The following is a 72,089-nucleotide window of genomic DNA, read 5'->3' on the forward strand; positions in this document are numbered from 1 at the left end:
CCAGATCGAGGTGCCGCACCGGCCATAGCGTGAGGAAGGTGGCGGTGCCGGCGCCATCCCACTACTACTCTGGCTGGAATGGGGAACGTAGATGAGAACTTTCGTTCCGTCTCTTCATATGACCTGTGGACGTCGTCCCATCTACTGGGCTTGATCATCGGTCATTCCATTGTGTACTCCTATAAATGATTCAGTGATAAATAATTGTGTTTTCCATATGATATTTCTGTTTCTAGATGCAATACTAGGAAGCAATAAAAAGCTTCCATAGTAAAATGAAAATCGCGCCGACTTCGGTCATGGCGACGATGGCGACGTCTAGGACGTCGTTCCCTTCTCGAGGCTTCGTTGTTGCAGGTCATGGCACCCCACTCGGATGATGCTCCGGGGAAAACCCTAGATCTGGATTTACCGGATCAGACGATGGTGGCACCTTCGATGCCGTTCTTCCTCTCAAAACAATCTGCATGAAGTTGTAAAAACACGCCCGCACCAGCTTTTAGTTATGCCTGCTTATTTGCTAATAACCCCCGACCGAAGCAGCTGTGCTAATCCCCGCATGTCTCCCTCCATATCCCTAATTGCAGCCGCAACATGCATCCCAACGACATGTACGACCAGGACGCCATGCATCCGAACGGACAGTCACCACGGCGGAATTCATCTTCCTTGATGATCTCTGCAACTGCCATGACGGGATGCATCTCTGATTCCGGACGCCCCATTAGGATGATGAAAAAATCTTTGTCCATGATACGCCGCAACTGATCTGGGCGCTCCTGCTGTTATGGATGTCCAATATACATTAGCCGCTTGGAGGCTCCTGCCATAGTATGACCCAGACGGCCATGATACGCCGCAACTGATCTTGACGGCTCCTGCTGTTATGGATGTCCAATACTCACAGAAGATTGGACCAATAATTAAATAAGATTCTGATTTTTGGGACAGGATGAATTCATATGTATGGGGATCGGAAACTCCAGCTGAGTCTGAGTTGCAGTGGAATTTAGTCATTGCGGACTTTGGCTTGGAGGAGAATGAGTGGTTGACTAAAAGGTTTAGCATTTGTGAGTCATGGATACCATCATACTTTATGGACATACCATTGGCAGGCATTCTCCGAACCACATCAAGGTCTGAAAGTGCAAATTCATCTTTAACCGTTTTATTCATCGTAAGCTTGCTCTTGTTGAGTTCTGGCTTAGATTTGACACAGCGTTAGAATACCAACGCGAAGAGGAGTTGATTGCTGACAACTCAAGCATTCATATGACCCCACAACTAATGACACCATGGGAAATTAAAAAACAAGGCAGATAAGTGTTTACATATGAGGTGTTTGAGATATTTCAAAAGGAGATTGTTGCAGCAAGAGATCATTGTTGTGTCCAAGGCATTGCATAGGATGAAGCAATAAAAATTGTTAGCTTGAGAGGTCGATCCCATTGGATTAGGGAAGTTCGCTGCGACACCTCAACCATGATAGCTAATTGTTCATGCAAGTTATTTGAAAAAATTGGAGTCCCATGCTGACATATCATCCAGGTGTTGAGGGTTGAAAATCAAAATGAACTTTCATCCTACTACATTATGAAAAGATGGGCGAAATGGTGCAAAAGGTATAAAAATGTATAGAATTGATATTCTAATTGGATATCAAATGATTGATATCTTTTTATAATTGAGAGGGAAAATGTGTACGATGAGCGTGGGAATTTACTAGAAGAGAAGGCAAGTGATTCCTTGAATTCGGCTACGAGGAAGAAGATTGCGATTGTACGCAACAAGTTGGAGGATCTAATTCACAAGGCGAATCACTCGGATGAAGGTATTGACTTATTAGTATCAAGTGTATTGAATATTGAAGCGCCTTTGGACGAAATGGTTCCTACATCAGGTGTGAAGCACACTAGACAACAGGAGTACGAGGCTTCCATTGGTTGCGATATTCCTACTGAAATTGACATACACCCACCAATTGATGTTCGTACGGTGGGAAGATGCAAAAGAATAAAGAGTGAGAAGAAAACAAGTGCAGATGAACAGAAAAAGAAGAAGAAGGAAGCCAAGGTAAAGGTCGCACTATGTGTAAGACGTGCAAACAAATAGTATTTCACCATACTCGCAATTGCCCTAGCAAAGAAGTTCAAGGCAAAGGGACCAAGACAGTACAACAGATGAAGCCAAATGGTGTTGTATGATGGCCCTAGTTTTCTAGAAAACATGAATTTATATGAATTATTACTGTTTATTTCTTCAAGCACTGGATTATTGCAATTGATGGAATTATATGTTTTGTGAAACTCCCTTCCTTTTATTTACTCTAACTTGATGTGTGTTTTGACTAGAGTGTAGCAATCAGCAAAAGCACCATCTACATTATGTTCACCTAAACCTAAAGCATGCTCTGTTCTTTTATGCAAACAATCAGCAACTATCACCAACGAGAAATAAATGTGAGCGTTCATGCCTTTATTCGGTTGTATAACAGTAAAACATGGAGTTCACTGAGTCGCCAATTACTGCCAGATGTATTTACCAGCATTACTATATTTTTGGTGTGAAAGTTTAATAGTAGTTGGGAAGGTTGGAGCAAAATCAACATCCTCCTGTTTGTGAATATGTAAATTACAAATAAGAATTGTCTTTGATGCCATTTTCTTCCGATCATTGCCACTTTCCTAGCCATTCTATTCTCCTGTGAAGAAATTAACTAGTCTCGTAAATCCCCACACCCATATACGGCGGGTGGATTCCAGTTAATAAACATTTTTTTTAATTTCTGTGAAGGAGTGACACATGCTGCAGGTGACATGGAGTCGATCGAAGCACCGTTTTTTTTTTTTTTGCAACGAATTCTTGGTTGTTTCCTTCTTTCCCTGCACATCTCACTGGTAGAGAAAACTGTGCACTTTGTGTGTATCATCATGTCGCTAAGTCTAGGGGTAGGGGAGTAATGGAAACCCTTTCCCTGGCCTTGAAAGCCTACCAAATTAAGATAATAGAACATGCGTCAGTAAGATAAATGAGACGCCAACAGAACAGATAATATTTGGTCATCTTACTTCTTTGTCCCAGTTGGTGCGCAGAGTAATGGACATGAACAACACCGTCTGAACGACAAGCGCGCAGGTTATTCCCATCCATAGCCCCTAACATATTTTAGATCGAGTTTCCGTTATGTCAAGTGAGAAATACTGCAACTGAACATAAAGATGATAGTAAAATAGTACTAGTGGTAAGGCCATATATAAGGGTAGTAAAATAGTACTGCTGATTACCACTCCACCAAGATGGTACACAAATGCAAAACATAGAGCCGCCGGGATGCCGACGAGGTAGTACGCACTAAGATTGACATAGGAGCCAATCTTTTGAAAGCCGCAGCCCCTAACAATACCTGCAAAAATATGCTTATTAATAAAGTCGCATATTTCCAGCACGTTCGAAAACAATAGGATCCTCCTTATAATACCTGAAAGAACACACTGCATGTCATCAAACAAGAACGCCACGCCAATAATTGGCATAATTCTTGAAATGTACTCCACCACTTCCTTGTCGTTGCTGTATGCATACCCCCATAGATTGCGCACCAAAACGATAGCAAGAGCAACCGATATGCTTGACACAACGCCCAGGACCATGATCACCTGGGTCGCCAAATGGGCAGCATTCGGTCGCCCAGCACCCAGCTCATTCGATACACGGGTGCTACATACGCACGTAATTGAAGGATACATATCAGGTTCTAGCTTTGTATTGTACGTAGTTGACACAAGTATCTATATATATATCAGTAACATCAGCATGGTACGAGTTCATTCTGACCTTATAGCTGCACTAAGCCCGTAGGGGACCCTGAATACCAGCGAGATAGTATTTACACTGCAGGAAATTCAACTGCATGTTACTATCAGAAAAGGAAAAAAAACGCAAACCAAGTATATTTTCGACAAGGGGAATATATTAATATCACGAAGGTACCAATTACACCCAGCAAACCGAGTATATAGTATGAAAGATAAGGAAATTCACCTGATTGATAGTACCGATGCCTCGAGCTTAGGATTTGGCAGAAATCCAGAAGCAAGTATCAGGAGCTCAAACGACCACCACTCCCAGCTGCTCGTGTAAATATGCATGTATATGGAGGATGAAATTAATTAAACCGATCAACTTTAGATAGAAAATTTGCACCTGATCTGCAGCATATAGAACTCAAACTCACCAAACCATCAGGGCGGATGGGACAGCAAGCCTCAAGAAACCGATGATGTCGCGAAATGCCTCCTTCGACAACCCGGTCCAAGTACTCTTACAAGATGGAGAGAGCCTAATGTAGAGAGCCAAGATGGACACATTGGTGAGGTAGGATATTGTATTGGCCAAGGCAGCACCCTTGTTGCCCAGGCCAAGCTTGTACACGAGCAGCCAGCACACCAAGATGTGGTTCAGCGCTGTGACGCCCGAGCTCAGCATCACTGGGAGGACCATGTTCTGCGTCTGCAGAAATCGGACATGGCACTGCAGCGGGCCGTAGACAAACAGCGACGGAATCATCCATCGGATGTAGCTCCCTGCTTCCATGGCAATCTCAGGGTCTTGCCCAAACAACAGAAGGATATGACCGGTGTATCCCCAGATTATGGCAACCACGGCGCTCACCGGAGTGAGCACAACGATTGCCCTCTGCATGTATATGCCAAGAAGATGGTGCTGCTTTGCTCCAAAGGCTTGCCCACACAGCGTGTCCAAGCTGCTCGACATGCCGGACTGAAATTCAATGAAAGCATTCAAGCCCATGATCATGTCTAGGAGGTCCAACTAAATTGGTTCATCGATCAATGGAAAAAGGAGAAAAAAGTGGCATACCAACAAGCTGAAGCCAGTTACACCGGCGAAGGAGGTTGCGATGGAGGCACTCGAGAGAGCGAGTTCGCCGAGATGACCCACAAACATGACGGATATCATTTGGACCACATCTTGCAGGAGGCTTCCGACGATTAGAGGCCCGGCAAGGTACAACTGCTTCTTCACCTCAATCACTACCAGGCTCTGCTCTCCTGTCTTGTGAACAAGGGGCTCCTCCATGCTTGAAAGTTGAGACTAAGGTACCTAGGTGCTGATCTACCGGTGAAATGAAGAGATATTTAACATGTGGAGTACTACTATGCTTGAGCATGATTGGGACCATTCAGAGAACAACAGTCAAGTGGACTAAAAGAATGTCTATTCGAGACAAAAGGAGGCAGCCAAGTAAGTGGACTAAAAGAATCTCGATGAAAGACAAAGGAGGCAGCCAAGTTCAAACGACTGATGGAATAACTTTACTATCCGACAGACTATTGTGAGGTGGACAATTAACAATACATGCTGGAGCCGAACAAGATTGCCATTTCTATTTCCTCTTGCTAAATTTAAGGGCACGTAGATGTTCAATACTAATCAGCATGTTGAAAGTAATAAGCATATATGCCAAGTTAATGAAATCTTTTGCCCACTTGTTAGTCACTTGTCACACCTTTTGAACACATCAATAATGATAGCTATCTACAAAATTCGTTCCACTTTCGCCTCGGTGGACCCGCTCTCACAAAACGTAGAAGGAAAAATGTATATCCATCTTCTATTATACATTATTATACGCTACAGGCCACGATACGTATACACATCACATATTGTCTATGTACGATGGTCTGCAATGTACAATACGAGATGGACATACGTTTCCATTTCTACGTTTGGAGGGAGGGGGAGGGGGGAATTTGTTCAATTTCTATTCTGCCGTGTCTGACCAACTCACGTGCTCTGACCCACTTCATACATATGAAAAGGGCACTTTCAGAGATCCAAGGCCATTAGCGAAATCAATTGATTAGGACCCGGAAAACGAAAAACAATCATAGTGGCATCTAGATTCCATTGGAGTTAGGTGGTATAGAGAACAAAAGCTCCTAATGTGTTCTTCAAAATCAGACACCCCTGAGCTTCAAAGGAAAAACATGTAACTCTTTTCTTATAGAGGGAAGTGCACATTTCAGTCCTCAGCCTATACCCTAGTTTAATTTACAATCCTCGGTTTAAAACTGACTAGGACGCACACCCCAACCAGGAGGACGCAAACCCTCCTGAGACAATGAAAAAGTGCCCAAAAATAAAACAAGTCAAATATCTAAAGCATCAGGACATCAACCAACTAGATCACAACCCTCCCCCAACCTCCTCCGTGCTGCGGCGCCGCCTCGCACCGGGGAGCCCCCGCCCTCCTCCTACAGCCGCCCCCACCTCCTCTCCCCTCCGCCGCCGTCGCCTGGGGCGTCACAGGGCAAAGCCCTTGTGGCGTGGCGGCGGCGGCGATTTTCTCCTCGGATCTCGATCTGATTGGGAGGCGGCGCTCCTTTCCGGGCAGACCGGCGGCGGTGGTGCAGACCGACGGCGACATGGCGTTGGTGCGGCGGCGGCGGTGGAGGACGGCACCAGCAGCGGTGGATCTGCCCTTGACTTAGTCGGGCTGATTCGTTGTGCTACCGATCTCAATCGTCGTCGGCGGTGCACTGCTCCTGGACTTGATCTGCAACACGAGGATGTCTAGGGCACCAGCCCTAGGCTTGATGGTAGTGGCCTTCTTCTTCGTCGGAACTGGTCGACCGGCTGGCTGTGCATCGAGTGGGGACGGGCGGCTGCCGGTGAAAGCCGTGATCCGACTTCGGTCGTGGTGGGTGACGACAGCGCCTATGTGTCGTTACCTTCTTCAAGGCGTCATCTTTGCAGTCTACGTCTTCCCACTCGTAGTCCAGTCAGTGTCGGGCTGCTTTGGCACCGTGGATCTTTTGATCTAGTCTCCGACAGAGAAGGCGGCGACCCGTGCACAAGAAGCAGGATGGAGTTCTCCGAACAGATCTGGGTGAAAACCTGTTCTTCTCTAGATGCCAAGGCCGACGATGGCGACGCTCTACGGCGTCGTTCCCTTCTTGAAGGCATCGCCAAGGAGAAGTTCTAGACCACTATCTGCTACCTCCTGAGGAAACCCTAGATCGATAGATCAGAAGACGGCGGCGCGCTTGTGTCGTCTTCCCCTTGGGGGTGTCATTTTTGGAGGTGTACGCGGACTCGGGGGACCAGAGGATGTTTTCTTCGGTGGAGCGGTGCTTCATCCTGCACATTGAAGGCGACGGATCTCGATGGCGTGGCACCGTGGTGATTAGGCATCTGATGTGCGAAGATGGACTCGCGCAGGAGGGCGACGCTGTCTGGCGTCGCGGTGGCCTCGACGGCAGCTAGACCGGGCAAGGTGGATGCCTCAGTACAGTTCTAAAGATGGATTGATGGCAGTTGGCGGCGGCGACCTCTGAGTGTGCGTCGGACCGGTGGGTGCCCCATACCCGACAGGTGGCTTGGTTGGGGCCTCAGGTCTTAGATGTTAGGTTTGGCTGCGATGTCTGTTTGGTATTAGTTTAAGACTATCAGCATCCCTTCATCAACTGTATAGAAGTAGCGACATATGTTGCCTAGACGGTGGCTTTAATCTTACTGATGTATTCCTTTATAAGCTCTTTTATGAATAATTAATAAAATGACTGCATGCATCGATCAGATGCAGAGGCCGGGTGTCTTTCTCCTTTTCTAAAAAAAAAAAAAAAAAAAACTGAAGCATCAGTGTTGTCTAAGAATCATGAAAGCCAGCAAATATAAAATGTCTATTTTGCTCCTTAATTTAACCATTCCACAATAGGTAGAAGGAAGGCTCACCCTGAACCGGAAAAGACGAAGGCGACAGATCTCCCGCCTTGGACCCTCCATCTCCATCTCCATCTCCATGGACCTTGAATAATCAGAACTCGAAGTGCCAAGGTCTCCCTCCACCGCCTCCTTTTTGCCAACCGTGGGGCCGCCGAGCATGGTGGCGGCGCCTACAGAGTAAAGCGGATTCAGGGGGTGCAGCACGTGAGCTACCCAATGGAAGGGGCAACGTTTTTTTTATTTTTTGACAAATCAAAAACTTTATTTCTCAGATAATGACGAGATTGTTTACAATATGATCAGAAATAAAATCTGGGGAGTTACCCATGGAGACGGGGAGGGACGTCATCTTGTTTTTTTTCTTACGTGAATCGTTCGAATTCTTGTGAGAGTACAACTCAGTATCAATTTTTCCTACAGCTGTTCACTAAAAAAGCTACATACACGTTCAACGGAGTTGCAACCGAGTTCACCGGTTATTATCCACATTTTTGTTTTGCTACCACGCATCATCGGTGTTTTTTTTTGCTACGACCACATTGATATTTTTTGCTACAACCATATTTTTATTACATCCGTGATCGAAATTTGCTACATCGTTGTTTATTTTTGCTTTAATCGATGACTTTGGCCGCATGGACATATCTGACGGTCAAACATCTAACGGATCGGACGGCTCGCGTGCGGCCGGCCAAAAGTTTCCGCCGGCGCGCCGGGGCATAGCACTGTCCATTATTTATTTTAACATGCAAGAATGCCATATCATCAACTCACCTCAACATGCAACTATGCATGTGGAAAAAAATCCACTACCACATACAACCATGCATGAAAAAATATTTTTCATTACATTATTCCACATATCTTCAATAAATATTTTACAACTATACACAGTCAAATCTAATAAGTTTGTTATAAAAAAATGTTTACATGTTAGTATTAATAGAAATATCTGTATTTCACACAATCAAATGGCATTGAAATATATTGCAATTGATACCTGAAGCACCGCGCCGGATATCATCTAGTTTTAATTGTTCCATGCTAACCCCATCTGCAAATCAGAGGTTGTTGCATTAGTAGTGGCGAGCGGTGTTCGCATTTATGGGCCTGCCTTTGAGCTCTCGCCCCCTCCTCCCTGCGTCACTCCCGCGAGCGACGGGGGGAAACCCTAGCCGCCGACTCTCCGCCCCCTTCCTCCCTCCTCCTCCCCTCGGCGTCGCCGGCAAGGGCCTAAGGGCGAAGCCTGGCTGGCCTCGGAGCTCGGGGACGGCCATGGCTGTCTCCTACAGTTCGTTCAAACAAAGAGAGAGAAGGAAGATTAGAGAGATAAGGGGAATTACGGGAGAAAGGTGAGGAGAAGAGGGCTCCGGCCTTGAGGTCCTTGGGGTGGATGGGGTTGTGCCGGCAAGCACTCGGCGGGGCGGTCCGCCAGGAGAGGAGGAAAGCGACTCGGGCGTGGCCTGTTGGGCGCTCGTGAGCTCGGCCGTCGGGCGACTCTGGCGACCCGCGGGCGCAGTGCGAGGGCGGGGAGGAGGCTCGGTGCAGCGGAGCAGAGTGGCGACGGAATTTGGGGGAGAGTGACATGAGAGAGGAGGGATTTGAGGGAGAAGATGAGAGAGGAGGGTTTTGAGGGAGGAGCTCGGGGCACACTGAAGGCCACTTAGTAGTAGCGTGGGTTATAATTAAATCCGCGCTACTACTATCAACTTAGTAGTAGCGTGGGTTATAATTAAATCCGTGCTACTACTATCAACTTAGTAGTAGCGCTTGTTTATACCACGCGCTACTACTATTGCATGTCCCGGAGGGCACGGTTGAGACCACTTAGTAGTAGCGAGGGTTAAAAATCAGCGCTACTACTATCAACTTAGTAGTAGCGATGGGTAAAAACACGCGCTCCTACTAAATAGCAGTAGCGAGAGGTATAAATCCGCGCTACTAGTAAGCGTATATCTATAAGCTTTTTTCTAGTAGTGCGCGTCAGCGATTGTGGTCGGGTTTTTTTAATCCAAGCGTGCGGTGGGGTTCGGCCATCTGCTTCCAGAACTCCCCACCCCTCGTCCCCATCTCGACACCCCGTCGGCGACCTAGTCGGCGACCCTAGCCGACAACCATGTACAACGGTGACATTGTCGTCGCCTACCTCCAGGCTGAGAGGACGATGCGCCATGCGCACGACCGCACCCGTGCTACGCCCAACTTCGCCCACAACACCATCATCGTCTACCCCCTCGCGCTGGTCCTGAAGGAGGTCGTCTACCTCCGTGCTAAGATGGCGATGCGCTTGGCGAACAAGCTCACCCGTTGCGCCACCGCCGACACCAGCATTGCCCGCCACCGGCACAGCCCGCCCCCGCTCCGGCGCAGCCCAACCTCGCCGCCAACGACAAGGACGCCTAGTTTTTTTTTTCAATTAATAATGTAATGGGGACGCATGGACTCTCGCCGACCTTCTGGCCGGTTTTTAATGTTTAATTAATGCTTGATTATTATTTTCGTAAATGTTTTTTTTCACGCGCTGGCAAAAATGAGTTGGGCCAGTATTGGGCGCATGCGTAGACCCAAACGCTGAAACGGACGTTGGTGTCCGTCGAACCAACCCAAACGGACGAAAAGCGGATAAAATCGCCGTCCGTTTGGATCGTCCCGTTGGAGTTACCGTAAGGGAATGAGGGTCCACATCGAGAGATTAGTTTAAATTATGGCGTGGATGAGCTCATCACCTTAAACTGATCACATCTAGAGGCTTGTGATCAGGTGGACATTGCTGCCATTTTCGGAAGAGTCAGAAAAAAGGCGGATGGATGGGACGTCGATGAAATACAGGACGCGGAATGTGGCGTACAATTTTTCCCTTGGAACCCACGGGCAAGTTTGATAGTAAAAGAGTGAATTTCACATTTTACCCCCTAAATATGCATTTGTGACACTACTTATCTGTTGAGTTGAAATTCGTCTAGAATATCCCTTTTAGAAGCTTTAGACTATCGTTTTTCTATGGATGTTCATTAGGGAAGGTGTAAGGTGATGTCTGAGGTCAAAAAATATCTGCACAACAAGCAGGAATGGAAGAAATGGACAAGATCGTCAATGGTGCCCTCCGATCTTTACACATTTTTTGTTACAAATCATTAGCGCAACATGCCGATAATATCTAGCATAAATATGTAAAATACAAAATCGGGATAAAACAGTGTTAAAAGTCTTCAAAACTGATATTTTAATAATGAGTATGTCTTGAACTCAATTGACTGGGACTTAGTGAAGCCTCAGTCGAGTGACGTCGGTGTATTTTTTTTTTTTTTTTTGCTACAATCGGCACGGCTGGATGTTACAAACAGCGACAAAAAATGTTGTGATGGTATTGCAAGCAAGAACAACTAATGATATTACAATTACTAATTAAAAGGAACCTTCAATGAAGGATGTTGCGACCGGTGAGATGATGTGCTACAACCGATGAGGAACGGCATGCTTCAACCAGCAAGACGAATGCTCCAACCGGTAGGAAACAAAGTTGGAAACGATGGTAAAAAATGTTGCATGGTCGATTGAGACTTGGTTAAATCTCAGTTGAATGGGTTTGAGCAGGTTCGTTCGATAAAAGTTTCATCAAAGGGGTAATATTTGTCACAAATATATAACTACATGGTAAAAGGTGAAATTCACTCTAAATAAAAAAGACTGCAATATGCATTACTCATATCATATAATCTAGCGCCGGTAAGTGGCCATCGAACATATCTCCCCTAATAATAAAGCGCGCAGCGCTTCTGTCGTCCGTCGTCGGTCATTTTGTAGAATAGCCCTCGCAGTTTCAGTTAATTAACCCGCAGTCCAACTTTAAGTCAGAACGAACCGTTTTCTGTTGTTTTGCAGAAAAGTCCTCACAGTTTTAGATAATCAACCCGCGGTCCATCTTTTAGTCAGAGCCGAACCGTTTTTTTTTTGCATTTTACAGAAAACTCCCTGATGTTTCAGGTAATCAATCCGCCGTCCCTATTTAAGTCAGCCTAAACGTTTTTTTGTTTTAACAAAAAAAACCCTTACTTTTTAGTTAATCAATCCATATTTTATCTAAAACAAAATTATCCATATCTTTTAAACCGTAACTCCGATTTTAACATGTTATATATGAAATTTGATTAAAAAAATATGTAGAATCTAAATAGGATGTTATTTTTAGCTGTTGAATACTTTTTAAATATTATTTTTGGTGCAAACTTAATCTGTAATGCATTGTTTTTTTTTCTCTCTTTCCGACGACCATATGAATTGCAATAAATATCCATTAAATTAAAACCAAATTGAGAGGAAAGAAAACATCGTTAACCACACATGCACACCTTTGAAAAATCTCGTGGGGAGAAACAACATATTTCTCATCTTATTCCGAGTGATTGTACATTCAAACGCGTTTTCGTTGTGTGAGCACTGAGGCCATCGTCGACAACACAAATGTGCTAATATATTACGTTCAAAGCGTGTGTTATTTTCTCTTCCGTTTTTTTGCTAGTATATATATATAGCAACATTTAAACTCATGTATCGGCAACCTGGATGGACAGCAGCTGGCCCTGCTCAGTCAAGGCGGCCTCCGTTTCCAATGGTGGCAGCGAGAAGTGCCCGTACGTTGAGCTCCCGCTACGGAGCTCCCTAATGGCCACCAGCGCCGCGACGGTGTTCCTAAAGATGCCCTGCGCTGTTGCCATAGGAGCCATCTCGGTGCCGGTGCAGCGCTTCCTCGTCCACCAGTCACCACTCTTGTCTGAGGCGAACACAGCCTCCATGGTCTCCTCGCATTCGCGGACGAGCCTGGACATGAGCTCCGTCCTGTAGAAGGGCTGCTTGAGCACCTCCTCGATGAAGGGCAGCCGGAGCAGCCGCCCCGTACGCTTGTCGTACTTCTTCAGTATCTTGGCCAGCCCTGCAGATCGAAGAGAGCAAACAAAATTAAATCAAAGCTTTGTTTTCTGAATTTCTTCAGATACTACCACGAACCTTGCAAATTTTCTTTTGGTCAAAGCGTGCCCAAAAAATGTTACTAGAAAAAGAGCCTCCATATATATTGTCAAGCCACAAGGGAGGAAACAAACCTGTGTAGTTGACGGCGCTGTAGTTGAGGAGCAGCACCATCTCCCCGTGCAAATCCACGATCTCCCTCCTCACCTTCCTCATCTGCGCCGCACGCTCCGCCTCGGACGGCTCCTCGCCGGCCACCGCCTTCACCGTCTCCCTGACTTCCTGCACATTGTTCCAATTACGTCCGATTGCAGGTTACAGCCCTCTTTCAGTATCTTTCCCCACCAACGGTACGCGTGTTATATAGTTATATATAGTTAGTACGTACCCTGTGGCGGATGATGAAGTCTTCCTCCTGCTCGAGGAAGAAGGCGTTGAACCTGTCGACCTCGTCATTGAGGAGCCGCACAAAGGCAGCCTCCGCCGCGGCACGGTGCGGCGAGGAGCCGGAGACGAGTCGGACGAGCACCTTGAGGCGCTTGTATGCCAGGAACTTGTCCCTCCACCCCGGGAGGCTCTCCTCCACCTGCTTCTTGAGCCTCTTCCCGAACTTCATCTCTCAACCTCAACTCCCAGGCTACTAGGTCCCAGCTACTTCAATGGTGCCAATGAGGCATGGAGTCATGGAGATACGATCGAATTGTGGGGAGGCGCCACATTGTTATGGCGTGCAGCAGGGGGGTTGGTCAGTTTGGAATATTTGAAGCATATGCTGCCTGCCGTGGTTGGCAATGGCAGTGGCATGGAGGGAAGCTGGGAACTGACTACATTATCCATATACAGTAGTACGGTGGGCTTTTGGTCAAAGAAAGCAAGGAGAGAATTCTTTGGAAGAAGAGTAAAGCTCCGTCAAAAAGAGGATGCGATGCAGGTAAGAAGAAGATATACGAAGCATATTCCATTCCAGAAGGAAGCCTCTCCATCCATCGACTTTTCTACTTCCTCTTAATTTCGGCTCTGTATTATTCCATGCAATGCATGGTTCCCCGTAAAAAGAGGTATAATTCCATGGGAATATATATGGGATCTTCGCAACTAATCCGGCTTACTCTTGACCTGCCTGCCAACATATAGCAGCTTCTCAATGTCATGTTTCTGACTCTTCCGTCAATTTTTTGGAGCATCCGATTTGGTTTGTCTTTCCCATACACAAATGACAATTTACATAGCAGGTTCGTCTTTCTATAAAAGAATCACTGTAACTGTGAGGGAGAGGATCCTCACGTCGATGCACTACCCAAAGGCATCAAGACGAGTTGTTACAAGAGAGTTCCCTAGTGGGCATTTCCTCTTTGGCGTGCATTTTTGTTAACTGTTTCCTTGTGGCGCTAGTAAATAGGCCGCCCCATCTAAGCGCCTGTTAATGACTTATTTTTTGTAAATTCTATGAATTTTTCTAAATGTTGATGAAGTTTTCTAAAATTTCAATGAATGTTTTTCTGAGATTGATGAACTTTTGTATGAAAATCGATGAACCTTTTCTAACATACAAAAATTGAATGAACTTTTTTGAATATCGATGATTTTTTTTAAAATTTGATGAACATATTTTCGAAAATTAATGAACTTTTATAAAAATTGATGATTTTTTTAAAATTTATGAACTTTAAAAAAAAATACATGAACAGTGTTGAATTTCTATGAACTCTTTTTCTTCAATTTAACGAACTTTTTAAAAATTTAATGAACTTTTTCGAAATGGGACAAAAAAAATCAATTTCAATGAAGTTTTTTTTGAAATTGATGAACATTTTTTCAAAATTGATGAGCCTTTTTTAAAAATATGAAATTCTCTTCAAATGAATGAACCTTTTTCCTTAAATCAGTAAACCTTTTTTGATTTCATATTTTTATTTTCGTACCAAATAGAAAATCTGGACGTTTTCTTTCTGCTGAATCAACTGAAGAAAAAAATAGGGCATCATGCTAGTGGGCTGGCCATGCCAGCGATGCTGCAGGCACCGGATCGTTAACGGGTGCTTGCAATGCTGCATGGGCTCTGGTGCGAGAAAAGGAATTGTCACCAAGACGAATCGTTGGAATTGTTGTGGAAGTACAGGCAGACACAATCCAGTTTAGTCTTTCGTTCGTTTACCAGACTTCAGGCCCAAGTTATGGCGGGAAGCGGGGAGTCCCTTCTTCTTTTTTGTTTTTTTGAGGGCCAACTCGCGCTCATGTGCTGCTCGCCTTGGCTGGCCCAAGAACTAGCTTAATTTTGCTTGATCAGTTTATTGTTGTCGCCTGCTCGCTCACTCGATCGGGTTTCCTAGCTCACTCGCTTGTACATGTCACAAATTTGATAAAAAGTTCATTGGTTTTGACATTTTTCATCAATTCTGGAAAAAAGTTCATGACTTTATAAGAATGTTTGTCAAAATTTTGAAAAGTGCTCGTGGGATCTAGACCCTAAACCCTAAGTCCTAAAAATATATAAAAATAAATATGAAAAAGGAAAATCCACAAGCCCTTTTCCAGCCTCCAGTAGGGCTTGACGCTCGAGCGAGCTATTTGGAGAAGAACGAAGGTTAAGGGAGACATTCAATAGGAGAAGGATTTGGGCATGTGTGGTGTCAAATACGGTCGTTAGCATCAGTTTTTTTTTTTGTGAGGTAGCAACACCTAGGCTTTAACCGTGGGATTAACCACGCATCGACGGATCACAGGTGGTCTGACGTTTGCGTCGCCTCAGAGGTAGGAAGTGTTTTCCTAAGTTTTATCATCAAACTGACATTTCTGATATGATTGACTCAAGTTTTATTGCTTTGTATTGCGTACACAGATATCAACGGAACACTCAAAGTAGTGAGTAGAGCAGGAGAATATCTTGTTCCTCCAACATCTCTTCCCGGAATCGATCCGTCGGCGGATATATAAGCTAGCTACGCCAAAGTACCTAACCGACTCCAGCCTCGACTCCAAAGCCTACACGGACTACTAAGGCCTTGTTTGGTTCATAAGTCCTAAGACTTTTTTAAGTCTCAACTTATATAAATCCTAAGTTCCTAAAAAGTTCCTACCTGTTTGATTTCTAGGACTTAACATGGACTAAAAGACCATATTACAACTATAAGTCCCTATAAGACTCTCCTTGAGAGTCTTATTTCATAAGTCTCAAATGCCCACTTTAAGTCTCTATAAGTCCCTCCTGTTTGATTTCGATGGGACTTAAAAGGACTTATAAGTTCTAAGGCCCTGTTTGGAACCATCTAAATTATAAATCCGGTTTTAGGTGAGCTGGGAGGAGCCGGCGGGGCGCGTGAGGTAGACGGTGCTGAAGCCGCCCTCGCCGACCACGGCCGACGTGAAGATCGCCGTCATGGCCTCCACCTGCGCCCACGACAGCTGCCTCGCGCCGTCGACCTTGCCGGGCTGCTGGTGGTCCTCGTCGGTTGCGGACCCTCGGGTGGCGACGCCGCCGGTGCCACACCCGCAGCAGAGGAGGCGGCCTTCGAGCTTTCCGTGCTCTGCGACGAGACACACATAACCTGTTCGATGTAATGCACATGAGGGTGGAGAGAGGTGGAAGAAAGGTCTGACGTGCGGGTCCTATCTGTAATAACGGTCAAAGTTAATGGTCAACCTGACTTGTGGGCCCAACATGTCGGAAAGGTGTTTAGAAGAGGTTAATGGAGCAGTTTTCACACTTGGTAGTTTTTAGCAATGGATTAGAAAAATTTTGATAGTTTTCCGTACAAAATCGTAAAGTGATAGCTACTGCACACGGTTACGCGAAATGTGCTAGTTTTTGGCAATTTACTCCGCGAAATAAGAAAATTAATGCATGGGGGAGAAACACAAACAACAAAAGATTATTGAGCTGGGTGAGAGCCCTAGCGGCTAACTTTATCATCTCTTGTTTGCTGAAACAAAAAATTAGGAAAGGTGATTGGACCGGGACTGGTCATGTCAAGCTAAATGTGGATGCGGGGTTCAAGATTGATTCACTCGAAGGTTTTATTGCGGCGATTATTACAGATCACTATGGCAATTTCATTGCAGGCGCAAAATGAAGAACTAGATATCTGCTATGACGCATTCACAGCTGGAGCAATTGCAGTAATGTTTTTCCTAAGCCTGGTTCCAACCACTAGATGCAGCAAGGTTGAATTGAATTCTGAAATCTAGAGGTCATTGCTCTACGGTAGCTCCTATACGCCGCTCTTTGCGGCAGGGAGTGCACCATTCGCACAGGAAAGTGTCGAGCTGGGCTAGCCCATTTGTGGTAGGGCACGGTAAAAAATCAACAAAAAATCTGGCTGGGATTCGAACTCACGACCAACTGCAGAATCGTTCAGACTGCTAGCCGCCGCAAAAAGCTGGTACCATTGCACATCATGCCTCATCACTGTAAAACAAATGACAACAATCAGCAAAACTTTAAAAAAATAATTCACAAAATATTAAAACGCCTGACAGTAAAAGGGATCGAATACAAAACCTCTAGCAAACATTTGAATTTCACAATGAGAACATTATTTGGAATTGTGACTATTTTATGAAAATACGAATAAGTTTTGAAACTCGAACATTTTTTGAATCAATAGAAACAAGTTTTAGAACCAGAAAAATATATTGAAAACTGAACCATTTTGTGTTTGAGAACAAATTTTGAAACATGAATGATTTTGGAATTCGTGAGCAAATTTTGGAAACAGGAACATTTTCTTAACTTTGTGAAAAATTTATCAAAAACGAGAACATTCTCTGAAATTCCCAAACAATGTTGAATCCATGAGCAAAATTTAAAAAGCGAAGATTTTTTGAATTTATAAACAATCTCCGAACCTTGTTTGAAAATCCAGGTTTTTTGGTTAATGCCAGATTTGTTTTTTTTAAAACATGAACATTTTTTATAATTCTAGAACATTTTTGTAATTTGAACAACAATTTTCGAAAATCCCAATCATTTTTTGCAAATGTAGAACAAATTTCGAAACATGGAAGGTTTTGGAATTCATGAACAAAGTTTGGAGACAGGAACATTTTTTTAACTTTGTGAACAATTTTTCAAAATGAGAACATTTTCTAAAATTCCCAAACAATGTTGAATTCATGAGCAAAAATTGAAAAGCGAACATTTCTTGAATTTTTGAACCATATGCGAACAATTTTTGAAAATCCCTATGTTTTTGTTAACGTCGGATCTTTTTTGGAAAACAAGAAAAAAATTGTAAGTGCAGAATATTTTCCACATTTGAAGAACAATTTTCAAAAATCCAGAATATTTTTAAAAAATCCAGAACAAATTTTGGAACATGAACAGTTTTGGAATTTGTGAACAAATTTTGGAAACAGGAATTTTTTTTTAATTTTCTGCACGATTTTTGAAAACGAGAACATTTTCTGAAAATCCCAAACAGTGTTGAATTCGTGAGCAAAACAATAATTCACAAAAATAAGTAATATCGTAGCGCAATTTTCACACTGTTGCATCAAACTGAAATGCATATATTTATGATATAGTGTTTAAATTAAAGATTAATTGTATCTCGACACGTCGAAATAGAATGTATCTCGCATACATGGCGTAGTCTTCCACACACACACACACACCCTCAAACGAATTCACACACTGAGACGCACAGCGCACAACACCAGCATATGCATGCGACGCAAACATGCACGCACACATAATCGAACACATAAAGTAAAGGAAAAAAGACGGACAGATATGTTACGTTCTTGGGTGTATATAGACTCTATATGCAAAAACTATAGCATTCAATTTTTTTTAAATGAAATTATTTTTCAAATGAATCTGATCTTTCATTGTACTTGCAAGAACTTACACATTGACATCTTTTCAAAAAAGACTAATTTTCAGTCAAAATAGTGACCTATAGTAGCAAATAAATTTTGTCTTTTTTTCCAAGAAGTTAATGTTAGTTTTTTTTTCTGAAATTTCTGATACCAGTGCAAAACAAAGTCAACTTTAATCTATTAAGTAATTTTGAACTATTTTAATTTTTTATTTGAAGATTAAAGGAAACTCCTTATATTAGATGCATATATAACCAGGAACCAAAGTGTAGAAGATGATCATACACCATTCCCATGTTTCCAACCCTAAAAATTGGTGATATGTAATATCGTTTTGAATACGCAGAACACGTACATTGTAAATTCTTTTTTTTTGTAGAACACGTAATACATTACTACTTGTGCTTCATTCAATCCGCACGTACAACAGGGCCTTCTTCCGCGTTGTGAGAGCGAGAGTGAGTAAAGGAGAAGCCGGTGCCTCGCAGCGCGTCGTCGACGATGGCATCCAGCCTCGTCGCCATGGCCGGCGTCATGTGGTTGCGCCAGTCGCCGACCACGCCCTTCCTGAAGAAGGCGTCGTTGGAGACGATGGGCATCCCCGGCGCGCCGTTCCTGTTCACCTCCAGGTTCCGCAGCTTCTCCAGGCTGCACAGCTCCAGGATGGCGCCCACCACGCCGGCGTCTTCCTCCTCCGCCGTGAACGGGCACCCCAGGAACCGCGCCAGCCGCCGGACGTTGCCCGCCGGGTCTCGCAGCATCTCCTCGTACCTGAGGAAGAGCACCTTGTCCGGCCGCTCCCTGCTCGCCTCCCAGTACTCGGCCGCCTGCCGCCACACCGGCCCGCATCCGTTGCGGCCCTCGCAGAACACCTCGAAGAGCTCGGCGAAGTCCAGGTCGTCGCCGGTGGCAATGGCGCCGTGGGCGACTACCTTCTTGAGGAACCAGTACCACGACATGCCAGCTCGTCCTTGGGGTCTCGGCAGATGTACACGATCCGGCAGCCGCCCGTGACGCGCTCCGGCAGCTGGGAGTATGCCCAGTGGGTGGCGAGCACGCGCGGCGGGGATGGGCACGCGGCGGCGAGGACGTCGCGCGCCTCCTCGACGGAGCGGCCGAAGAAGACGCCTTCGAGGAACCTGACGCAGCCGTGCGGGTTGCGGTCGAGGAGCGGGTGGTCGGCGGACGACGGCGGGTGCGCGGCGCGGTGCCGGACTTGGGGCAGGTGACCAGAAGCACGTCGCCCGGCGCCGGCTCGAAGTGGTCGTAGAAGGCCGCCAGCGCCGGCAGGAATCTCTCGGGCACCCAGAACCCTCGGTACCGGCGGTGCGCGAACGGTGGCCACCGCGTCTCCAGCGGCAGGGTTCGGATCACCTCGGCCACGTTGTGCGTGTGCAGCGTCCGATGCTCATGCTCTCCGTCGGCGCCCATCGCCGACGATGTCTCCTCCATGCCAGCGACCCTATTGCCCTAATGGCGAGTGTGTGAGGTGACGGTGGACAGCCGGAGCACGGCGAAGATAGTATGGGAACTGCTAACCTCATTGCATGTAAATCTATCAACTTACCATACCGACACTCCATCTTCAGATTTTTTTGTTAAAAATTCTGACACAAGTTATATTTTATGTCAACCGTTTCCCGATGTGCATACTCCTATGTATGGAACACTGCGTACTCAACATGCCGGCAATTTATCTTCATATCGGCCCTTTTAGATTCATGGGCTAGAGTTTAAGCTAGTTTGGGTTCAACTAGCCCTAAAGTATCCAAACATAAGGGTTAGATTGAAGCTAGTTGCATCTAACTCACCTAAAAAATACTATCCCATCCAAAAGGTGCTAATTGGAGCTAGTTTTCATGGGGTTCATTAAAAAATATTTTTCTCTCTCTCTTTCACCAGCCAAGAGATGCTAATTGGAGCTAGTTCTCATGGGGCCCATTAAAAAATCACTTCTCTCTTTTCATAAAGTGCATCTATTGTTAATCTAACCCTTCCATCCAAACACCTATTTGGCTAGAGTTAGTTTAGGGTTAGTCATGAGCTAGAAACTAACTCTAACCACTAGCTAAGCTAGAGTATCCAAACAGGGCCATCGAATCTCAAAGATACTACATAGCATCTTTAAAATTTGTTAAAAATTCTGACACCGATCTCAAAGATAATAGTTATAGGCAATTGCTATTTTTTAGATGTTCGGATTTTTGCATCAGATCCAAGCGCATGCGCTACCATCTGATCACGTAAAAATGGATCAAGCCAAAGGAAAATAAAGTGAGTTGCCTTGAATTGAAACCTAGGACAAACCAGATCGTACTCAACCACAATAGCCATCTCACCTAGCTCATGTTATTGTGCGAAGTAGATCGCAGTTGAGAGCGGGAGTGTTGAAATACATACACGTTGTAACTTTTGTATAAATAGTATTGATAATATATACACAATATAGCTGATAATTCATGTACAAACAACCCAGTAACTTTTCAATCCTGAGATAAAAGTTGTTCAAAAATATCCTCTGATAACTTTGGTGTAAAAAAGCATGCTTATATACGCACGTTAGAGGTAATAACACACGTACAAATACCACCATAACTTTTGACCCCGATAACCTCTTTGATAATAGTGTGGTAATTATATGCACAACAAAGATGATAGCTCGCATACAAACACCGCAGTGACATCGTGATAAAATTTGTTGAAAACACCGGAGTAGCATATGTGTACATAGCATGCTAATATACACACAACATAGATGATAATTTACTCTAGCCCAAACATGATAATTTTTTAACCCAAGAAAAAAGTTGTTGGAAACACCCGAGAAACATAGGTTATATTTTTTTGTCAACCGTTTCCCTGTGTGCATACTCTTATATATGTATGGAACACATGCACCGGCCACAATATCTTAGAGCAACTCCAACGGGACGACCCATTTCATCCGCTGGCATCCGTTTGGGTCGGCGTGGACACAAAGTCGGCACAGGCGCCAACCCAAACGGACGCGCGTGCGCTCGCCTTCTCCTCCCATCGGGCCCGCTGATCGGTGGCACATTGGTCTCCCCCATCCAACAGCAACCCTCGCCCCTTCGTCGTCGACGCCGCCGTCCATTTTTTCCGGTGACTCTGCCAGCTACCGGCCGCGACCACGACCAAGAAGCCGCCTCGCCGACCCGGCCAGATCCTCACCGGCACGCTCGTCGGACGCCGGCCCCGCTCGTCGGACGACTCCCTTCGTCGGCCGTCTCCTTCATCGACGCCCACAAGCTGTTCGACAGTTTGCCAATGGTATCAATGTGCTTCAGCGCTCGACGGTGTTTGCTAGGCTTTCAATGTACTCCAATGATATCAACGGACTGAAGGCAACAGCCCACCGATGAACTTTACTATCAAAGACCACAACTACGACAAAGGATCCTACATGGGTGACGGTATCTATCGTCAGTGGACCACTATTGTCAAGACAATCCCAGACCCTATCGAAGAGAAGAGGAAAAGATTTTCCCAAGAGCAAGAGAGTGCTAGGAAGGATGTCGAGCGTGCCTTTGGTGTTTTGCAATTTCGATGGGGCATCGTTCGGTGTCCTGCCAATACCTAGAGCACGCAGAAACTGTGGGAGGTGATGACTGCTTGTGTGATCATGCACAATATGATCGGAGAAGATGAGCGCCCGGAACGTCTGTACGATTAAGGGTTTCAGTTTCAGAGTGAGAATGGTGTGCCTGAGCATGGAGGAGCGGTAACGTTTGAACAATTCATTCAGTTTCATCATGACATGTGTGATTGGAAAACTCACGTGCAACTGCAAAATGATTTGATTGAGCATATGTGGGCTCATGTTGGCAACCAATAGATCTATCTTCTTTATTCGGCTTGCAAAACTATGTGAGTCATTTTTACTTTTATTCGACTTATAAAACTATGATATTTTATTAAGTTGAAACTATGTTATTTGACTATATGTTTGAATGCAAAAGCAATGCAAAAATGAGCTATTTGTTGAAATAAGGCGGCCAACTGTAATGCCGGCACATATGGATCGGCGTATTGGGAATAGTGCCAACCAAAATCTAAAATAAGGCGGAAGCCAGGTGTGCGGCCGACCCAAACGGACAAAAAACGAATTAAAACGTCGTCCATTTGAATCGCCATGTTGAAGTTGCTCTTAATAATGGATCTCAAAGATTCATAGCATCTTCAAAATTTGTTAAAAATTCTGACACCGATCTCAAAGGTAATAGATATATACTCCATGGAGATGGAGGCATGTCAGCTGCACACCTGCACCTGCCATTGTACTCCATGGGTGCGCTACCACAGACAGCCGCAGCAAGCAACGGCGATGGCAAGCCAAGGCCACACGTGCTCGTCGTGCCGTACCCAGCCCAGGGCCACCTGCTGCCGCTCCTCGACCTGGTGGTTCTTCTTGCCCGACGGGGGCTCGCCGTCACCGTCGCCGTCACGCCAGGCAACGTCCGGTTCCTTGCCACATTGCCGTCGTCGGTCGCCACCGTCGTGCTGCCGTTCCCGTCCACACCCTTGCTGCCGGCCGGATGCGGCGAGAACACCAATCACCTCCCGGCGGACCTCTTCCGGCCGCTCATGGCGTCCCTGGTGGCCCTCTCCGCGCCGCTCCTCTCCTGGTGCAAGGCCCAGCCCCACGCCGTCACGGCCATTATAGCCGATCTGTTCATGGGGTGGACGCTTCCGCTCGCCCAGGATCTCGGCGTGCCGCATGTGGCGTTCTTGCCCGCCAGCGTCCACTACCTCGCCACCACTCGCTCACTCTGGCGTCGCATGCCGACGGGGCACGACGGCGACGAGAGGGTCGTCCATTTCCCGGAGCTTCCCGGCTCGCCTGCCTTCCCGTGGCACCGCCTGTCGTGGCTGTACCGGATGCATGTGGCCGGCGATGAGGTGTCGGAGACGATCCGGCAGATCCTTCTGTGGAGCCTGGAGAGCTCCTATTCCGTGGTCAACTCGTTCGCGGCGCTCGAGCCCAGCTGCTTCGAGGACGCGATGGCGGCGAAGCGGGTGTTCATGGTGGGCCCGCTGTCGGAAGCCGCCGCGGTGCGCGGCAGCAAGGAACCCACGGAGGTGACCGCGTGGCTGGACGCGTTCGACGACGGCTCCGTATACATCAGCTTCGGATCGCAGGAGGTGCTGTCACCGGCGCAGGCGGCGAGCGTCGCCGACGCTCTGAGGCTGAGCTCCACCGCCGCGTTCGTCTGGGTTGTGAGGAGCAACACCGTGGTGCCGGAGGGGTTCGAGGCGGCCACGGCCTCCCGCGGGACGGTGATCCGGGGGTGGGCACCGCAGCTGGACATCCTGCGCCACCGCGCCGTGGGGTGGTCCCTGACGCAATGCGGCGGGAGCTCGGTGATGGAGATGGCCGCCGCAGGTGTGGCCATGCTTACGTGGCCGATGTCCGCCGACCAGTTCACCAACGCGTGGCTGCTCGAGGAGGCCGGCGTGGCCGTGCCGGTGGCGGAGGGCGCCGACGCCGTGCCAGACGCCGGGAAGGTGGCGAACGCCATCTCCACCGCTGTCGCGTCAGAAGAGGGGGAGTCCATAAGGAGGCGCGCGGCCGAGCTCGGCCGGAAGGCGGCCGCTGCGGTGGCGGCGGGCGGAACGTCCTACAGTGACTTGGAAGAGTTGGTGCATGAGGTGCTTAGTGATGTCCACGTGGTTGCTTCATGATCGGCTCAAGAGTTTGCTTCACAATACTCTAGTATCTACTTTTTTTTAAACCGATAGCATCTATCCTGACTTCAAATAAGGATTGTACGTTTTCGTGTTGCTACGAAATAAGTTTCTAGGTGAGACTTTTCCTAGATAGATTCGCCCTGATTTACCTTCCGGCGTTTGTTGGGTTTTTTTTTTTTTTTGAGGTGTGAAAACTGCTTTATTGATCACTAATATGAATTACAGGAATAATAGTAGTATCAAAGGGTTCGAGTAGCCACACATGGCGTCCCTCCCCTAAATGCAAAGCATATCTAGCTAAGTGGTGAGCTTCCATGTTGGATAATCTTCCTTCATGGATAAACAAAATGTGTTGAAAATCACTATTGCCATCCAATATTTCCTTGATAATAGGGCCGGTTACTCCTTCAGATCTAGAGTTGATATCTTGGATAGCATTCAGGCAATCAGAAGCCACTGCAATCTTCTGCAATAGTAAGTCTCGGCCCAAAGCTTGAGCTTCGCGGCATGCAAGGGTTTCCAGAATTAAAGGATCAGTTAAACCATGGAAGACAACTGCTGATGAGCCCAGATAAGCTCCCTGCTCGTCCCTGCAAACTGCACTGATCGCTCCTATGGGAGGAGCTTTGCAGACTGCGCCGTCGACATTGATCTTTGTCCAACCCGCAGGGGGCTTGATCCATCGCCGAGTATTGGAGTGCACTGGTGTAGGGGCTGATCTTGATGATGGCTTGTTCAGTTCCAAATCTGTTAAATAGCGGTTGACAAAGGCTAGTGTAGCTCATGGGCTTTGGTGTTCTCCTTCATGAATTAACTTACGACGGGCGTACCAGATTGCCCATAGTGTTACCGTGATCTTGGTCATCTCGGTCTCAGACAATGATGAGCGCATGGAGAATAGCCAAGACTTTGCGTCTGGTTCTGCAGTCGCCAACATGTGCTCTACTAACTCTGGATTATGCAGTACCCATACATAGCGCGCCATGGTGCATGTAAGCAGGGAGTGGATCCAAGAGTCGTCTGCCCCGCACACCGCACATGCCCGAGTAGGTGCCATATTGCGGTGGTGTCGAACATCTGCTGTGGGTAGAGAAGTCTGGGCCAATCTCCATAAGAATATCTTGATTTTGGAAGGGACCTGGATCCGCCACAGCTCATCCCAGCATTTCCTCTCTCTGCTGACATCCGTCGGGCCGCCATTGCGTGCGAGCCAAGCTTCCCTTCGGAGCTTAGTAGTGATGAGCATGCGATAACAAGACCTGACAGTAAACACCCCTTTCTTCTCCTGTGACCATGACCAGTAATCTTCATAGTGTCGGGTGCTAAGAGGGATGTTGAGAATCACATCCGCATCAATCGGTAGAAAAGTTGAGGTGATCAAATCCCGGTTCCACCTGGCTGATGTGTGATCAATGAGCTCGGCAACCATGGTGGGACGTTGTGCCGTGAGACATGCAATAGGGCGCATGGAAGCAACTTTCGGGAGCCAGTTGTGGTTCCATATCTCTGTGGTTGAGCCGTCCCCGATCCGTTTGATCTGTCCTATCCTGAGAATCTCCTTCCCGTCGATGATTGCTCGCCATATTTGTGAAGGGTTATTCCCGAGCTGAGAATCCAGGAAGCAAGTAGAGGGATAGTATCGTGCCTTTAGGATCCTGCCACTTAAGGATTTCGGAGCCTTGAGCAGACGCCAAGCTTGTCGAGCAAGTAAAGCTAGGTTAAAAAGTTCAATATCTTTAAAGCCCAATCCACCTTCATACTTAGGCCGTGTCATCACCTCCCACGATATCCAGCTGGTCTTCCTTTCACCGTTCTTACTACCCCACCAGAATTTCCTTATGAGGGAGTTGATGTGGAGGCACAACCCACGGGGCACTTTAAAGCATGCCATAGAGAAGACCGGGACTGCTTGCGCAATGGACTTAATAAGAACTTCTTTCCCTCCTGAGGATAATATCTTTTCCATCCATCCTTTCACTTTATCCCAAACCCTATCTTTCAGGTATTTAAACGCCCCATTTTTGCTACTGCCAACATCTGTGGGCATGCCCAAATATTTGTCATTCAGACTCTCATTGTGCACATTAAGAATGTTTTTGATACTCTCTTTCTCTGCATCTAAACACCCTTTATTGAAGAAAATGGAGGACTTAGATTGGTTAATCCTCTGTCCCGAAGCGCTACAATAGGTTTCCAATAAGGAAGATACAATAGTAGCTCCCTGATAACTCGACTTGAAAAACAGCAGGCTATCATCAGCAAACAGTAAGTGGCTTACCGGCGGAGCCGTTGGTGCCACTTTAATTCCGTGAATAGGCGATGATTCATTGTGGTTTTTGAGGAGGCACGAAAGGCCCTCTGCTGCCAACAAAAAGAGGTAGGGTGATAGTGGATCTCCCTGTCGAATTCCTCTCGTAGGACTGAATTGTTCCAGTTTCTTCCCATTAAATAAGACTGAGAACGTAACTGAGCTCATCATCCGCATGATAAGATGAACCCAAGTTGGTGCAAAACCCAGTTTGATCATCATAGCACTCAGATATGTCCATTCCAACCGGTCATATGCTTTCATCATGTCTAGTTTCAAGGCACAAAACCCATTCCTCTTTGATTTGCTTCGTTTCATAAAGTGCAGACATTCATAAGCAGATATTATGTTGTCTGTAATGATTCTTCCTCCAACAAAGGCTGATTGTTCTTCGGAAATGATCTCAGGGAGGATGGATTTCAATCTATTTGCTAGGACCTTGGATGCTATTTTATAAAGGACATTACAAAGACTGATAGGACGGAATTGGGTGAGGAGTGTGGGGCTTGTTACCTTTGGTATCAACACCAGAATAGTTTCGTTCAGTATGGCCACATCATCTTCTTCCCTCAGAATTTTTAGGATGACTGAAGTGATGTCAGTGCCACATACATCCCAGTGGCATTGGAAAAAATGGGCTGGAAATCCATCAGGCCCTGGCGCTTTGGTGGGTGCCATTTGAAATAAAGCTTCCTTCACCTCTTCTTGAGTAAACTCCGATGTAAGCAGATTATTCATCTCCGAGGTAACTTTACGTGGAACCCTGTTAAGCACGTCCTCCATATTGGATGTACCTTCGTATGTGTAAAGATGTTTGTAGAATTCGGTGATCATATGCTCTAGCTCAGCAGCATTATCAACTATAGTACAATCCTCACGTACCACAGACTGGATTCTGTTTTTGCGTCGACGCTTGCATGCCCGGAGATGAAAGAACTTTGTATTTCTGTCGCCCTCTTTGAGCCATGATACCCGAGACCTTTGACGCCACATCACCTCTTCTCTGAAATAGAGCTCGGACAGTCTATCTCTGATTTTTATTTCGATTCTAGAAGGTTGGGTACGTGTTTGATCTGCCCGTAGGTTTGCTAGATCTCCATTCAGGCGTTTGATCTCCTTCCGGACGTTACCGAAAGTATTTGTATCCCAGCGCCCGAGCCCTTTTGACAGCGCGTCTATCTTCCCCGTCAAATCTGCTGCTGATACCACTCCAGGGCCCTGCCAATGTTGTTGCACCTCCTCTTGGAAACCATCATGCGATTCCCACATCATCTCGTACTTAAAAGTACGTTTCACGAGGTTGCTCAGTGGGCTTTCTGTTTCAAGCAAGATAGGGCTGTGATCAGATGTGGCTGCCACCTTGTGCACTAATCTTGCATTCGGGAATATAGACATCCACTCCATAGTAGCTAATGCTCTGTCTAAGCGTACGCGGGTATAGGTTCCTCCTGCGACCCTTCTTTCGAAAGTCCATCTCGGTCCGGTGAATCCTAGATCAGAGAAACCGCACACATCAACGGCATCACGAAAACCGTTGACCTGTGTCAAGCTGCGGTATCTTGATCCTTCGTACTCGTCCAAGCGCAAGACCTCGTTGAAGTCCCCCCAACACAACAAAGGACGATCCGTTGCCGAAGCTAATGATCGAAGAAGATCCCAGGTTATACTTCTTTCATCTACCCTTGCTTCCCCATAGACCACCGTCATTCTCCATTGTTCCATCCCCGACATGGTGATGAGTGCATCAATGTGATATTCCGAGTAACCAATAATATCAAGCTTTATTGAATCATTCCAAAAGATCCCTAAACCTCCACTCCGACCAGAACTACTAACAGCAAATGAAAGATCAAAACCTAATGAACTTGCCAAGCTTTCTACTCTTCCTCCAGGGAGTTGAGTTTCCACAATGCATGCCACCATTGGAGTATATTGCCTCGCAAGATTGCGAAGCTCACGAACTGTCTCGGGTCTACCAGCCCCTCGACAGTTCCAACAGAGAAGACTCATTGAGCCCGGCGGCGCTCCTCGCCGGAGCCCGCCAAATCGCTCATCTTTTTTGTTATTGTATGTGGTGGAGAACTTGCCTTGTACTTCTTTCTATCCCTTGGTGCAACATACACCTGCGGAGGTGGTGGAGTATGCTCCGCGAGTTCGTGTGCCTCCCCCATAATGGTCGTGGACAGGTGATCACTTTGATCCTTCGACCCGGCTGTAGTAGCATTAGACATGTCTAGCTTCTTTTTTGCAGAAGGTTCCGGCTGTAGGGTTTCCTCGTCCTGCTCCATCTGCACTGGTTTCATTGGGCTCTCAGCCGTGTCCTCAATGTTCTCATCCTCACTCATCCCTGCCTCCTGTGAAGAGCGTTTCTTTGCTGCATTCTCTGTTCGACTGTTGGAGGTAGCCTGCCCCTGCGGTCCTCTACCCCTACCACGACGGCCCCGGGTAGGTGGGGGGTTTGAGCTACGCTGGGAGTATTGGTTTGCCGCTGCTGGCCGTCTGGTAGCTACCATCCACTGACCATATTGTATCTCATCGGAACCGTGGACGCCATCGCCACACTCCTCCAGAACATGTCCCATGACACCACAAACCTCGCAGAAAAATCCAACTTTCTCATATTTCACCGGTACTAAGAGGGCTTCCTCCCCCCTGATCTTCAGCGGAGTAAAGCGAACAAGGGGTTCATCTATTTTGATCTTGACCCGAGCCCTTACATAATTCCCTTCAAAGAATCTGTTAGGTTTCATCTCCACGCTCTTCACGTGTCCAATACGCCGAGCAAGTTGGTCTAATATCCCTTCCCTCCGATACAATTCAGGAGTGTCATGTATTTGTGCCCAAACTTGCACCCGGTTCAGAGCAACCGTAAGCGGTTTGCCCTTGCCATCGTATTCCTCTATCACCACCATTAAACCCCTGAAGATCCAGGGTCCTTGGTGCATCACCCTGTTCCAATCCCCAACACAGAACATCTGAATAATGAAGAGATTATCATCCGCTTCACGTATCCCCGGATCATAAGCCAGACGCCACACGAATTTCATCGTGGTTTTGAAAGACTCAGCGTTGTAGGGTTTGGTCGTATGCACTTTGGCCACAGCGAGCCATCGTGTTTCCTCGGAGAACCTCGAGATTTCTTCTTCATCCACAATCACCGCATCTAGCTCCGCCTCTTTAAGCTTCATATTCCTCATGGTTGCCTCCAGATCAGCCGGCGCTTTCCCCGTGCCACTCCCCTGACGAGGGGCACCTGACGAGGATGCCATTACCAGGGAGGGAGTCTCGCAGGGAGGATCCGTGCGAGGGAAGTATCCAACCCTCAACGACGGTGGTGGTCCGCCGGAGTAGAAAACCCTAAACCCTAGTCGCCGCTAGGGTTAGTCCGGGATAGCGAGCATATATGGGTGAAGGTTACGGGCTTTCTTTGTTAGACAATGCTCTGCGCGAATCGCTCGGCCGGCCGCGCGGGCCACCCGATTTGTTGTATGCGGGCCGCATCGTTAGATCTTCATACAACAATTTTTTTTATGCAATAAATTTTGTTTATGATGTAGCAATTTTCGTCAACGGTTGCAACAAAAGTATAGTTATAGCAAAAAAAAAATCTACGTGACCGTAGCAAAAAAACAAAGCTGATGATGCGTGGTAGCAAAACAAAAGGGTTGTAGCAAAACAATCCGATGAACTTAGGTTGCAACTCTGACGAACGTGTATGCAACTTTTTTAATGAACGATTGCAGTAAAAAATGATGCCGGTTGTAGCCAAAATTAACATGGTTGTAGCAAAATTGAAAGACATCGATTGTACCAACAAATCCGACGAACTGGAGTTGCAACCAAACGTATATGCAACTTTTTTACTGGACAAATGTAGCAGATAAAAAACGCTTGTAGCAAATATGAACACCGGTTGCAACAAATTTAGACCAGAAAAAAGTTGCATGCCTAATCAGCTGCATGCGCGGGTCACGTGCGGCCGGCCGAACGATTCGGCCGACGCACCGGCCAGAAACATTTCCCTTGTTTGTTTGTCCTTTTTGCTGTGCCTACTGCTATAAATCAGCCGGTTGATCTTAGAAAATGATCAGCCGTTTAACTAGCCTTCGATCTTGTGTGTGTTGCCGTTCGATTGCATGCTTGCAGCGCCCAGCGTCTTCCTCATCTCCCGTGTACTATTGTGCTCTTCTCCCGCTTGCAACAACCTCTGTCTGGTAGTGCTATCACTCGTCGGAGCACCACCGCCCTTCGCCGGAGTGATGATTCTCGATCATAGTAATCCAATAGATTAATATGATAGTTTTACTTAAAAAGTTATGTTTACTAATGGATTAATTACAATGCGTGCATGCATGACCACTTCAAATATCTTTACATGCACTGATGAGTTATGTCTTGACTAATTAAACAAAAAAAAACAATTTTTTTGAGATCAACCCTATAAACCAGAAATGAAAGAGTAATTTATATATTTCTGATGAACTTCAATGAAAGCGATCTGGAAACAGTAGATCGAAACCAAGAAACTAACGTCTAAAATACCGTAATGCCCTCCCCCCACCCGCTAACGTCTAACAGTAGATTGAAACCGAGAAACTTAACCTCACGGTCTCATTTGGGAAGTTGTCATGCACATTTGGGAAATTTTTTGGGGTGTCTATGAATGTATTTCCAGTCAACCCACTTCATCTCATTGACAGATGGCTTTTTCTATATCAACACTGTCTCATAGAGGTCACTAGTAGAAATAAGGGCTTTCGTCCCAGCTCGAAAAACACATTAGTCTCGGTTCCTTTACGAACTGGGACTAATGTTAGTATTAGTCCCGGTTCGAGCGACAAAGGCGCCGGTCGGGCGTTAGTCCCGGTTCAAATGGGACCTTTAGTCCCGGTTCGTGTCTCGAACCGGGACTAAAGGGTTTGGAGGATTTAGTCCTGGTTCGTGTCTTGAACCGGGACTAAAGGGTAGACCTTTAGTCCCGGTTCGTGACACGAACCGGGACTAAAGGTGTTCAGATTTTTTTTTCTGTTTTTAAATTCTTGTTTGTAGTTTCTGTTTTAAATTGTTTATATCTTTTAGGATATTTGATGTTTTTGATTGATTCTTTTTGCCTTAGATTCAAAATTTTGTCTAGTTTTTGTTTGTGCCATTACTTTTCAAATTTGAATGGTTTACATTTGAATTTGTTTAAATTTGCTTCAAACCCAGTTTTTGAATAACTTGAGTTTACAAATAGTTTTTAATTTAATTCTTCTTGCTCCCACTCATGTGTTAGATTGTTGTCACAGTAAGATTTATTTGGTTATTTTTAGAATAATTTAAATTAGGATTTTAATTAAAGAAATATTGTTTTGCTTATATAGTTGTTTTAGTCATTTAATTGTTGTTTTTTTTATTATTTTTAGTTAGTTCTTTCTGTAGATTTTAACATGTTGTAGTATGGTGCATATTTAATGCACAAAAAAAATCTACAGTTCAATTAATTTAAAAAAAATGCCTTTGTAGCAGATGGGTTTTCGTCTGAAACCTTGATACTTTGAGTTTTGTAAAAAATAAACAAAAAATGATAAAATATTCAAAAAATAAACAAAAATGGTAAAATCTTCAAAAAATAAAATCCTTTGAGATGTTGTTAGGTTTTAGTGTCTAGTCGGTATAGAAATTTTCAGATATGAATTTTGACCTTTTTGCAAAAAAAAAGGAAAAAAAATAAACGGCCATAACTTTTACATACGACGTCAAAAAAAAATTAATATATTAAAAAAAACTAGAAAACATTGGTACTCGATTTCACCCGGGCTTGCCCGGTGAAGTTTTCTCACATGCTCAAAATTCCAAATGGAAAAAAAGTTATTTCAAAAAGAAGTTTTTTCAAAAAAAAAGAAAAATAATTTTATTTAAAAATATTATGTTGTTTTCATTGAAATTCACTATTATTGTTACTTATTAAGTTTATTTTAATAATTGTTTGTAATTCAAAAAATTAAATCATGTTACATGACATCAAGACCCAAGTTGTTTAGGATTGATAGCTTACTATTGTCAGGAAAACAACAAATGCACACTTAGCAACTAGGGGCGATAGAACCAAAAAGTTAAGCGTGAGATTAAATTGTCAAATAATTCAAAGATTTGAAAATTGGAATAAAACATAAAAAATATTCAAAAATAAAATTTGAAAAAAAATCTAACGTTTCGGGTCAAACAAACAAAATAAACAGACGGATCCTTTAGTCCCGGTTTGTAAGTAGAACCGGGACTAAAGGTACTCCCCCCGAGGCGCCCATGTGGAGCACCTTTGGTTCCGGCTTGGAACACGGCCGGGACTAAAGGTTAGGCCTTTAGTCCCGCCTCTTTGGTCCCGGTTGGTGAACCGGGACTAAAGCACCTTACGGGCCGGGACTATAGGCCCTGTCCCCACTAGTGGGTGCTCAACGGTGTGAAACATGTAATCCATAGGAGTTTTCTTGGACTTAGGAAGATAAGAGTCGCTATCTCTCTATTTCCCAAGTCTCTTATCCTTCCACTTCTTCATTTCTTCTGCCTCTATATGAGCATCATCATGAGCTGGCAGGAATGGTCCCAATTTCTTGATGTTAGATGGTGCATCTTCTACTTCTTCTTCAGTGACAACTGCCTTCTTCTTCTTGGCAGCAACAGCGCTCTTGCCTTTGCCTTTGCAAGGTTTGCAGATGCTCTTATACCACCAACAGTATACGTTTGTTCTTCCTTCAAACTAATGAACGGTTATTAGCATTGTGCCACAATGGACACTTTACCGCAGCATCGTAACTGCCAGACAGGGGCAGGAAACAGGCACGACACTGTGAATTCCAAGTAATCCACAGAATGATATGGTTAGGTAATAATCCAAAGCAAAAAAGTAAAAAAAAATGCATTCCTTAATTATTTATAGTTGTGATAAACTACTTATTTCGGGATTATATCTATGTACATTAGTTCTAGAAAATGAAACTTCACACAACTTATATGGTAGTAGGATCAGATCAAAATGATGTACGTTGCCACCAAGTAAAATAAAAGATAAGTGCACTAATTTTTTTTCTGAACGAAACAAAATAACATGCAAGAAAATAAAAAAAAAATCTAAAGCTGCATCTAACTGATCAATGAACGGTAACTCGATATGATATAAAAATATAAATCACTAACAGATACGTAAAAGACTTAAGGATCAAAGTTTTGCAGCCGAACAAGCCTCTCCTATTTCTCTCTCCCTCTCTAGCTAGACCAAATTATGCATGGGACGGATGGACGGGCTGCCTGCAAGACTCCCCGCTGTCTCGCCGTGTTACATGATGGCTAGCTAGCCGTGTGTTAGATGTGACTTTGACATACGCTGTAATTCACTTGAAGCAGCTGGTTCGCGTGCAGTGGATGGATAATTACAGAGAGTGGTCTTATCTTACACGTCCGTCTCGCCGGCTATGCACGTGTTGAGCAGATATATAGCATGCATGCAGGTACGTACGTACGAGCAGAGCAGGAGCCGTCAAGTTGGACTGGAATACATGCACATGACCTATCAAGCAAAAGCAGGATTAATCCATGCTCACACAGCCAACTCCCTATAAATAGGTGCCTTCCATCAACACATTGGATCCATCACAAGGTCGCAACTTGCACACACACACAGACACACACTCTCAGTAGCTCAAGAATATGGCGGTAAGACTCGCGTGCCTTTTAATGCAATATGGGTGTGTGTGTGTGTGTTTTGAATGAATTCTTGATGCATGCATGCATGCATGTTTGTATGTACGTAGGACACGGTGAAGGTTGGTCCATGGGATGCACTGGACGGACAAGCTCGTGACGTGAACATCGGCAGCAGGCGCCAACGCCTCAAGACCATCACCATTAGCTGGGGATGGGATTTCGAGAATGCCCGTATCATTGGCATCTCCTTCGTCTACGTCGACCAGGAAGACCAGCCAGTCCTCGTCGGCCCCTGGGGCAAGATCGACCCTCAACTCTCCCAGACAATCGAGATGACGCAAGAGGACCAGCTCAACTGCGTGAGCGGCACCTTGGACGACTCCGCCGGCATCACCTCGCTCCAACTCATCATCAACCAGCAGTCGTACGCCTTTGGCAGCCCGGCAGGGCCCGCCTTCAGCGCGCCGTTGCCGCAGGGTGATGGCGACGTGGTCGCCTTCTTCGGCCGCTCCGACGACACCCTCAAGGCGCTTGGCGTGTACGTGCTGGAGAAGAATGGTTTGCCGGTCATGATCGGTCCGTGGGGTGGCTCCGGCGGCGCACCCGTGAACATCACAACGCCCGTCCAGCTTAAGAGCGTCACTGTCTACAGCGCTCAGAGCATCAATGGATTCTCCTTCACCTACGTCGACCAGAACGGTGACTCCATCGCTACCGACACCTGGGGCACGACCACCGGAGGGAAGCAAACCGTACGTATGACGTTACTTCATTCTTAATTTCCTTTCTACGTACTTGCTTGTCTCACTTCTGAGTCATCCTAACTGTATGCGTGCACGTTGATACAGTTTGACCTGAACCAAGGCGAGTACGTGGACAACATCTTTGCCAGTTTTGACGACGACAATGGCGTGAACTCGCTTCGCTTCACCACCAACAAGAAGAATGTGCATGGCCCGTACGGGCGCCTCTCGGGGACTGTCTTTAGCGTGCCACTGCCGGACAAGGCCGTGGTCGGCAACCACAACGGCGCCGTGGTCGGCTTCTTCGGCCGCTCCGGAGGGGACGGTCTCGTCGCCCTCGGCGTCTATGTCGGTCTCGCGCCCAACCCGGAGCCATGAATCAATAACTTATATCTTCAGACGGGCATGCATACCTCTACTCCATCTGCATGCTACGTTAAACCCCAGCTACCTAGCTAGCTGGCTATACATATGTGTGTAATGAATAAGCACGATGGGATCCCTCTGCACCTCCATCAAATACTGTTAAGTGATTATATATATATGTGCATGTGTGTAATATTAATATAAATAAAGCTGTAATGCCCCATGGTTTGCAATAAATAAATGCCACCCGTTTGGCTGAAACATCTGTTTGATATTTATTTTTCTCTCGTGTATCTAATTGATAGTGTTGTGGATCCCATCATTCAAAACCCATGCATGAGCACTATCTAACACTTAAGCCGGTCTCTTCTTCATCCAAAGCTCGCCAGCCTTCAAAGCACCATCTCTTTTCACCAAAAATAACCTTGCTAGTAACAGTACTCATGTTTCATTGACATGAACATATTTACTTAACGCGTTAAAAAATATATGTCGAGCTCTTTCTAAATGAATCAATAGACGTCCGAGGACGTAAGAGCGAAAACAAGTTCGCACCGTCCATTTATTGTGATTATCTAAAATTCCCGACTACCTCATAGGAAAATAATCTCTCCGATGAAAAATTCCTAGTACCATAAAAAAATTGTACCAACATACATGGGGAAAATATAAACTAAGTAAGTAACGTCCTAACCGAAAAATATCTCCCATCCATAATATTTCCAATAGCTCTATTCAATGACTTCCCAACAAAGAAATATATCTATACCCCTGGAATTGGTAAAAACTACAATATAATGTCCCATAGAAATATATCTTCGGTGAAAATTCAAAATACCCTGAAACATGTGGTAACACCGAATGAATAAAAAAAAACTAAGTGAACGTAGTACCGTGGAAAAATTATCCCAACAAAACAAATGGCCAAGGAAATATAAAAAATGTTGTTCAAGCCAAAAATATGTTTTTGTCAGGAGAGCATGTGTCAAACAAGATTGATAACAGGTTCGGGCGCCTTCTCCTCTCCACCTTCTTATATCCATTCATACGGAGCTTGAAACATGCTTGATGCCATGCCAGGAACTCTATCTATATCTTTGGCTGGTGACGAAACACCTAGAAGCCATATCATAATGCAATCTATCCATCGCGCTCCAGTATAGCTATAGCTAGATACATTGGTTGTCAACACACTAAGATGACTTCCTCTATCGTAATACCAAATTACCCCCGAGGGGGAGGGGGGTGACTTGATTTGGAGGCCGTGGAGCACCACTGATCACTGGTGGAAAAACAGGCTTCCGTCCAGCCCCATAAGTCGCGAAGCTGTAGGAACCGCGACTAATGGGACCTTTAGTCGCGGTTCTGGAGGTGAACCGCGACCAAAGGCCTGGGCCCAGGGCGCTCGGTGGCCAGCTGGTGCACGTGAGGGGCTTTAGTCGCGGTTGGCCAGGACAACCGCGACTAAAGGCCTTCGGGCACCTTTAGTCACGGTTTGCCAGGCCAACCGCAACTAAAGCCCCTCCCCTATATATACCCATCCAGCAGCCAACACTTAGCCATTTAGAGCCATTCTCTTCACACTTAGGGTTTAGGTTTGCTTTTGGTTCCTCTTATGCACATAAGGTGTTTGATGAAATGCCCCAAGAGCATGAAACAAACATGACATGAAGTGTTGGAGCCACACTCCTCGATCGCGGTTAGCAACTTGATGAACCTTTGATGTGTCATTGATAAAATATGCATGTGTGTAGTTCATTGTTTAATTTATATTGTTTGTAGCTAGTTAGTTTAACAAATGCATGATGGTTAATTATATATTTTATATTATAATAATGCAGATGAATCGGCAATGGATGTACGTTAACCGACTCTCCGGCGAGTTCACTACGGGTTTGAAAGATTACCGGTGTGGTTTGTCTTCGGAAGCATTACCGGTGTGCCAAAATTATCCCTTTCTTATCTTATCTTATCTTCCGTCGTGACATTTTTGCAAAAAAGTCCTTCCGTTTTCAGTTAATCAACCCGCGGTCCTTTGTTTAGTTAAAAAACGTTTCGTTTTTTATTAAAACACCCCTCCCCATGGTCAAGGTCTTCTTATCCACACGCACCCGCGGCCGGCGTCGGCGTCTTCTTATCCACGCGCACCACGCGGCGAGGTGAAGCAGGGGAAGACTCGGGTAGGTCGGGGACGGGGCCTTGGCGGAGCCTCCAATGGACGCTGGAGATGGCCGGAGGGAGGGGGATCGAGGGGATCGGGAACGGCGTCGCTGCGCTCGCGGAAGGCTCGTCGACGGCCGGGGCTGCAATGGCGTGGTCCAGGCAGAAGGGAGCCGATGCTCCGGTGGCCAGAGGCGGGTCGCGGCTGCGCGGAGCCACGAATGGACGCCGGAGGGAAGAGGCTCTGCGATTCTCCCGCCGTATCGCCGCGGCCAGCGGCCTGAATCTCGAGGCCGAGCAGCTCTCGGCGTGTATAGCGCCGGCCTAGGCTCCTCCGCGAATCGGCGGCCCGAATCCGCTGCTGGAGCTCGCGCTTCCGGATAGGATCGGTGCCGGGATTGGAGGGGCTCGCTGGTTAGTAGGCCGGGGCCATGGCGCTGTTCCGGAAGTTCTTCTTCAAGAAGCCGCCCGACGGGGTGCTCCCCATCACGGATAACGTATACGGTAAATGGAGATGGACTTGTTTCCTCTGTGTTGCCGTTGGTCTGGTTGCGTGCAGCAGACGACTGCATTTTTACACCATGGCCGTTTTAGTAGTGGAGAAAATAGGTTTCAGTTTGATTGGTCTGTTGCTGATTGCAACTCCAAAGTAGTATAAGCAACTGAGCGTAGTTCAAATGTTGATTTGACCTACGGTGAGCAAGCATTAGCTGGTTTAGAGAAGAAATTTAATCAGAGAGTTTTCTCCATTTTAGCATATGCTTATGTCTGCTTATCAGTTACCATGTTTTGAATGAGGAAATCTGATGTATTAGTACCGACTCGCAAACCATACATCACCTTATTTTTAGTGGCTAGATAGCCATTTGATATGAGAACAGAGTTGAGCATTTGGTACCATGTTTTCATTTGAAGTCAATAGGGATAGAACAACTGGTTATAGCTTGTGGATGTTCTCAGTTGTTTTTTGCACACAAGGTGTTTGTGTGTTTGTCCAAGCCAGTTTTTTTTTGCACACAAGGTGTTTGTGTGTTTGTCTAAGACAGTTTCAGTCACAGATGCTTGAGGTAAACTCCCATATAAATACATCATGAGACTAACTCTCCTTCCATATGATTCAAAAAATGGTATGATGGTGGGAGTCAATCTGGTAACTAAACTAATGTCACGTGGGTGTGTGCATATGGATGTGCCTTAGTTGTTCACAACCAGATGAACTGGGTTGTTGCACGCAGAGAAGGATTTGGATGAATGTGTCATGATTATGATATTTTCCTTGTCCTTTATCAGAAAAAATGATAGTTTCCTTGATTTGTTTTGTTCTAGATTTGTAAAGCATTGCACTCATTTGCTTTTTGGTGCGGGAGCTTCAAGACAGCAGGGGCAACAAGCTTCACTCAACATATTCATCTATGATTTTCTCTCCAATTTTGAAATTATTTGCCTTCCTGGTTTATAACAACATCGGGGAGTCTGAACCATGTAGTCTACTTATCCATAATGAACCACATGTGCGAACCATGCATTCTGAACCGATCAACCGTATTTCTCCGTAGGTCGACGAAATATGAGTGGGACCATGTCTTAGGTTGTGGAAATGTGAGCCGAACTAGGAGAGTTATTAAAGACGTCCCATTTGTTTCATTGCAACGCACGAGCATTTGTGCTATCTATATCTATATCTACACCTACTAATAAAGCATATATTGCTTCTGTGGTACGTCATTAAATTTACCTCTAAAGTTCGCCAAAATTACCCACCAATGCCACCCGTAAGTGACAAAAACGATTCGTTTTTTGAACTTTGATTCGGCTCTTTCTTTCTAATTCTAAAGAGTGCGGTTCCCATACTTTATCGCAAGCACAAGGCTAGCCCAGCTGGTTGGATGCGCTCCGTCCCACCCAGCAGACGCAAGTTTGATCCTGATTGCAGACACAATTCTTTTTTTCTTCTATTTCAGCAAATTTATAGACAAAAAAGTTCCCATATATACAAAAAAATGTACAGTGCGTATGGACAATAAATAATATATTTTTCTTTTATTTTTAAAAATATTGATCGTGTATTTAAAAAACTTTAAATGTGCATAGGAAAATGTTTTTTGTGTATAAGAAAACATATTAAAAAAAATAATGTGTATGAAACAAAGTAGATATAAAAAATAGAACTTTTTAAAAGTGTTAGTCGTGTATTTGAATAATGTAAAACATGTATATAAAAAATGTTCATGATGCATACAAAATATGTATTAAAAAATTAGACATCAAAACTCAATAATGTTTCTGATGTCACACGCAAAAAAATGTTTCTAATGTATAAAAAAATATACAATGTTGTTTATACAAGCTTTACGTAAACAAATGGCTTAGCTTTGATCTTTCACATATATATAAACTGTTTTGCTAATTATTTTGATACGCAACCTGAAACATTTGGTATGCATGTACTTACAAATTGATTGTTTTTGATGAAGCTGTCTATATGTTTGCAACCAAATTAAGACTTCACTTAGATTACAAATGCAAACACATATATCAGCAAGATAAAAATAATGTTCTTATGCATATGCTATCATTAATTAGCAAAACATACTTTGCCATTTTCATCATAATTCAAATAATGTTCATGCATTTTAAGAAACGTCCTGAAATTTTAAGAACATAATGCGATTATCATAATTGAAGATTATAATTTTTTTTTCTTTCGTTGCAACGCACGGGCCTTTTTGCTAGTATTTACAAGGCACATATACGGTAGAAAAACATAGGCAGCTCCAAATACATGGAAACAGTATAAACTAAGAAAATAACCTCCTAACGGAAAATATATCCCTTCCAAAATATTTCCAATACCTCTGTTCAATGACTTCCCAACAAAAAAATCTCTGTACCCCTGGAATTGGTAAAAAGTACAGTATAATGTCCCAGAAAAATATATCTTTGGCGAACATTCCCAATACCCTGAAACATGTGCTAACACCCAATGTTCCTTACCACCAGTTTCGGTATGCACATAAAAGAAAAATCTCGCATTACAACGCACGAACATTTTTTCTAGTTGATATATCATATGAATATGTTTAAGTTCAGATAAATCAGATTTGAACTAATTTATTATTTTTAACAGAAAAGGATTAAAATTTTGAATATAAACAAATAGAGATACTATGCCGATGGCCACCGTAAGGCCGTCGGGCATAGATCTGACTACGCAGTCCATTAGTAACGTGCCACGTGTCGGCCTATGCCATGGGCCGAGGATATACTACCACAGTTGTCGTCGGCCTAAAGTGATGTATGCCAAAGGCAACCGTGAGCACAACTTCCACATTGCCGATGGAGTATTTGCCGACACGAGAAATCCTTCCCTCGCAGGGAATTCGAATAGATGTGTTAAAGATCATCAAAGAATGGAAAAAGACTGGATTCGATCCATCTTCTCCCTTTTCTTTAAACCAAGAACGGTCATTTGTCGGCATGCCTACGGTCCCGATAAAAAATTGTCGGCACAGTAGGTTATTCCGGTAGTGACCTTCCATTTGGTAGATGTCGGCAAATGGAAATTTCATTTCTGAACTTCTAGTAACCACAATTTTAGCAAGTCATGGCCAAGCTGACGTTTACCACGAGCTTTTTGAAGCGAAAACCTTAGAACAAAAGTTTACCACGAGTTGCAGCTCACAACGCTGCAGAAGTACTCATTAGAGAGCTCTCTGTTCAAGTCCAAGCACGGAGTGAACATAACGGTAGCATGCTAAACAAGATCCAACCAGGTGGGTTCTTCTGCCCGTCGACCGATCTACGGCGCACCACCTTCTTCCACCTTGCCACAGTTGATGAACGAGAAACCCATGCCTCGCAGCTCGTCATCGACGATGCCATCCAGCCTCGCCGCCATGGCCGGCGTCATGTGGCTGCGCCAGTCGCCGACCACGCCCTTCCTAAAGAAGGCGTCGTTTGACATGGCCAGCGCCGGCGCACCGTTCCTATTCACCTCTAGGTCCTCAGCTTCTCAAGGTTGCACATCTCCAGGATGCCATCCACCATGCCGGCGTCCTCCTCCTCGGGCGTTGCATCCCAGGAACCATGCCAGCATCCGGGCTGTTAGAAGTATATTGTGTTAAGATAGAGATCAATGGCGGACCCAACACAAGAATCCAGCGGGGTCCAAGTGACTGGGGGCACTAATATTTGGCTAACAGGTGGTCCAACTAGTAAAATATTAAGCTTCATAGTAGTGAAAATAGAAATTTACTGGGACTGGGCCCCCCACTCAGCACAACGTGGGTTCGCCCCTAATAGAGATAGAATATATTTAAATCATCTATGACTTGTTCTCTACTCCAAGTGTCTCTTCCCTCACATGTACCCTTATATATACCCCTATAAGAGTTAGATCAATACAACAAATACAATATTCAGCCATCATACTCTTTTTTCATGGTATGAGAACGGATAGTCTCACGACTCTGATCCTAGGTTTTTCTACTAATTCCGCAGTGCGCCGGTCCCACGAAGATTAATCTCCTCTCCTCGGGGACGCGGTATCTGGTCCAAATCAAAGATGAGATCAGACCCCGTAGATTAGATCAATACCAATTTGAGTCCCGCTTCGATACAACACCCTTTACAATACGTATAAAGGATAATATAAACCTTTGACAAGGCATAACCTACTTTGATTTCGTCTACACATGTGAGGCCTCGTTCACATCTCATGCATGGCCTGGCCCAGTAAGTCAGATCTATCAGTTTTGGCGTGCCTAGGCTGGCCCAATAAGTGAGGACAGTCAGTTTTCTCTATCAGTTCTCGCGCCTAGGCTACCCAATAAGTGAAGACAGTCAGTTTTATTTCGAATAAATATTACAAAAATGACCATTTGACCTCCGGACCTCACACTATAGGCAAAAGCTGCTTGCCACTGGACCAGCAACTTGTTGTGATTTCATGAAGCGCGAATAGTACAAGAACCAGACAAGATCGTTCATATATAATTTTTCTTCAAAAAATTGAACAATTCGCAACTGCAGAATATATTTTGGAACAAGCAAATAAATTATGAAACTTCAAAATTTTAAAAAACTTGAATAATTTTCGGAATTCAAAACAATTTTCTAAAGATGTGACTAACTTTTGGGATTCAAAACATTTAAAAAACTGTGGATAGTTTATTAAAATGCAAAAAAAATGCAAATTCAAAAGATTTTCAGAAGTTAACGAAAACAATAAATGAAAACATGATTTCTTTCTAAAAACACGAACATTTAACAATTTTAGAAACCACGATGATTTGGATTTGTGAAGCATTTTATAAAGCAGGAACATTTTTGAAATCCATATTATTTTGGTTTTCAATAAAAATGCAAATAGTAATAGTTTTTTAACTTCTGACGTCTTTTGAAAATCGCGAACATATGTTATTTTCCTGAACATTTTTTCAAATTGTGAACAAAATTGGAAAACATGAACATTTTTTAAAATTGAGTAAAATTACTATGAGATTAAGAATTTTTGAAATTTCCAAACATTTCTTGAAAACATGGACGTTTTTTTTAAATGCAAACAGTTTTTAGAAATTCCCAACACGGCCCGACGGAAGCAATACAATCGCCTAGTTGGGCATAGGCCTAATTATTTTTTCCATTTTCTTCATTATTCTTCCCCTTTTTTGTTAATTCATTTCTCTCCTTTTTGAACTTATTTTTCAAACCAGTTCAAATTTTTGAAATATTGTTCGTAATACCAAAATAAAACTATAAAGGAAATGTTTTAAACTATGATTATAAATTATTTTTCCATCAAACATTTATTAAAAATTGTTGTTTCAATTTTATCACCTTGTATTTATTAATTATTTAAAAAACTAGTTTAAATTATGATTATTTTATATAAAAAAGTTAAACCATGCCGTTTGGGAGTGAGCTTTTTTGGCATCAGTCAATGATCCCAAATGTTCTTCACGAGGTTATATGACCAATACAGGGCACCATGCCAACTTATTTGACTTTCCAGTGAATTTTGCATTTTTGGTGTTTTTTTAAAAAAAAGGCTGATAAAAAACTTCCAAAGATTTATAAATTTAAAAAAATCATGATTTTCAAAAAAGTTTGTGAATTTTAAAAAATGTAATAAGTAGGAGAAAGTGAGATAAAAATAAAAGAAAAAAAACAAGCCAAAGCAAAACCCAAAAACAATAGAAGAACCAAACAAGAAAGCCCCTATGTTATTTTTGAGGACATCTCGTATTTTGCGCTTAGATTAGGCGTGTAGCTTAGCGACCTAGCTCGCATCCTACAACAACCCTTTTCACACTCCTTCCCTAGAGGTTTCTTTGTTTTTTCCTTTGTTTTTCCCGGTTTATTTGTTCTTTTTATTTTTCATTAAACTTTATTAATCTTCTTAAGGTTTATTTTATTTTCTCTTCTTATTTTTAGTATTTTTCATATTTTACTTATATTCTTAATTTTCTCTTTTTTTATTTTTTGCTTCTCCTTTTCAGTTTTGCGACCATCTTTAAAATATGTGAAAATATTTTCTCAAATCATGAACAATTTTTGAAAATAACGAATATTTTTGAACTTGTAAACATTTTCTAGTACATTATTCAAATTTGCGAGTCCTTTTTAAAATCGTCAACATATTGTGAATTGACGAACATTTTTACAATTTTGCAAACGTTTCGAAATTGTGATCATTTTTCTAAACCCATGAACTTTGTTTTTGAATCATTAATCATTGTTCAAACTCACAAACATTTTTCAAAAAAAATCGTGTACCATTTTTCTTTAGCGTGAACATTTTTTAAATGCGTTTGTTTAATTTCATAACATTTGTGGAATACACCAACATTTTTTGTATAGGTGAACATTTTTTTTTAATATCACCAACATTTTTTGAATCCGTGAACATTCTATGATTTTTGAACATTTTTTCCAAATGCATTTTTTTGACAATTTCGAAACTTTTTGAAATAGCAGATTGTGTACGATAGAAACAAACATAAACAGAAAAACTAAAATCAAAAAACGAAATTAAGAATAAAAAGCGTGCCGTATAGGGGCCTGCCCAAAAGGAGATTCCCTTTTTTGGCTTTCATTTGAAGAAGAAAAAAGAACAAACTAAGCATGTTCAGTTAGATGTCTTGGTTGGTTAATACAATTCCAGATAACCTGGATGTATGGAGTTCAAATCACATTTCCGTACAATTTTTTAGTTTTTAACTGAAAAGAAAAGGAGTAAATGGCCGGGCCCGGAGGGCGGGTAGGGAGGGGGTGCGCTGAATAGGACAGGGCGACACATAAACGACGGATGACGTATTTTCGGGAAAGACCATCGTATCCTTTATTATGAAGAGGTACGAAAAGGTCTCATCTGTTAATGTGTTTAAGGGGGTTGTATCGAAACGAAAGCGTTGATTAACCAGATAATGACAATTCAAAAAAGTTACCAGATGATTGAAAAACAGACCGGGAGACCAGAGGAAGAGTTAAAAAGGAGAAGATATGGAAGAGTGTCAGCAAAGTTGGACAGCTCAAAAAGAAATGAAAATAGGCTCTGGAGTCTGGAATCCCATTGCCCAGGGCAACTATCTTGTTCGTGCCTAGTCATGCACCCATTAAGAAATGGGAGATCCTTATGGCATGGACAGATATATGGTTGATTACCAATCACACCTCAGTCCACACTTCCCATTCTGCATTGATTGATGGGCATCTGGATCTTAGTTCCATCCCAAACTTTGGTGTGTTTCTCTCTAAAAGCAATCGCTCGTTGTTCATTTATTACTAATAGTAGGCACAGAATAATCTCTTGCTATCGATTAGCTTTCGCATCTTCAAACTTAATAACAATAGATGATTCTAGCTTGATTACATGGTGATGTTTATTTTTCATCTGCTCGCGTTTGTTTAGTTCTTTTTTTTAGCTTAATAAATATAAGACTTTTTTTGACAGTGTCATGAACTCTAAAATTCTCTTATAGAAAGTTGCAGAGGGTACTACTTTAAGAAAAAAAACTATAGATTGTTTTGCAAGGATATCCAACTTAAGATGTGGTTTCGAAAGACACAAAATATTTTATATTTTTTTGTAGAAAAGTAGCGGAACCAGCATAAAATGGGGGCTCACATTATCCTACAATTAGAGCGGCATCGTTTGTTCTCCCGGATTTGTTGGTGTGCGTAGGTTCTACTCTTGACAAGAAAGAAAAGTTTTAGGATCAAGCATCCACACCCACTGGCCTCTCTTTGATTTAGGACGTTGATAACGTCCACACGTGTAATGGAAATAATATTCCTTCACATGTCTATAATACACATATTGCGGTGCATGCATGTAGGAATCTTTTTAAATTTCCAGTTTATAATTTTTTAATGTTTTAAATGAACAATTCGATTGATGATCCGTTTTTAACATTAAATCCATCGCGACTAGATCTTTAAAACTAGATCTCATATCAATATGTTTCAATGACTTTTTTTTGAATTAAAAGTTGCCATGTCTATTGGACATGAATTGTCATGGTGTTTACGCTAAAGTTGCCACGATATGTTTCAACTATTTTTTATTCTACCTTTATTAGTAAATTTTCACATATAATAAAATGGGAATTAAGAAACTGGACTTGCCATGAACCATAAACTAAAATTGTCATGGTGAATTAATTTTTTTAACACAATACAGACGCAAGCGCTCATACATACACGTATACACTCACATGATGATTTTTTAAAATTTGTCATCATGCACTTAAATTTGCCATGGTTCATACAGAAAAGTAATTTATATGGTTAAAGTACTGGAACTGTCACGGTCAAAGTACTAAAATTGCCATGATCTATAAAATAAATTTGTCATGATGGATTACTAAAAATTGCCATGATTTATAAACTAATTTTTTTCATGATGGATTACCAAATATTGCCATGATCCATGCATTAAATTTGCCATGGTTAATTAATAAAAATTGTCATGGTGAATTAATATAAATTATTGTAAAAAGTACTACCTCCGTCACAGTTTAGAAGGCACGGTCATCAATTTAACTAATATAAAATCTATTTTTTAATATAAAAATTATATCATTAGAAAAAGAACATCTAAAGTTTTTAATGATATATTTTTTGTAATATATGTTTATTATTAAGTTGGGTAAATTGACGACCTAGATACACGTGCCGGACTTATAACCTGATATGGAGGGAGTAGTTGAAAGCATAACGGTGTCTTTAAATCTAGAAGAAAAAATAGATAGAAAATGTCATGGCAACTTTAGTGTAAATTCTATGGTAACTACTATGTAAACATCGTGGCAACTTTTGACAAAAAATAATTTCATCAAAATATATCAACATGGAATCTAGTTTTGAAGATCTCGTCGAGACGGATTTAATTGTGAAAACCGATTTTTAATTGGATTTTTTAATTAGGATATAAAACATTTTTAGTCAAAAACCAAAAAAGATTTCTGCTGATGTCATCTTGATGTGAAAAAATGAATGATAAGGGAGTCGTTTGCACCGTGTCATCCGTGTATAATTATTTTACATAATATAATGATGTTCATATCTGCAACTGTTGGTTTTGCACCCACACATCCATCGTTGTCTTTGTGTTTTCGGACCACTAGCGTTACATAATTTGTTTAATCCACTCTGGTATGTGACGTGACGTGTGGTAGGCCTGATACATGATTTGTGGCTCTTATTATTTTTGGATTTTATAAATTGCTGCCAGTTAAGACTGGGTGATGCATCACGTCCTTTGTGGTGGAGATCCTTCCACTTCTCTCTCTTCCACTCCATTGCGACCTGCAACAGACTTTCGACCAAGAAACGTTGTTTATGCGAGCTCTACTCTTCACAGGGATTAATTACAAGAGCACCAACAGCTCATTAGACTAACTAAAATGCCACGTGTCACTCACCGTCAAGTCGCCAGGCGGCATTGTTAGGGCCAATTCTTTTGGCAGGTTAAAAAATAAGCCACCCCCTCCCTAGTACCCAAAAAAAACTGGCCCTTAAGCTAACCGAATCATGATGAGTAAACAAGCACGAAACAAAGAAGAGTGGCGGCGTGATGCGATCTCTGGTGCGCTTTCCCACGACCACGAGGCGACGATGTGGCGGGAAGCATCGAGGTAGTTCCATGTGGTCACTTTGTGCCCCGTTGAATATCAGCCTTGAGATATTTTCCTCGATTTTCTCCACTCCCTCGTCTTTCATTTCTTTTTCGGACCACTAGGTGGGAGTATAATTCATAGAGGCCAAAAAACGAACATGGATTATAAGGAGGTTCTAAGGCCGTTGCTCTTACCGCGAAGACCAAGAGTCAACAAAAGAGATATGAGAGAGTGTCAGCAAAGTTGAACAACTCAAAAAGAACAAAACAAGAGAAAAGAATCCATATGCACACAGCACACGGCGTCTATCTTCTTCGTGCCTAGTAATGCACTTGTTAAGAAATGAGAGACCTTCATGGCATGGATGGATAGATATGATTGATCATCAATCACACCTCACTCCACGCCTCCCGCATTCCCCACTAGAAACAATCGCTCGTCCTTCATTTGTTTATTTATTTTTATTAGTACAGATGAAATCACTTGCTCTCGGTTAGCTTTTGTATCTTAAAACTGAGTAATAAGGGCAGATGATTGTACCTGGATTACCGGGGAATATTTATTGGTCATTTGTTTTATGTTTGTTTAGTATAATACTCCGACGGTTTCAAAATAACTGTTTCAAATTTGTATTATAGCTAGTATAAAGTTATATTAAGTTTAAGACGCTTATTTTAAGACAGATGAAGTACTATTTTAGATCATCTATAGTCGGACCCCTTAAAACTGGTTCCTTAAACATCCGCGGATGCGTCTGGCGCGTCCGCATACACTGACCGGTCACGTCTCAAACAATATATTCTATATCCGGACATGTCAAATCTCATATCTCAAATCCATACAACTCATGCAACTACTACGTCGCATTACACACTCGTCCGGCTACTCTATTACTACTAACATGCCATCGGACTACCAAAATTTGACATGTTTGACTATGGTGGAGATCATGCACGGCTGCCCTAGTCCTTCCCGACGCCTTTATTGTCCTTGTCGTGGAAGTATCGGTCGAAGATGCAGTATAGATCAAGCCGTATCTGCACGTCATCGGAGTTGACCTCGCCGCCGCTCACCTCCTTTGGTGGCAGTCCGGCCATTTTACGGACCGCCCAATTCTGCTCGCGGGCGAGGGCGCGCGTGTTTCGCCGATGTCGTTTGCGGCGGCAGATGGCTTCCTCCTCTGCGGCCGCCCGCTCCGCCGCATCAGCCGCCTCTGCCTCCGCCATTTCCTCCGCGAGATAGGCCTCAGCGATCCTTATCCTATCCTTCCCACGGCAGGCAGCCCATTCCCAGTAGGATCCCGCCCCAGAGGAACCGAGCGACCTTTGGGCAGACGCTATGGAGTCGCTGTGGACAGATCCTGTCGTCGGCCGGGCGCTGTCCTCTCGGGAGCGGCAGAGTGCAATGTGAACCGCGAGTCGATGGATTCGGACTGGTCGAAGTCGGCTCCGCTGGAGGCCATACCGGAGAAGATCGGAGATTGTTACAGCTGAGCTTGGGTGGCGGATGGGAAAAGAGGGGAGTGAAGTGAAGTGGCTAGGGCTTGATCCAGCCAACGAACAAGGACAAATACATGTGCGGTCGATGCGGACCACTGCAGGCCAGGCGGGCGTGCCCGGGGCTCCCCCGGCCCATATCTGCCCCATATATTGGGCTGGAAATGAGGGGTGTCGGTCAGCCCGGACGTTAGAGGCCGGTTTGAGAGGCCCGTCTAAGTCGCATTTTCGTGACCGGGCAATGACCGGGCGACCTAGCCAAGCGTTTGAGGAGGGTTCGAGGGGTTCGGTTGTAGATGCTCATTTGGTCATTAGAAATTTAACGGATTTTGAATAATAATAGTAAGAAAATTCTTTTTCATTGGGTTATTTTATTCTTATAGGATTGGATTCTACAAGAATATTTACTAAGTAACAATTTGTATTATATTTTGTAGGAAATATATGATCGATTGGGTTTAAATTTCATAATCGATCAGTGTTCGAATAACATGTCCGAACATTTGAGATGGGTATGGATCCGTGTATAGATGCTCTACTATCTGAAACGGAGAGGCGCCACTTGCATCATATTTGTCTCATCCCAGATTAATATCAGCCACGGGATATTTGCACCCACCCGCCCACCCAACTTTTCTCCTCTCTGTGCTTTCGGACCACTAGTAGGTTGTTTAAGCTAGGCTGGTAAGTGGTAGGGTACTTGGTAATTAACCAGATAATTGTACAAGGGACCATGCATGCATGTCACGCGATGCGTGGCACACCACGCACTTCGTTTGTGGCCCTCATAATTAGCTTGGATTTTATAAATGGATTTCACTGGTTGCATGCACACATAGTACACGCTGCCGTGGCTCATGCTACCTGTATACGTACATTATACAACGCGACGTGGCTCCGTAGACGTAGGGATGAAAACGAAGCGGAAACGAACGAAACCGGGTGCTATTAGATTTGTTTTTATATTTTTTTTACAGAAACAAAAATGAATACAGAAACTTCGAAAGTGAATACGGAAGCAGATATACTATCGGAAACAGACACAGAGCGAATATGGAGCTGACACGGAAATATACGTAGGCATTGCGCAGAAATTTAAAACTCCATTTCCATTTTCGTTTTCATATTTCCTGTTCATTTTTATTTTTTACTTTAAAAAGCGAAAAGTTTACACTCTATTTTCATCCCTACGTCCACGGGTGTAGACTGTCATCATGGCTAATCCTGATCACTGCAAAATGAATAAACAAACACAAAAATTAGGAAGGGTCGCTGGCTGTGATGCGATCTTCTTTGTTGCCCTTTGTCGTGGAGCCCACCAGGTGGTGATGTCGCGGGAAGCATCGAGGTAGTCCCAACTCCAAGTGGTCCCGTTTAATATCAGCCTCAACATATTTGCTGCTAGTGCTAGGTACCGGTGGTTCGATCGTATCTTTAACATTGTATATGTAAATTGGACGAAACTTGTTGTATGTGTGGCATCATTCTTTGAATTCCCATTGCCCCCAGGCTCCTGAACTAAAGCTCTTCTTATCCATGCCTAGTCACGCATCAGTTAGAAAACGAGAGACCGTCATGGGATAGATATTATTGATTATCAATCAGACCATCAGTCGACACTCCTTTGTTCTCCACTGGTTGATGGGCATGTAGATCTCTCATTGCATGGTGCATTTTTTCTATCCCAAATTACCCTAAAAAATATTTCCCATTTAATTTGTACAAATTTCTCTCCAAAAATTGATCATTTGTACAAATTGATCATTTTGCTAAGGATTTGGATGACGATGGCAGACGGGGTTCTAAAAGAATGTAGGTTTTGCAAAATAACCCCCAAATCAATCGACGAGCGCAAAAAAACATCTTGATTACGTGGCTGGTCAAAAGGTCAAAACATACGTCATGTGAGACAAATATGGTGATACAGCGTATGTGGTGACCTGCATTGTTTATTGATGCGACATTAAGCACCACAATCTGAGTATTCCAAACTCTAGCGACCAAAGTGAACTTTACAATCATATACAGTGACCGTGGGTAAATTTAACTGGTGCACAGGCTCTACTCTCGACAAGAGAAGGAAGTGTTTGGAATAAAAAAAAATAGATTTGTTCTATAAAAATTTAAAATAAACATTTGTTTTATAACTAGAATCCTTTGAAAAAAAATCTCCCTTTTAATTTCTTCCTCCTCTCCATCTTTGGACCAGTAGTGCTTGATTAAGGACCAGATAATGGTAGATAGAACCATGTGACGTGATGTGTGGTAGGCCGTAGGCACTTAATTTGTGGCTCATATTTTCATGGATTTCATAAATTGCTGCCACCTAAGACTGGGAGGTCCATTGTGCCTTTTGTGGTGGAGGTCCTTCCGATTTTTGGCCAAGAGACATATTTTGTGTGTAAGCTATACTCTTCACAGGGATCACAAGAGCACGAGCCGCTCATTAGACCAACTAAAATGCCAGGTGCCACTCAATGAATCGCTAGGTGGCATGTCATTGGTAAGCTATAACCTGAATTTACCTAATCATGGTCAGTGGCAGATGAATAAACAAACACAAAATAAAGGAGGGTGGCTGGCGTGAATCGTGATGCGATCTCCGGGAGCTTTCCCATGGGGCCCATGAGGCGGCGATGTGGCGGGAAGCATGGAAGTAGGGGCTGTTTGGTTCCTAGCTACATCTTGCCACACTTTGTCATAACTTACCTTAGCCAAGTTTGATCAAGTTATGTGGGTGTTTGGTTCTAGCTACACCTAAGGCAAGCATTTTTTTAATGGGTACTAAACCCCACATGTCATAGACACAAAAAGTATGGCAGGATTCCCTTAGGCAAGCCAATATGTGACTAACAATTTGAGCAACTTAAGTAAAGCAAGTGTGGCAAGCATGGCAAAAATAATGTGGTAAGATCTGACAAGGATAGTCACAATCCAAACAACCCCGTAGTTTCAAGTGGTCACGTGCAGATCCACTTTATATATGGTTTAATATCAGCTTCAAGATACTCTCTTCCTTTTATAATTTTATTTATAATGTGGTGTATATAGATTTTTTTAATTCAAACCTAGTAAATTTTGAGAAACACATTTTTATCTATAATGCTGAATATATATATCATTAGATTCATCGTAAGATATAGTTTCAGGATGTGGAGTTTATACACCTGAACTCAAATGCTCATGATGTGAATAGTAAAATAAATAAAATAAAAAAACATTTCAAAAAACGGCATACTTTAAGAATTGTTTGTTGTGCATGTAATATTCTATCACGAAATGACATTGGTGGAAGGCATGATAAAAAAACAAAGCCGATACTTTGTAAATGTTACTTTCAAAACGTATTTTGAAGCTCTGTCTTTTTTTCTTGGCTATGACTTTCAACAATATAATTTCATGATGAAATTTTACATGCATAACAAAAAAATTAGAGTATGCCATAATTTCATTTTTGAAATGTTATTTTATTTTATTTCTTAGGATCCACGTCACCTCATAGCCGGACCAGGGCACGATCTATGGGGGCATCACCCCTATGTGGTTCCAGCCTCCACCTAAGAAACGTTGTTCCCGTAAGCTCTAGTCTTCACACGGATCACAAATACCACCAGCAGCTCAATAGGCTAACTAATTAAAATGCCACATGTCACTCATAGTTGAGTCGTCAGGTGAAGCTAAGGCCAACTCCAGCGCATGATCCTAAACTGATGTCCGTTTGGGACGGGCAATGTGGTCGTGTCTGGGCCTTTTTTGGATTGCGATGGTCGTGCGCCAACGCGTGAACACATCCTTTGGTCATATCCTGTCCGCCTCCCTTTACAAAAGTATATATTCAAATAACCACGGCCTGTATTTCATGCAAGCGGCCCTACTTCACGCCGGTAATACAATCAGCCTACACGACCTCGCCGACAACACAGCCAGCGACCGACAACACAACGAGCCTCTAAAATGAATAGTTTTGTCGCCGGCAACACAGCCAACGGTCGGCAACACAACCAACCTCCAAAATGAATAAGTTTGTCGCCGGCACACAGCCAGTGGTCGACACCCATGTCAGCCTCCAAAAAGAACGGCCACGGCTGAACATACCACCAAGTTCAGGTTGTTGGCGTCGAACGTCTCCTTCCGTCGGGCCTCGAACCATCTCTTCGTCTTCTCGCTCATCTTGCTCAAGTCGACGCTCATGATCGCTAGCGCCACCTCTTTTGCTTTGGTTGCGGCATTGGTGGCCACGATGTCGAGATGCCTCTACCGGTATGCCTCCTCCATGTCGATCTTCTTCTTCTTGGCCGCCTCCTCCATCTCAAACTTCTTTGTTTGAAGCTCCATGTATTGCTTCATTTTCTCCTCCCTGCCTTGTCGCTTTTTCTCGTCCCTCGCTTCCTCTTGAGAGACCATGCCGTGCAAAGTCTCATGCAAGGCAAAGGATGCCGCATCACGCTTGTCATCCATCTTGGAGTTGGTCTTGCCCCTCGGCCTCTTGAACGCCTCACCATCTCCACCTCCGGCCAACGTGGTCGTCTTCTTGCCTCTCTTCCTTTGAAGTTCGCGGTATTCATCTTTGAACTTAGGGCAACTGTTGATGATCCTTCAACAATGCGTAAGAGTGAATGGCTTATCATTATGCCGGGCTTGAATGCTTTCAAAGATTGAAATGCCTACACGATCAACAACAATTGAACATGCAAACATAAAGAAGGCCAAAGTCACGGCCGTAGCAACGGAAGATAAGAGACCATGACATATACCCAATGACGAGACCACTCATGGGACGTGCTTCAACACTCCCAAGTGCGGGACAATACTTGTTGCATTCTTGTTTCATGAACAACCACCTCTTTTGAGTCGAGGTGATGCCACGTTCGCTCATAAATTGATAGGTTGGAAACAACTTTCTTTCATGGAATGATTTGTGAATTCTTGTCCAAAAAACAAGTCCCTTTTGGTGTGCACCGATCCTCGGATCTTGGCCAACCTCCATTCAACTTTCGCAAATCAACTTGTCCTCTTTTTGTGAGTATGATCCTGTAGGAATGCTCTTCTACCTATTTTATGCTTTCGCTCTTTGGGTGAGCTCGTCGATGAACAATGGCTCGCCCACAATATTGTTGCCTTCCTCTTCTTCATCACTTTCACCTTCGCAATAGATGTCATCATCTTCATGCCACGAGTCACCATGGTCATCGGCCTCAAAGTCTTCATCGACAGTAAATTGGCCGCGACCATCCTGACTCTGGGTCTCCTCGGGATTGAATGCATCGCCATGCCCACCCATCTGGAAGGCCTTGCTATGACCCTCGTAGATGACATTCTCCATGAACTCGTTGTACACGGGGTCCTCAAATAGGACGCGGGGGCGACGTCATGGTGGCCGTAGACGACAGCCGTGCTTGCTTTCTTTGCATCTCGACGGACGGGAAGAGGCCGCTGCTGGAACCCAGCATGACTTTGAGGTCGATGATGGCCGAGGGGCGCGGGGTGCACGGCGCGATCACGCCAACGTCCGGCGAGGTGCACTGCGGAGGCCGAGAGACCGATGAGCTTGTGCTCGTCGGGCCGACGGGCGTAGCTGAGAAGCTCCCCCCAATCATGAGGATGGTGTGCGCTTTGTTGACGATGGTCACCTTCTCGTCGACGTTGGCCTTGTGCTGCGTGGCCTCCAACGCAGCACGCTCGACGTTGGCCTTCTGCATCGCCTGCCGGTTCCTTCCCTTGGCCGATTCCGCGTCCAGCTTTGCGAGCTCCGCCGGCGTGAGTTCCGACCGCGGCTTCTTCGATCGGACCCTTGACCGCCTTCTTATTCACCTTTGGGGGCGGGTCAACGGCCTAGCCGTCGAAATTCGACGGGGTATCGGCCATGGCGGGAGGGCGGTAGGCACACTAGTGGAAAACGAGCCTTTGGCCGGGACCCTTTAGTCCCGGCCTGCCTCTGGGCCGGGACTGAAGGCCCGGCCACGTCGCCCCAATTCTCAATGCCTCCCTCGAGGCTTTAGTCCCGGCCCGTAAGGAGCCTTTAGTCCCGGTTCGTGTCCCAAACCGGGACTAAAGGGCTACGCGGTGGGCAGTGGTGGTGGCAACCGCTCGTATCCCCCTTTAGTCCCGGTTGGTGGCTCAACCCGGGACTAAAGGCCTAACACATGGCCTGCCATAGTGGTGGCAACCGTTGGTATACCTCTTTAGTCCCGGTTGGTGGCTCAACTCGGGACTAAAGGCCCAAACGGTTTGCATCCCGCTTCACAAAACGACAACCAAAGCAGAGCCTATGTCGCGTCGCCATTTCTCTGTTCTTCTTCCTCTCTCGCTTCCCCTCTCTGTTCTTCCCCTCTCTTCTTCCCTTCTCTTCTTCCACCATGCCAACACGCTTTCGAGAGGTGCTCGCACATGGCAAGACCAAGCTCGATGTCGTGTACACGAACGAGAGCAGGGAGATGCCGTATTTTCTTGAACAGTTGAAGGAACGATGGCTTGACGCCGCAGTGGATCATGAGAAGTTCTTGGGGCTTGATCTGGAGTACACGGCCAATCAACGCGGTGTTGCCGTCATCCAACTATGTTTCGCACACCATGTCTTGATCTTTCAATGGGCGAGGTAAGTTTTGAGGCTTTCTTTGATCCAAGGTAATGACATTGTAAGTTTATTTGTTTCAATCATAGTTGGTTCCCTTCAAATAGTTATAGTGAAACATCTTTGATTAGTTGAAGGGGAACACAATCTGATTGGAATAGTGTTCCATAATCTGAAAAATCGTATTAGAATCAACTAGTGTTTAATATGTTCCATTGGAATTATAGTTGGTTCGCTTCAAATAGTTGTAGTGAAACAATTTTGATTAGTTGAAGGGAACACAATCTGATTGGAATAGTGTTCCACAATCTGAAAAATCTGATTGGTTCAATATGTTCCATTGAAATCATAGTTGTAGTGATACAAATTTATGCAGTGTTCTTTGATCCAAGGTTATGAAAATTGCATATAGCTAGTGATCTCTCTAGGTTCCATTGGATAGCAATATGATATGTCATAGTCATGAAAATTGCATATAGCTAGTGATCTCTCTAGGTTCCGTTGGATAGCTATAGTGATCTCTCTAGGTTCCATTGGATAGCAATATGCAACATGTCTAGCTTATTGAGTATTTGCAAAACCGTGGGAGAATATATATATATATGTCATAGTTAATTTACGGTTTCTTGATCAATTCGTAGGATATGAAAATTGCATAGGATAGCAATATGTTCTATTTGAATCCTAAAGATAATTTTCTCTTTAGTTGTAGTGAAACATGTTTCCTTATTGCAGCAGTATGTAACATTTGTTCCATTTTAATTTGTTTTTGTTGCAGTAGTGACAAGCATTGTCCAGAACTCATGGACTTCCTTCGCAGCGGCATCACTTTTGCTACCGTTGACATAACGAACGACAAGCTGAAGATGAGGTACAGCTTCAGTATTGAGATACCAACTGGTTGCCTCATTGATCTCCAAACGGTATTCAGGCTTCGACATGTCAGGACTTCGATGGCTCATATGGCAGTTGCCTTGATCGACGAGGAATATGGTAATATGAAGACCAATTTCCCAAAGTCTCAGCACAAACTTTGGGAGAAGGCCCCACTTGATCGTATCAACATTGAGTATGCAGCAAAAGATGCATATGTTTCATACGAGTTGTACCGCAAGATTCGAGTCGTCAACTATGGCCAGCGTCACCTCGAATAAGGTGGACATTCTGATTCAAGTCGTCAACTATGGCCAGCGTCACCTCGAATATATATATCTATGATAGCTATTATTATGTACTGTTTGGACTAGTATCATGTACTGCTTGGACCAATTTATATATGTCTAGTTTCTGTTTGTGCCATTATAGTTTCCAATTTTGAATGGTTTAGCCCTTTCTAACTTCATTTGCTACTTTTGAATGGTTTAGCCCTTTCTAACTTCATGGTATCATGCATTTCGACCACATATATATACAAAAAGTCTTCAGTTCAAATAAGTTCAAAAAATGAAATTCCTTTTGTAATAGATCTATTTTTGATTAAAACAGTCATTTAAAAATGAAAGACCATTAGTCCCACGTGGCGTGCAGCGGAACCACGTGGCGTGCCGCGGAACCACTTTTGTTGTGGGGGTCTCTTTTCCTTCTTCTCCTTGTGCTAGATATTTGTTATGCATTAGGGAAAGAAGGAATAGCGACCATCATCGACGGTCAAAAAATTAGGTGAGGGAGTGTCCACCATACATGAGAGAAGAAGAATGCCGACTGTTGTTGTGGGGGTTGCTTATCCTTCTTCTCTTTGTGCTAGATATTTTTTATGCACTAGGGGAAGAAGGAGTAGCGACCATCATCGACGGTCGAAAAATCAGGTGAGGGAGTGTCCACCATACATGAGAGAAGAAGAATGTCGACTATTGCTGTGGGGGGTCGTTTCTCCTTCTTCTCCTTGTGCTAGATATTGGTTATGCACTAGGGGAAGTAGGAGTAGCGACCATCATCGACGGCTGAAAAATAAGGTGAGCTAGTGTCCACCATATATGACAGAAGAAGAATGTCCACCATATACCATAGGTGAGCTAGTGTCCACCATATATGAAATTGTTGAAATTTTGTGATGTGCCTTTGAATGGTGCATTTTGAACACACAAAAAGTATGGAGTTCAAATAAGTTCAAAAAAATGAAATCCCTTTGTAAGAGATGAGTTCTCGTTCGAAACGCTGATACTTCGAGAGAGATTGTCCGTTTTGTACACGAAGTGCATCCAGTTTTTGTCGTAGCCCTATCAACTTTTTAACACATGCTATGTGGGTGAAATGATGATAGCATGCCAACTTTCAACATTTTCAAAGTTCATTTGTAGTGCTTTTCAATTTCAGGGTCAACTAGCTCAAAAAAAAAATAAGTAAATGCACGAAGAATACCAAATGAAGTCAGAAATTGTTGAAATTTTGTGATGTGCCTTTGAATGGTGCATTTCGAACACACAAACAGTATGGAGTTCAAATAAGTTCAAAAAATGAAATCCCTTTGTAAGAGATGAGTTCTCGTTCGAAACGCTGATACTTCGAGAGAGATTGTCCGTTTTGTACACGAAGTGCATTCAGTTTTTGTCGTAGCCCTCTCAACTTTTAACACATGCTATATGGGTGAAATGATGATAGCATGCCAAATTTCAATATTTTCAGAGTTCATTTGTAGTGCTTTTCAATTTCAGGGTCAACTAGCTCAAAAAAAAGTAAATGCACGAAGAATACCAAATGAAGTCAGAAATTTTTGAAATTTTGTGATGTGCCTTTGAATGGTCCATTTCGAACACACAAAAAGTATGGAGTTCAAATAAGTTCAAAAAAATGAAATCCCTTTGTAAGAGATGAGTGCTCGTTCGAGACGCTCATACTTCGAGAGAGATTGTCCGTTTTGTACACGAAGTGCATCCATTTTTTGTCGTAGCCCTCTCAACTTTTAAACACATGCTATGTGGGTGAAATTATTATAGCATGCCAAATTTCAACATTTTCAGAGTTCATTTGTAGTGCTTTTCAATTTCAGGGTCAACTAGCTCAAAAAAATAAGTAAATGCACGAAGAATACCAAATGAAGTCAGAAATTGTTGAAATTTTGTGATGTGCCTTTGAATGGCGCATTTTGAACACACAAAAAGTATGGAGTTCAAATAAGTTCAAAAAAAAATGAAATCCCTTTGTAAGAGATGAGTTCTCGTTCGAAACGCTCATACTTCGAGAGAGATTGTCCGTTTTGTACACGAAGTGCATCCAGTTTTTGTCGTAGCCCTCTCAACTTTTTAACACATGCTATGTGGGTGAAATGATTATAGCATGCCAAATTTCAACATTTTCAGAGTTCATTTGTAGTGCTTTTCAATTTCAGGGTAGACTAGCTCAAACAAAATAAGTAAATGCACGAAGAATACCAAATGAAGTCAGAAATTGTTGAAATTTTGTGATGTGCCTTTGAATGGTGCATTTTGAACACACAAAAAGTATGGAGTTCAAATAAGTTCAAAAAAATGAAATCCCTTTGTAAGACATGAGTTCTCGTTCGAAACGCTGATACTTCGACGGAGATTGTCCATTTTGTACACGAAGTGCATCCAGTTTTTGTCGTGGCCCTCTCAACTTTTTAACACATTCTATGTCGGTGAAATGATGATAGCATGCCAGCTTTCAACATTTTAAGAGTTCATTTGTAGTGCTTTTCAATTTCAGGGTCAACTAGCTCAAAAAAAATAAGTAAATGCACGAAGAATACCAAATGAAGTCAGAAATTGTTGAAATTTTGTGATGTGCCTTTGAATGGTGCATTTTGAGCACACAAAAATTATGGAGTTCAAATAAGTTCAAAAAAATGAAATCCCTTTGTAAGAGATGAGTTCTCGTTCGAAACGCTGATACTTCGAGAGACATTGTCTATTTTGTACACAAAGTGCATCCAGTTTTTGTCGTAGCCCTCTCAACTTTTTAACACATGCTGTGTGGGTGAAATGATGATAGCATGCCAAATTTCAACATTTTAAGAGTTCATTTGTAGTGCTTTTCAATTTCATGGTCAACAGGTCAAAAAAAAGTAAAATGCACGAAGAATAACAAATGAAGTCAAAAATTGTTGAAATTTTGTGATGTGCCTTTGAATGGTGCATTTTGAACACACAAAGTATGGAGTTCAAATAAGTTCAAAAAAATGAAATCACTTCGTAAGAGATGAGTTCTCGTTCGAAACGCTGATACTTCGAGAGAGATTGTCCGTTTTGTACACGAAGTGCATCCAGTTTTTGTCGTAGCCCTCTCAACTTTTTAACACATGCTATGTGGGTAAAATGATGATAGCATGCCAAATTTCAACATTTTCAGAGTTCATTTGTAGTGCTTTTCAATTTCAGGGTCAACTAGCTCAAAAAAAATTAGTAAATGCACGAAGAATACCAAATGAAGTCAGAAATTGTTGAAATTTTGTGATGTGCCTTTGAATGGTGCATTTTGAACACACAATAAGTATGGAGTTCAAATAAGTTCAAAAAAATGAAATCCCTTTGTAAGAGATGAGTTCTCGTTCGAAACGCTGATACTTCGACAGAGATTGTCATTTTGTACACGAAGTGTATCCAGTTTTTGTCGTAGCCCTCTCAACTTTTTAACACATTCTATGTCGGTGAAATGATGATAGCATGCCAAATTTCAACATTTTAAGAGTTCATTTGTAGTGCTTTTCAATTTCAGGGTCAACTAGCTCAAAAAAAATAAGTAAATGCACGAAGAATACCAAATGAAGTCAGAAATTGTTGAAATTTTGTGATGTGCCTTTGAATGGTGCATTTTGAGCACACAAAAAGTATGGAGTTCAAATAAGTTCAAAAAATGAAATCCCTTTGTAAGAGATGAGTTCTCGTTCGAAACGCTCATACTTCGAGAGAGATTGTCCGTTTTGTACACGAAGTGCATTCAGTTTTTGTCGTAGCCCTCTCAACTTTTAACACATGCTATATGGGTGAAATGATAATAGCATGCCAAATTTCAATATTTTCAAAGTTCATTTGTAGTGCTTTTCAATTTCAGGGTCAACTAGCTCAAAAAAAAAAAGTAAATGCACGAAGAATACCAAATGAAGTCAGAAATTGTTGAAATTTTGTGATGTGCCTTTGAATGGTCCATTTTGAACACACAAAAAGTATGGAGTTCAAATAAGTTCAAAAAAAAATGAAATCCCTTTGTAAGAGATGAGTTCTCGTTCGAAACGCTCATACTTCGAGAGAGATTGTCCGTTTTGTACACGAAGTGCATCCAGTTTTTGTCGTAGCCCTCTCAACTTTTTAACACATGCTATGTGGGTGAAATAATTATAGCATGCCAAATTTCAACATTTTCAGAGTTCATTTGTAGTGCTTTTCAATTTCAGGGTCAACTAGCTCAAAAAAAATAAGTAAATGCACGAAGAATACCAAATGAAGTCAGAAATTGTTGAAATTTTGTGATGTGCCTTTGAATGGTGCATTTTGAACACACAATAAGTATGGAGTTCAAATAAGTTCAAAAAAATGAAATCCCTTTGTAAGAGATGAGTTCTCGTTCGAAACGCTGATACTTCGACAAAGATTGTCATTTTGTACACGAAGTGCATCCAGTTTTTATCGTAGCCCTCTCAACTTTTTAACACATTCTATGTCGGTGAAATGATTATAACATGCCAACTTTCAACATTTTAAGAGTTCATTTGTAGTGCTTTTCAATTTCAGGGTCAACTAGCTCAAAAAAAATAAGTAAATGCACGAAGAATACCAAATGAAGTCAGAAATTGTTGAAATTTTGTGATGTGCCTTTGAATGGCGCATTTTGAACACACAAAAAGTATGGAGTTCAAATAAGTTCAAAAAAAATGAAATCCCTTTGTAAGAGATGAGTTCTCGTTCGAAACGCTCATACTTCGAGAGAGATTGTCCGTTTTGTACACGAAGTGCATCCATTTTTTGTCGTAGCCCTCTCAACTTTTTAACACATGCTATGTGGGTGAAATGATTATAGCATGCCAAATTTCAACATTTTCAGAGTTCATTTGTAGTGCTTTTCAATTTCAGGGTAGACTAGCTCAAAAAAAAATAAGTAAATGCACGAAGAATACCAAATGAAGTCAGAAATTGTTGAAATTTTGTGATGTGCCTTTGAATGGTGCATTTTGAACACACAAAAAGTATGGAGTTCAAATAAGTTCAAAAAAATGAAATCCCTTTGTAAGAGATGAGTTCTCGTTCGAAACGCTCATACTTCGACAGAGATTGTCCATTTTGTACACGAAGTGCATCCAGTTTTTGTCGTGGCCCTCTCAACTTTTTAACACATTCTATGTCGGTGAAATGATGATAGCATGCCAACTTTCAACATTTTAAGAGTTCATTTGTAGTGCTTTTCAATTTCAGGGTCAACTAGCTCAAAAAAAAAGTAAATGCACGAAGAATACCAAATGAAGTCAGAAATTGTTGAAATTTTGTGATGTGCCTTTGAATGGTGCATTTTGAGCACACAAAAAGTATGGAGTTCAAATAAGTTCAAAAAAATGAAATCCCTTTGTAAGAGATGAGTTCTCGTTCGAAACGCTCATACTTCGAGAGAGATTGTCTATTTTGTACACAAAGTGCATCCAGTTTTTGTCGTAGCCCTCTCAACTTTTTAACACATGCTATGTGGGTGAAATGATGATAGCATGCCAAATTTCAACATTTTCAGAGTTCATTTGTAGTGCTTTTCAATTTCATGGTCAACAGGTCAAAAAAAAGTAAAATGCACGAAGAATACCAAATGAAGTCAAAAATTGTTGAAATTTTGTGATGTGCCTTTGAATGGTGCATTTTGAACACACAAAGTATGGAGTTCAAATAAGTTCAAAAAAATGAAATCCCTTTGTAAGAGATGAGTTCTCGTTCGAAACGCTGATACTTCGAGAGAGATTGTCCGTTTTGTACATGAAGTGCATCCAGTTTTTGTCGTAGCCCTCTCAACTTTTTAACACATGCTATGTGGGTGAAATGATGATAGCATGCCAAATTTCAACATTTTCAGAGTTCATTTGTAGTGCTTTTCAATTTCAGGGTCAACTAGCTCAAAAAAAATAAGTAAATGCACGAATAATACCAAATGAAGTCAGAAATTGTTGAAATTTTGTGATGTGCCTTTGAATGGTGCATTTTGAACACACAATAAGTATGGAGTTCAAATAAGTTCAAAAAAATGAAATCCCTTTGTAAGAGATGAGTTCTCGTTCGAAACGCTGATACTTCGACAGAGATTGTCATTTTGTACACGAAGTGCATCCAGTTTTTGTCGTAGCCCTCTCAACCTTTTAACACATTCTATGTCGGTGAAATGATTATAGCATGCCAACTTTCAACATTTTAAGAGTTCATTTGTAGTGCTTTTCAATTTCAGGGTCAACTAGCTCAAAAAAAATAAGTAAATGCACGAAGAATACCAAATGAAGTCAGAAATTGTTGAAATTTTGTGATGTGCCTTTGAATGGTGCATTTTGAGCACACAAAAAGTATGGAGTTCAAATAAGTTCAAAAAAATGAAATCCCTTTGTAAGAGATGAGTTCTCGTTCGAAACGGTGATACTTCGAGAGAGATTGTCCGTTTTGTACACGAAGTGCATCCAGTTTTTGTCGTATCCCTCTCAACTTTTTAACACATGCTATGTGGGTGAAATGATGATAGCACGCCAAATTTCAACATTTTCAGAGTTCATTTGTAGTGCTTTTCTATTTCAGGGTCAACAGGTCAAAAAAAAAGTAAAATGCACGAAGAATACCAAATGAAGTCAGAAATTGTTGAAATTTTGTGATGTGCCTTTGAATGGTGCATTTTGAACACACAAAAAGTATGGAGTTCAAATAAGTTCAAAAAAATGAAATCCCTTTGTAAGAGATGAGTGCTCGTTCGAAACGCTGATACTTCGAGAGAGATTGTCTGTTTTGTACACGAAGTGCATCCAGTTTTTGTCGTAGCCCTCTCAACTTTTTAACACATGCTATGTGAGTGAAATGATGATAGCATGCCAAATTTCAACATTTTCAGAGTTCATTTGTAGTGCTTTTCAATTTCAGGGTCAACTAGCTCAAAAAATAATAAGTAAATGCACGAAGAATACCAAATGAAGTCAGAAATTGTTGAAATTTTGTGATGTGCCTTTGAATGGTGCATTTTGAACACACAAAAAGTATGGAGTTCAAATAAGTTCAAAAAAATGAAATCCCTTTGTAAGAGATGAGTTTTCGTTCGAAACGCTGATACTTCGAGAGAGATTGTCTGTTTTGTACACGAAGTGCATCCAGTTTTTGTCGTAGCCCTCTCAACTTTTAACACATGCTATGTGGGTGAAATTATGATAGCATGCCAAATTTCAATATTTTCAGAGTTCATTTGTAGTGCTTTTCAATTTCAGGGTCAACTAGCTCAAAAAAAAGTAAATGCACGAAGAATACCAAATGAAGTCAGAAATTGTTGAAATTTTGTGATGTGCCTTTGAATGGTGCATTTTGAACACACAAAAACTATGGAGTTCAAATAAGTTCAAAAAAATGAAATCCCTTTGTAAGAGATGAGTTCTCGTTCGAAACGCTCATATTTCGAGAGAGATTGTCCGTTTTGTACACGAAGTGCATCCAGTTTTGTCGTAGCCCTCTCAACTTTTTAACACATGCTATGTGGGTGAAATGATTATAGCATGCCAAATTTCAACATTTTCAGAGTTCATTTGTAGTGATTTTCAATTTCAGGGTCAACTAGCTCAAAAAAAAATAAGTAAATGCACGAAGAATACCAAATGAAGTCAGAAATTGTTGAAATTTTGTGATGTGCCTTTGAATGGTGTATTTTGAACACACAAAAAGTATGGAGTTCAAATAAGTTCAAAAAAATGAAATCCCTTTGTAAGAGATGAGTTCTCATTCGAAACGCTCATACTTCGAGAGAGATTGTCCGTTTTGTACACGAAGTGCATCCAGTTTTTGCCGTAGCCCTCTCAACTTTTTAACACATGCTATGTGGGTGAAATGATTATAACATGCCAAATTTCAACATTTTCAGAGTTCATTTGTAGTGCTTTTCAATTTCAGGGTCAACTAGCTCAAAAAAAATAAGTAAATGCACGAAGAATACCAAATGAAGTCAGAAATTGTTGAAATTTTGTGATGTGCCTTTGAATGGTGTATTTTGAACACACAAAAAGTATGGAGTTCAAATAAGTTCAAAAAAATGAAATCCCTTTGTAAGAGATGAGTTCTCATTCGAAACGCTCATACTTCGAGAGAGATTGTCCGTTTTGTACACGAAGTGCATCCAGTTTTTGCCGTAGCCTTCTCAACTTTTTAACACATGCTATGTGGGTGAAATGATTATAACATGCCAAATTTCAACATTTTCAGAGTTCATTTGTAGTGCTTTTCAATTTCAGGGTCAACTAGCTCAAAAAAAATAAGTAAATGCACGAAGAATACCAAATGAAGTCAGAAATTGTTGAAATTTTGTGATGTGCCTTTGAATGGTGCATTTTGAACACACAAAAAGTATGGAGTTCAAATAAGTTCAAAAAAATGAAATCCCTTTGTAAGAGATGAGTTCTCGTTCGAAACGCTGATACTTCGACAGAGATTGTCATTTTGTACACGAAGTGCATCCAGTTTTTGTCGTAGCCCTCTCAACTTTTTAACACATTCTATGTCGGTGAAATGATTATAGCATGCCAACTTTCAACATTTTAAGAGTTCATTTGTAGTGCTTTTCAATTTCAGGGTCAACTAGCTCAAAAAAAATAAGTAAATGCACGAAGAATACCAAATGAAGTCAGAAATTGTTGAAATTTTGTGATGTGCCTTTGAATGGTGCATTTTGAGCACACAAAAAGTATGGAGTTCAAATAAGTTCAAAAAAATGAAATCCCTTTGTAAGAGATGAGTTCTCGTTCGAAACGGTGATACTTCGAGAGAGATTGTCCGTTTTGTACACGAAGTGCATCCAGTTTTTGTCGTAGCCCTCTCAACTTTTTAACACATGCTATGTGGGTGAAATGATGATAGCATGCCAAATTTCAACATTTTCAGAGTTCATTTGTAGTGCTTTTCTATTTCAGGGTCAACAGGTCAAAAAAAAAGTAAAATGCACGAAGAATACCAAATGAAGTCAGAAATTGTTGAAATTTTGTGATGTTCCTTTGAATGGTGCATTTTGAACACACAAAAAGTATGGAGTTCAAATAAGTTAAAAAAAATTAAATCCCTTTGTAAGAGATGAGTGCTCGTTCGAAACGCTAATACTTCGAGAGAGATTGTCCGTTTTGTACACGAAGTGCATACAGTTTTTGTCGTAGCCCTCTCAACTTTCACACACATGCTATGTGGGTGAAATGATTATAGCATGCCAAATTTCAACATTTTCAGAGTTCATTTGTAGTGCTTTTCAATTTCAGGGTAGACTAGCTCAAAAAAAATAAGTAAATGCACGAAGAATACCAAATGAAGTCAGAAATTTTTGAAATTTTGTGATGTGCCTTTGAATGGTGCATTTTGAACACACAAAAAGTATGGAGTTCAAATAAGTTCAAAAAAATGAAATCCCTTTGTAAGAGATGAGTTCTCGTTCGAAACGCTCATACTTCGACAGAGATTGTCCATTTTGTACACGAAGTGCATCCAGTTTTTGTCGTGGCCCTCTCAACTTTTTAACACATTCTATGTCGGTGAAATGATGATAGCATGCCAACTTTCAACATTTTAAGAGTTCATTTGTAGTGCTTTTCAATTTCAGGGTCAACTAGCTCAAAAAAAAAGTAAATGCACGAAGAATACCAAATGAAGTCAGAAATTGTTGAAATTTTGTGATGTGCCTTTGAATGGTGCATTTTGAGCACACAAAAAGTATGGAGTTCAAATAAGTTCAAAAAAATGAAATCCCTTTGTAAGAGATGAGTTCTCGTTCGAAACGCTCATACTTCGAGAGAGATTGTCTATTTTGTACACAAAGTGCATCCAGTTTTTGTCGTAGCCCTCTCAACTTTTTAACACATGCTATGTGGGTGAAATGATGATAGCATGCCAAATTTCAACATTTTTAGAGTTCATTTGTAGTGCTTTTCAATTTCATGGTCAACAGGTCAAAAAAAAGTAAAATGCACGAAGAATACCAAATGAAGTCAAAAATTGTTGAAATTTTGTGATGTGCCTTTGAATGGTGCATTTTGAACACACAAAGTATGGAGTTCAAATAAGTTCAAAAAAATGAAATCCCTTTGTAAGAGATGAGTTCTCGTTCGAAACGCTGATACTTCGAGAGAGATTGTCCGTTTTGTACACGAAGTGCATCCAGTTTTTGTCGTAGCCCTCTCAACTTTTTAACACATGCTATGTGGGTGAAATGATAATAGCATGCCAAATTTCAACATTTTCAGAGTTCATTTGTAGTGCTTTTCAATTTCATGGTCAACAGGTCAAAAAAAAGTAAAATGCACGAAGAATACCAAATGAAGTCAAAAATTGTTGAAATTTTGTGATGTGCCTTTGAATGGTGCATTTTGAACACACAAAGTATGGAGTTCAAATAAGTTCAAAAAAATGAAATCCCTTTGTAAGAGATGAGTTCTCGTTCGAAACGCTGATACTTCAAGAGAGATTGTCCGTTTTGTACATGAAGTGCATCCAGTTTTTGTCGTAGCCCTCTCAACTTTTTAACACATGCTATGTGGGTGAAATGATGATAGCATGCCAAATTTCAACATTTTCAGAGTTCATTTGTAGTGCTTTTCAATTTCAGGGTCAACTAGCTCAAAAAAAATAAGTAAATGCACGAAGAATACCAAATGAATTCAGAAATTGTTGAAATTTTGTGATGTGCCTTTGAATGGTGCATTTTGAACACACAATAAGTATGGAGTTCAAATAAGTTCAAAAAAATGAAATCCCTTTGTAAGAGATGAGTTCTCGTTCGAAACGCTGATACTTCGACAGAAATTGTCATTTTGTACACGAAGTGCATCCAGTTTTTGTCGTAGCCCTCTCAACTTTTTAACACATTCTATGTCGGTGAAATGATTATAGCATGCCAACTTTCAACATTTTAAGAGTTCATTTGTAGTGCTTTTCAATTTCAGGGTCAACTAGCTCAAAAAAAATAAGTAAATGCACGAAGAATACCAAATGAAGTCAGAAATTGTTGAAATTTTGTGATGTGCCTTTGAATGGTGCATTTTGAGCACACAAAAAGTATGGAGTTCAAATAAGTTCAAAAAAATGAAATCCCTTTGTAAGAGATGAGTTCTCGTTCGAAACGCTCATACTTCGAGAGAGATTGTCCGTTTTGTACACGAAGTGCATCCAGTTTTTGTCGTAGCCCTCTCAACTTTTTAACACATGCTATGTGGGTGAAATGATTATAGCATGCCAAATTTCAACATTTTCAGAGTTCATTTGTAGTGCTTTTCAATTTCAGGGTAGACTAGCTCAAAAAAAATAAGTAAATGCACGAAGAATACCAAATGAAGTCAGAAATTTTTGAAATTTTGTGATGTGCCTTTGAATGGTGCATTTTGAACACACAAAAAGTATGGAGTTCAAATAAGTTCAAAAAAATGAAATCCCTTTGTAAGAGATGAGTTCTCGTTCGAAACGCTCATACTTCGACAGAGATTGTCCATTTTGTACACGAAGTGCATCCAGTTTTTGTCGTGGCCCTCTCAACTTTTTAACACATTCTATGTCGGTGAAATGATGATAGCATGCCAACTTTCAACATTTTAAGAGTTCATTTGTAGTGCTTTTCAATTTCAGGGTCAACTAGCTCAAAAAAAAAAGTAAATGCACGAAGAATACCAAATGAAGTCAGAAATTGTTGAAATTTTGTGATGTGCCTTTGAATGGTGCATTTTGAGCACACAAAAAGTATGGAGTTCAAATAAGTTCAAAAAAATGAAATCCCTTTGTAAGAGATGAGTTCTCGTTCGAAACGCTCATACTTCGAGAGAGATTGTCTATTTTGTACACAAAGTGCATCCAGTTTTTGTCGTAGCCCTCTCAACTTTTTAACACATGCTATGTGGGTGAAATGATGATAGCATGCCAAATTTCAACATTTTCAGAGTTCATTTGTAGTGCTTTTCAATTTCATGGTCAACAGGTCAAAAAAAAGTAAAATGCACGAAGAATCCCAAATGAAGTCAAAAATTGTTGAAATTTTGTGATGTGCCTTTGAATGGTGCATTTTGAACACACAAAGTATGGAGTTCAAATAAGTTCAAAAAAATGAAATCCCTTTGTAAGAGATGAGTTCTCGTTCGAAACGCTGATACTTCGAGAGAGATTGTCCGTTTTGTACACGAAGTGCATCCAGTTTTTGTCGTAGCCCTCTCAACTTTTTAACACATGCTATGTGGGTGAAATGATGATAGCATGCCAAATTTCAACATTTTCAGAGTTCATTTGTAGTGCTTTTCAATTTCATGGTCAACAGGTCAAAAAAAAAGTAAAATGCACGAAGAATACCAAATGAAGTCAAAAATTGTTGAAATTTTGTGATGTGCCTTTGAATGGTGCATTTTGAACACACAAAGTATGGAGTTCAAATAAGTTCAAAAAAATGAAATCCCTTTGTAAGAGATGAGTTCTCGTTCGAAACGCTGATACTTCGAGAGAGATTGTCCGTTTTGTACATGAAGTGCATCCAGTTTTTGTCGTAGCCCTCTCAACTTTTTAACACATGCTATGTGGGTGAAATGATGATAGCATGCCAAATTTCAACATTTTCAGAGTTCATTTGTAGTGCTTTTCAATTTCAGGGTCAACTAGCTCAAAAAAAATAAGTAAATGCACGAAGAATACCAAATGAAGTCAGAAATTGTTGAAATTTTGTGATGTGCCTTTGAATGGTGCATTTTGAACACACAATAAGTATGGAGTTCAAATAAGTTCAAAAAAATGAAATCCCTTTGTAAGAGATGAGTTCTCGTTCGAAACGCTGATACTTCGACAGAGATTGTCATTTTGTACACGAAGTGCATCCAGTTTTTGTCGTAGCCCTCTCAACTTTTTAACACATTCTATGTCGGTGAAATGATTATAGCATGCCAACTTTCAACATTTTAAGAGTTCATTTGTAGTGCTTTTCAATTTCAGGGTCAACTAGCTCAAAAAAAAAAGTAAAATGCACGAAGAATACCAAATGAAGTCAGAAATTGTTGAAATTTTGTGATGTGCCTTTGAATGGTGCATTTTGAACACACAAAAAGTATGGAGTTCAAATAAGTTCAAAAAAATGAAATCCCTTTGTAAGAGATGAGTGCTCGTTCGAAACGCTAATACTTCGAGAGAGATTGTCTGTTTTGTACACGAAGTGCATCCAGTTTTTGTCGTAGCCCTCTCAACTTTTTAACACATGCTATGTGAGTGAAATGATGATAGCATGCCAAATTTCAACATTTTCAGAGTTCATTTGTAGTGCTTTTCAATTTCAGGGTCAACTAGCTCAAAAAAATAAGTAAATGCACGAAGAATACCAAATGAAGTCAGAAATTGTTGAAATTTTGTGATGTGCCTTTGAATGGTGCATTTTGAGCACACAAAAAGTATGGAGTTCAAATAAGTTCAAAAAAATGAAATCCCTTTGTAAGAGATGAGTTCTCGTTCGAAACGGTGATACTTCGAGAGAGATTGTCCGTTTTGTACACGAAGTGCATCCAGTTTTTGTCGTGGCCCTCTCAACTTTTTAACACATGCTATGTGGGTGAAATGATGATAGCACGCCAAATTTCAACATTTTCAGAGTTCATTTGTAGTGCTTTTCTATTTCAGGGTCAACACGTCAAAAAAAAAGTAAAATGCACGAAGAATACCAAATGAAGTCAGAAATTGTTGAAATTTTGTGATGTGCCTTTGAATGGTGCATTTTGAACACACAAAAAGTATGGAGTTCAAATAAGTTCAAAAAAATGAAATCCCTTTGTAAGAGATGAGTGCTCGTTCGAAACGCTGATACTTCGAGAGAGATTGTCTGTTTTGTACACGAAGTGCATCCAGTTTTTGTCGTAGCCCTCTCAACTTTTTAACACATGCTATGTGAGTGAAATGATGATAGCATGCCAAATTTCAACATTTTCAGAGTTCATTTGTAGTGCTTTTCAATTTCAGGGTCAACTAGCTCAAAAAAAATAAGTAAATGCACGAAGAATACCAAATGAAGTCAGAAATTGTTGAAATTTTGTGATGTGCCTTTGAATGGTGCATTTTGAACACACAAAAAGTATGGAGTTCAAATAAGTTCAAAAAAATGAAATCCCTTTGTAAGAGATGAGTTCTCGTTCGAAACGCTGATACTTCGAGAGAGATTGTCTGTTTTGTACACGAAGTGCATCCAGTTTTTGTCGTAGCCCTCTCAACTTTTAACACATGCTATGTGGGTGAAATGATGATAGCATGCCAAATTTCAATATTTTCAGAGTTCATTTGTAGTGCTTTTTAATTTCAGGGTCAACTAGCTCAAAAAAAAGTAAATGCACGAAGAATACCAAATGAAGTCAGAAATTGTTGAAATTTTGTGATGTGCCTTTGAATGGTGCATTTTGAACACACAAAAACTATGGAGTTCAAATAAGTTCAAAAAAATGAAATCCCTTTGTAAGAGATGAGTTCTCGTTCGAAACGCTCATATTTCGAGAGAGATTGTCCGTTTTGTACACGAAGTGCATCCAGTTTTGTCGTAGCCCTCTCAACTTTTTAACACATGCTATGTGGGTGAAATGATTATAGCATGCCAAATTTCAACATTTTCAGAGTTCATTTGTAGTGATTTTCAATTTCAGGGTCAACTAGCTCAAAAAAAAATAAGTAAATGCACGAAGAATACCAAATGAAGTCAGAAATTGTTGAAATTTTGTGATGTGCCTTTGAATGGTGTATTTTGAACACACAAAAAGTATGGAGTTCAAATAAGTTCAAAATAATGAAATCCCTTTGTAAGAGATGAGTTCTCATTCGAAACGCTCATACTTCGAGAGAGATTGTCCGTTTTGTACACGAAGTGCATCCAGTTTTTGCCGTAGCCCTCTCAACTTTTTAACACATGCTATGTGGGTGAAATGATTATAACATGCCAAATTTCAACATTTTCAGAGTTCATTTGTAGTGCTTTTCAATTTCAGGGTCAACTAGCTCAAAAAAAATAAGTAAATGCACGAAGAATACCAAATGAAGTCAGAAATTGTTGAAATATTGTGATGTGCCTTTGAATGGTGCATTTTGAACACACAAAAAGTATGGAGTTCAAATAAGTTCAAAAAAATGAAATCCCTTTGTAAGAGATGAGTTCTCGTTCGAAACGCTGATACTTCGACAGAGATTGTCATTTTGTACACGAAGTGCATCCAGTTTTTGTCGTAGCCCTCTCAACTTTTTAACACATTCTATGTCGGTGAAATGATTATAGCAT

The 72,089-nt window shown here is 42.3% G+C and overlaps 3 protein-coding genes and 1 pseudogene across 3 annotated transcripts; 1 reads left to right on the plus strand and 3 right to left on the minus strand.

Moving 5' to 3' along the window:
* Window positions 1–2,866: 2,866 nt before the first annotated feature.
* Window positions 2,867–5,150, minus strand: LOC123413093 (protein DETOXIFICATION 16-like). The gene is made up of 8 exons (XM_045106039.1): window positions 4,879–5,150; window positions 4,235–4,779; window positions 4,042–4,128; window positions 3,835–3,891; window positions 3,479–3,717; window positions 3,285–3,403; window positions 3,069–3,155; window positions 2,867–2,988 (listed from the first exon to the last, which is right to left on the minus strand). The coding sequence occupies exons 1-8, from the start codon at window positions 5,095–5,097 to the stop codon at window positions 2,929–2,931; spliced, it is 1,413 nt and encodes a 470-aa protein (XP_044961974.1). The 5' UTR covers window positions 5,098–5,150; the 3' UTR covers window positions 2,867–2,928.
* A 7,022-nt stretch (window positions 5,151–12,172) lies between these two features.
* On the minus strand, window positions 12,173–13,399 carry LOC123412185 (SPX domain-containing protein 3). Its single transcript, XM_045105126.1, has 3 exons — window positions 13,100–13,399; window positions 12,846–12,993; window positions 12,173–12,676 (listed from the first exon to the last, which is right to left on the minus strand). Exons 1-3 carry the CDS (start codon window positions 13,325–13,327, stop codon window positions 12,291–12,293), a joined length of 762 nt encoding a protein of 253 aa, XP_044961061.1. The 5' UTR covers window positions 13,328–13,399; the 3' UTR covers window positions 12,173–12,290.
* A 5,431-nt stretch (window positions 13,400–18,830) lies between these two features.
* On the minus strand, window positions 18,831–20,018 carry LOC123413316 (annotated as a pseudogene).
* Window positions 20,019–22,818: 2,800 nt separating this feature from the next.
* LOC123411917 (UDP-glycosyltransferase 89B2-like) lies at window positions 22,819–24,384 on the plus strand. Its single transcript, XM_045104872.1, has one exon. It carries the CDS (start codon window positions 22,837–22,839, stop codon window positions 24,232–24,234), a length of 1,398 nt encoding a protein of 465 aa, XP_044960807.1. The 5' UTR covers window positions 22,819–22,836; the 3' UTR covers window positions 24,235–24,384.
* Window positions 24,385–72,089: the final 47,705 nt, after the last annotated feature.

This window comes from Hordeum vulgare, chromosome 7H (genome assembly GCF_904849725.1).
Source record: "Hordeum vulgare subsp. vulgare chromosome 7H, MorexV3_pseudomolecules_assembly, whole genome shotgun sequence".
Lineage (NCBI taxonomy): Eukaryota > Viridiplantae > Streptophyta > Magnoliopsida > Poales > Poaceae > Hordeum > Hordeum vulgare.

Excerpts from the sequence above, each read along its gene's own strand:
- LOC123413093 (XM_045106039.1), bottom strand. The coding sequence starts at position 5,097 with ATGGAGGAGCCCCTTGTTCACAAGACAGGAGAGCAGAGCCTGGTAGTG. Across the intron at positions 4,129-4,234 it reads CCATCCGCCCTGATGGTTTG|CTGGGAGTGGTGGTCGTTTG; the intron begins GTGAGTTTGAGT and ends TTACACGAGCAG. Across the intron at positions 2,989-3,068 it reads GCACCAACTGGGACAAAGAA|GCTTTCAAGGCCAGGGAAAG; the intron begins GTAAGATGACCA and ends TTAATTTGGTAG.
- LOC123412185 (XM_045105126.1), bottom strand. The coding sequence starts at position 13,327 with ATGAAGTTCGGGAAGAGGCTCAAGAAGCAGGTGGAGGAGAGCCTCCCG. Across the intron at positions 12,994-13,099 it reads ACTTCATCATCCGCCACAGG|GAAGTCAGGGAGACGGTGAA; the intron begins GTACGTACTAAC and ends AACAATGTGCAG. Across the intron at positions 12,677-12,845 it reads CAGCGCCGTCAACTACACAG|GGCTGGCCAAGATACTGAAG; the intron begins GTTTGTTTCCTC and ends TTCGATCTGCAG.
- LOC123411917 (XM_045104872.1), top strand. The coding sequence starts at position 22,837 with ATGGGTGCGCTACCACAGACAGCCGCAGCAAGCAACGGCGATGGCAAG.